The sequence below is a fragment of the Triticum urartu genome, chromosome 2A (assembly GCF_056163025.1).
Source record: "Triticum urartu cultivar PI428250 chromosome 2A, HENAU_Tu73, whole genome shotgun sequence".
Lineage (NCBI taxonomy): Eukaryota > Viridiplantae > Streptophyta > Magnoliopsida > Poales > Poaceae > Triticum > Triticum urartu.
The window spans coordinates 539,502,844-539,574,720 of record NC_141874.1 but is presented as its reverse complement, the minus strand read 5'-3'; the positions used below and the strand labels follow the sequence as shown (position 1 = coordinate 539,574,720).

The 71,877-nt window shown below is 44.2% G+C and overlaps 3 protein-coding genes and 1 non-coding gene across 4 annotated transcripts; 2 read left to right on the top strand and 2 right to left on the bottom strand.

Annotated features, from left to right (window-relative positions):
• Positions 1 to 28,862: 28,862 nt before the first annotated feature.
• On the bottom strand, positions 28,863 to 30,119 carry LOC125541586 (uncharacterized). Its single transcript, XM_048704957.2, has 2 exons — positions 29,697 to 30,119; positions 28,863 to 29,576 (listed from the first exon to the last, which is right to left on the bottom strand). The coding sequence occupies exons 1-2, from the start codon at positions 29,800 to 29,802 to the stop codon at positions 29,260 to 29,262; spliced, it is 423 nt and encodes a 140-aa protein (XP_048560914.1). The 5' UTR covers positions 29,803 to 30,119; the 3' UTR covers positions 28,863 to 29,259.
• A 2,064-nt stretch (positions 30,120 to 32,183) lies between these two features.
• Positions 32,184 to 32,255, top strand: TRNAW-CCA (transfer RNA tryptophan (anticodon CCA)). Its single transcript has one exon. It is a non-coding gene; the product is annotated as a tRNA-Trp (tRNA).
• A 1,027-nt stretch (positions 32,256 to 33,282) lies between these two features.
• LOC147985798 (uncharacterized) lies at positions 33,283 to 35,041 on the top strand. Its single transcript, XM_087539936.1, has 3 exons — positions 33,283 to 33,363; positions 33,467 to 33,613; positions 34,165 to 35,041. The coding sequence occupies exons 1-3, from the start codon at positions 33,283 to 33,285 to the stop codon at positions 34,843 to 34,845; spliced, it is 909 nt and encodes a 302-aa protein (XP_087396062.1). The 3' UTR covers positions 34,846 to 35,041.
• A 1,882-nt stretch (positions 35,042 to 36,923) lies between these two features.
• LOC147985797 (uncharacterized) lies at positions 36,924 to 41,053 on the bottom strand. The gene is made up of 5 exons (XM_087539935.1): positions 40,863 to 41,053; positions 38,826 to 40,462; positions 38,512 to 38,726; positions 37,415 to 38,365; positions 36,924 to 37,325 (listed from the first exon to the last, which is right to left on the bottom strand). Exons 1-5 carry the CDS (start codon positions 41,051 to 41,053, stop codon positions 37,026 to 37,028), a joined length of 3,294 nt encoding a protein of 1,097 aa, XP_087396061.1. The 3' UTR covers positions 36,924 to 37,025.
• Positions 41,054 to 71,877: the final 30,824 nt, after the last annotated feature.

Sequence of the window (71,877 nt, the reverse complement as noted above, 5' to 3'; positions counted from 1 at the left end):
GCTCCATGGGTGTTAGAATCATTACTGTATAATCTAGATTATTAACTCTAGTGCAAGTGGGAGACTGAAGGAAATATGCCCTAGAGGCAATAATAAAGTTATTATTTATTTCCATGTATCATGATAAATGTTTATAATTCATGCTAGAATTGTATTAACCGGAAACATAATACATGTGTGAATACATAGACAAACAGAGTGTCACTAGTATGCCTCTAATAGACTAGCTCGTTAATCAAAGATGGTTATGTTTCCTAACCATGGACAAAGAGTTGTTATTTGATTAACGGGATCACATCATTAGGTGAATGATCTGATTGACATGACCCATTCCATTAGCTTAGCACCCGATCATTTAGTATGTTGCTATTGCTTTCTTCATGACTTATACATGTTCCTATGACTACGAGATTCAACTCCTGTTTGCCGGAGTAACACTTTGTGTGCTACCAAACGTCACAACGTAACTGGGTGATTATAAAGGTGCTCTATAGGTGTCTCCAAAGGTACATGTTGGGTTGGCGTATTTCGAGATTAGGATTTGTCACTCCGATTGTCGGAGAGGTATCTCTGGGCCCTCTCGGTAATACACATCACATAAGCCTTGCAAGCATTGCAACTAATGAGTTAGTTGTGAGATGATGTATTACGGAACGAGTATAGAGACTTGCCGATAACGAGATTGAACTAGGTATTAAGATACCGACGATCGAATCTCGGGCAAGTAACATACCGATGACAAAGGGAACAACGTATGTTGTTATGTGGTCTGACCGATAAAGATCTTCGTAGAATATGTAGGAGCCAATATGAGAATCCAGGTTCCGCTATTGGTTATTGACCGGAGACGTGTCTCGGTCATGTCTACATTGTTCTCGAACCCGTAGGGTCCGCACGCTTAAGGTTTCGGTGACAGTTATATTATGAGTTTATGAGTTTTGATGCACCGAAGGAGTTCGGAGTCCTGGATGGGATCGGGGACATGACAAGGAGTCTCGAAATGGTCGAGACATAAAGATTGATATATTGGAAGCCTATATTTGGATATCGGAAGTGTTCTGGGTGAAATCGGGATTTTACCGGAGTACCGGGAGGTTATCGGAACCCCCCCGGGAGGTATATGGGCCTTAGTGGAAGAGAGGAGAGGTGGCCAGGGCTGGGCCACGCGCCCCTCCCCCCCTAGTCCGAATAGGACAAGGGGAGGGGGGCGGCGCCCCCCCTTCCTTCTCTCTCTCTCCTCTTTCCCCCTCCCGAATCCTATTCCAACTAGGAAAAGGGGGGGAATCCTACTCCCGGAGGGAGTAGGACTCCTCCTGGCGCGCCCTCTCCTGGCTGGCCGCACCCCCCCTTTGATCCTTTATATACGGAGGCAGGGGGCACCCCTAGAGACACAAGTTGATCCACGTGATCATACTCTTAGCCGTGTGCGGTGCCCCCTTCCACCATAGTCCTCGATAATATTGTAGCGGTGCTTAGGCGAAGCCCTGCGACGGTAGTACATCAAGATCGTCACCACGCCGTCGTGCTGACGGAACTATTCCCCGGCACTTTGCTGGATCAGAGTCCGGGGATCGTCATCGAGCTGAACGTGTGCTAGAACTCGGAGGTGCTGTAGTTTCGGTGCTTGATCGATCGGGCCGTGAAGACGTACGACTACATCAACCACGTTGTGCTAACGCTTCCGTTGTCGATCTACAAGGGTACGTAGATCACACTCTCCCCTCTCGTTGCTATGCATCACCATGATCTTGCGTGTGCGTAGGAATTTTTTTGAAATTACTACGTTACCCAACACTCTCGACTCTGTCATAAAATGCAAGCACTTGATTTTATTCCATCAAAATCTGACACTTCTTTGTTCATCTACAACAAGTCCAACACATGAATATTTATTTTAATATATGTTGATGATACCATTGTGACAAGCTCATCAAATGAAGCAATCGCAGGACTGTTAAAAGATTTGAGTGCAGATTTTGCTCTGAAAGATCTTGGTGACTTGCATTATTTTCTTGGAATTGAGGTGAAGAAGCACACAGATGGACTTCATCTCTCTCAGAAAAAGTATGCAACTGATCTGATAAAAAAGGCTGGGCTACAAGGTTGTAAGCCTACACCTACTCCATTATCTAGTTCAGAAAAACTGTCTCTCACAGAAGGTAATCTTTTGAGTCAAGAAGATAGCACAAAGTATAGAAGCTTGGTAGGAGCACTTCAATATCTTACTCTAACCAGGCCTAATATATCTTTTGCTGTCAACAAAGTGTGCCCGTTTCTTCATGCACCTACAAATGTTCATTTTACTGCTGCAAAACACATAGTGAGATATGTCAAAGGAACTTTGAGCATTGGCCTAGATTTCAGCAAATCATCCTCTAATCTGGTCAGTGCCTTTTCTGACTCCGGCTGGGCAGGATGCTTGGATGACAGGCGCTCCATTGGTGGTTTTGCAATCTTTTTGGACCAAATTTGATTTCATGGTGTGCTCGAAAACAAGCTACTGTTTCCAGATCCAGCACAGAGGCAGAATATAAAGCACTTGCAAATGCTACAGCTGAAATTATATGGGTCCAATCCATGCCGAAAGAACTGGGTATAAAGAACACACCAGCTTCATGTCTGTGGTGTGACAATCTTGGTGCAACTTATTTGTCTGCTAATCCAGTCTTTCATGCAAGAACAAAACATATTGAAATAGATTTTCATTTTGTTCGAGAGAGAGTTGCTCAAAAGCAACTTGGTATTCGCTTTATTCACTCCAAAGATCAGCTTGCAGATGGTTTTACCAAGGCTTTGCCTGTGAGAAGCTTTGAGAACTTCAGACATAATCTCAACTTAATGAAGTTGTGATTAAGGGAGGGTGTCAAACACGTATCATATCTGCCGCACCATCTTGTTTTGCTTTGTTTGTTAGGAGTCCTAGTTAGATAGACTAGGTTGTTAAGGTTTATCTCTATCTAAAATCTTTCTTTCTCTCCAAGATGTAATCTCCAACAACTTGGATGCGCTGTACAGGGAGGTGCGCCCCTGCTATATAAACATGTACACGTCGCCCACATCGGGCAAGACCTTTCCGCCATCGCACAAAGTTAACTACCATGACTACCAAGTTAACTAGCTTCACCCTTTAAGTTTTCTACCATAACTAGCAAGTAGTCTATCATAACTAGCTTCGCCTCTAAGTTCATAGTATTGTAGGTAACTTAGTTTTCAAGGTAGGCTAATAGTATCCTAAGGTGGCTACCATGACCAACTAGTAGCTTAACATCATCCTTAGTTGCATAACACTTTGTTTCATATATAGGCGACTTTGGACCTAAGTTGCTAACGCTTATGAGCGTGCACTTGTTGGCTAGCCAGGTCGCGTGTGTTAGATGAGAAGTTGCATAGGAGGTAATGACAAGTTTCATACGGGGACGGATTAGACAATTGCCCACAAACCTATGTAAGTTCTTAATTTTCGATCGAGTAGCCTGCGAAAATCATTGAAATCTTCAGATATAATGATGGAAAACACACATGAGTTGGCTAGCTAGGTCGCGACGAGCTCTTGAAAGCTAAACCCTATATGGGTATGTTTCTTTGATTTTTTTCAAAAGAAACTTTGATGCTAGCTAGATGAGGCAACTTTAATGCTAAAAATAAGCAACTTCACTCCTAAAAATATCTAATTAGCAACAATAAGCAACTAGCTAATAATACAGACCAACTTCGAAACAGAGGTAGATAATATCACATCACCTTCATAAGCAACTTTCCTTCGACAAGAGGAAACTTTAGTGCTTAAAGTAGGCCACTTCACTACACTTTATGTCCTAGTTAATTTTGTCTAACATTCTTCTAACTTCATTGCCAGTACTTGTAAGTTGCATATTGTTCATGCTCGTATGTCGTCGTTGTTTCTAAATTGCCTATAATACTATGATGTCGTCTACCGGTGATGTTCTTGTGTCTGCCATCGCTAGTTATGGTAGACAACATGATGTCACATCTTGGCCACTTCAGAGTGTTTTGTAGGTAACTTAGAAAAAATAATGATAAAAAACTTCATAATATTGTAGACAACTATTTTTGCAAAGTTAGGCAACTGAGAGGCAATTGTAGGCAACTAATTACCAATAGGAGGCAACTAGGCATAAATATAGGTAACTTATAGCATTTATAGGTAATTGAACATCAACAGTAGGCAACTAAGCATCAACAATAAGCAACTGAGCAGCCATGATAGGCAAGTCGGGATAATGTTAGCAAAACTCACAAACACACATAGTGCAATGAAGTTGCTTTGTATGTAGCACTAAAGATGCCTTATGTTTTGTATGCTTTTTTTCTTTTTTTTTACACAAACCAACCTAATAGTCAATCCAACTAGGCCAAAAAAAGAAGTTGCTTCCCTATAGCACTAGAGTTGCCTCAATTGCATCCAAAGTTGCCTCGAAAAAAAAGTTTGATGAAACCTACTCATATGAGATCTAGTTTTGAAGAACTCATCGTGAGAAATCTGACAGTGAAAACATAACTGGATTTCGATGCTTGAATCAAAAGTTATGGGTTTTACAACTTTTGAAACCTCCAAATAAATGCACGTGAGGACATGATTTAGGCTGATTCAATTGACAGCCATGTGCGCTACCGAATGTGGCGAAATAATTTCCTATTCTAGCGTAGACAGCTATTCACAAGGACATGCACTTATTATATACGGCAGTGCGCTTCAAACAACAGACGAGCGCAGCGGCGCTCCCTAGCCACGTCCTTTTTGTTTGGTCTCCCGTGGACGCAGGTACTTGCGTCCATATTTTTATCACTATTTCTTGCCATACATGTCATAAGTATTGGTCTCTGTTTCATCATTTTTTATATCTTGTCAAACATGTCTTTTATTTTATTCTTTTGTCATGCATGCCTCCTTTTTTACTTTTTGCCATGCATGTCCTCTTTTTCTTTTTCTTATATATATGTAGGAGAAATAGCGCAACATCTCATCTTTATCGAATCTCCTCTATATTTTCTCTTTTATTTCTTTTATAGCGGACGTCCCATCTTTATCATTGGGTCCTTCTTTTTATTTCGTGTCATGCACGTCCTTATTTATTGGGTGTCTCTAGCAAACTTATCTTCAATTTCGTGTCCAATCCTGATTTTGCTGAGGTGTTCATCCCCAATTCGAATCACTACCGGTATGAAAGAAAGAAGGATAATGCATTATTGATTAAGATTGCACCCTAGATGTTTTTTAATTGTTAATAGATAAAATAATATCATATTCAGATTCTACATATTTTCTAATCAAAATTTATATATAATATGTTAAATTTGGAGTTACGGTTTAGAAGATATGCGCATTTTAAAAAGCATTTGATATCTACTGCGGGTTTAATGTTAGAAAAATTAGTTTTTTTGTATAAAATAGCATGATGGACTAAGAATGCCTATTTCTTTTATTAGTAGGTATAGATAATAAGGTAACCCATGATCAGTCATCGTCTACTTTTTTCTTTTCTTTTCTTCAAAAGAAGAGATTGGTATTTTTTATTTTTATTTTTAGAAAAGGAGGATGCACCCCGGCCTCGGCATCTAGGTGATGCTTGCGGCCATTTTATTTATTATTCACAAGAGCTTACAAAGTAAAACAACAGTAAGACTGAGGCCACCATCTAGACGACACCTGTCGCTATTCCTATCCTCTTTGAAGGGTTGCCGAATGTCCGGAACAAATAGCAAACAGACATGAGACATCGCACGAAAGCTGAACATCTAAAGCCGGATGCCCCATCCAAGCCACATAGGCGGGACTGGGTAACACTCCGGTCCGACGCACTCTCAGTGAGTACCACACGCACACGCTGCAAAGGGCCGTCACCTCCGTCTTCCACCGATCCATCCTCAAAGCATATACTGTCGCATCGACCTTGTCAGGCCTCTCTGCCATCGACACCACCACGATGCTAGACAACATCATCCTCTTGTGCGTGTCCATCGCCACACATCTGACGCCGAGCCTCCACTGATCCACGCCACCGAGAACCGCCGCCATGGATATATAGAAAGAAACACCACTCCACCGAAGAAGCCGTCCGCTGGTCCCTCGAGCCCGAGTGCATCTCCAAGAATGTCGTCCCCAAGGGGGTAACGACACATGATTGTTGCCATCATCAGATCAAATTATCTAGGGTTTCCCCCGGAGGTATTGTGGGGGTTGGGAGCTGCACCTTGATGATGCCTTCATGAAGGAAAAGATGATAAGGGCATCGTCATCACCAGCTCCGGCCAACGATCGAAGACCAAGTTTTCACCCGGATCCGTCCCAAGAAATCCACCCGACAACCTGTGCACTGTCTCGACTGCCTTCAATGAAGGAAATATGCCCTAGAGGCAATAATAAAGTTATTATTATTTCATTATATCATGATAAATGTTTATTATTCATGCTAGAATTGTATTAACCGGAAACATAATACATGTGTGAATACATAGACAAACATAGTGTCACTAGTATGCCTCTACTTGACTAGCTCGTTAATCAAAGATGGTTAAGTTTCCTAACCATAGACATGAGTTGTCATTTGATTAACAGGATCACATCATTAGGAGAATGATGTGATTGACTTGACCCATTCTGTTAGCTTAGCACTTGATCGTTTAGTATGTTGCTATTGCTTTCTTCATGACTTATACATGTTCCTATGACTATGCGATTATGCAACTCTCGTTTATCGGAGGAACACTTTGTGTGCTACCAAACGTCACAACGTAACTGGGTGATTATAAAGGTGTGAAACTGCAACTATCCCTGGGTGGTTTTGGTAATTCCTAACAACATATAGCTCATTGAGCTAACATTATTCCAAGATTAATATTTCAGGAAAAGCTCAATGAATGGCATGGCATGGATGAGGAAAATGGACCCCTCAAAATACTAAGGACAAAAAGATTGGCTTAAGCTCAAAACTCAAGACTCTACATTTTATATTTTAGTGATCCAAGATCACATTGAGTCTATAGGAAAAGACAATACTATCAAGGAGGGATGAGGTGTTGCTTGATGAGGTTCTTGCTTCATAGTGCTTAGTGATATGCTCCAAAACCCTCAACTACCTTCCCACATCCACATATGACCTAAACCAAAAGTCAAACTCGGCCCCACTGATTCTTTCTATCTGGCGCCACCGAGTTCAGATGTCATAGCCACTGCCACAAACCCTAGGCAAATCGGTCTCACTGGTAGGGATCTCGGTCACACCGAGATGGGGTTGTAATCTCTCTGTTTCCCTTCGTAACGTTTCGGTCCTACCGAGATGAGCGATCGGTCCCATCGAGATTGCAATGTAAACTCTCTGTTTCCCTTTTGTAACATTTCGGTCCCATCGAAATGAGCAAATCGGTCCCACCAAGTTTACCTGACCAACTCTCTGGTTAGCTTATTACCAAAATCGGTCCCACCGAGTTTGTGTAATCGGTCACACCGAGATTACGTTATGCCCTAACCCTAACCATATTGGTCCTACCGAGTTGCATCTCAGTCCCACCGAAAATCCTAACGGTCACTAGGTTTGCTAAATCGGTCCGACCGAGTTTCTCAATTCGGTCTCACCGAGATTGGTAAATTGTGTGTAACGGTTAGTTTTTGTGTGGAGGCTATATATACCCCTCCACCCAATCTTCATTCATGGAGAGAGCCGTCAGAACATACCTACACTTCCAATACACATTTTCTGAGAGAGAACCACCTACTCATGTGTTGAGGCCAAGATATTCCATTCCCACCATATGAATCTTGATCTCTAGCCTTCCCCAAGTTGCTTTCCACTCAAATCTTTGATACGTCTCCAACGTATCTATAATTTTTGATTGCTCCATGCTATATTATCTACTGTTTTGAATGTTTATGGGCTTTATTATACACTTTTATATCATTTTTGGGACTAACCTATTAACCCAGAGCCCAGAGCCCAGTGCCAGTTTCTGTTTTTAGCCTGTTTTAGGGTTTCGAAGAAAAGGAAAATCAAATGGAGTCTAATTGACCTGAAACTTTACGGAACTCATTTTTGGAAGGAAAGAAGCCCAGAAGACTTGGAGCGCACGTCGGGGGATCTGCGAGGAGGTCACGAGGCAGGGGGGCGCGCCCACCCCCCTGGGCGCGCCCTCTACCCTCGTGAGCCCCTCGTGGCCCCCCTGACGTACTTCTTCTGCCTATATATCTCCATATACCCTAAAAACATCCGAGGGCAAGATAGATCGGGAGTTCCGCCACCAGAAGCCTCCGTAGCCACCAAAAGTCAATCGGGACCCTGTTCCGGCACCCTGCCGGAGGGGGGGGGACCCTCACCGGTGTCCATCTTCATCATCCCGGCGCTCTCCATGACGAGGAGGGAGTAGTTCTCCCTCGGGGCTGAGGGCATGTACCAGTAGCTATGTGTTTGATCTCTTGCTCTCTCTCGTGTTCTTGAGATGATATGATCTTGATGTATCGCGAGCTTTGCTATTATATTTGGATCCTATGATGTTTCTTCCCCCCTCTTCTCTCTTGTAATGAATCGAGTTTCCCCTTTGAAGTAATCTTATCGGATTGAGTCTTTAAAGATTTGAGAACACTTGATGTATGTCTTGTCGTGGATATCTGTGGTGACAATGGGATACCGCGTGCCACTTGATGTATGTTAAGGTGACCAACTTGCGGGTTCATGAACCTATGCATAGGGGTTGGCACACGTTTTCGTCGTGATTCTCCGGTAGAACTTTGGGGCACTCTTTGAGGTCCTTTGTGTTGGTTGAATAGATGAATTGAGATTGTGTGATGCATATCGTATAATCATACCCACGGATACTTGAGGTGACATTGGAGTATCTAGGTGACATTAGGGTTTTGGTTGATTTGTATCTTAAGGTGTTATTCTAGTACGAACTCTAGGGCTGTTTCTGACACTTATAGGAATAGCCCAACGGATTGATTGGAAAGAATAACTTTGAGGTGGTTTCGTACCCTACCATAATCTCTTCGTTCGTTCTCCGCTATTAGTGACTTTAGAGTGACTCTTTTTTGCATGTTGAGAGATAGTTATGTGATCCAATTATGTTATCATTGTTGAGGGGACTTACACTAGTGAAAGTATGAACCCTAGGCCTTATTTCCTATCATTGCAATACCGTTTACGCTCTCTTTTATCATTCGTTACCTTGCTGTTTTTATAATTTCAGATTACAAATACCTTTATCTACTATCCATATACCACTTGTATCACCATCTCTTCGCCGAACTAGTGCACCTATACAATTTACCATTGTATTGGGTGTGTTGGGGACACAAGACACTCTTTGTTATTTGGTTGCAGGGTTGCTTGAGAGAGACCATCTTCATTCTACGCCTCCTACGGATTGATAAACTTTAGGTCATCCACTTGAGGGAAATTTGCTACTGTCCTACAAACCTCTGCACTTGGAGGCCCAACATCAAGCTCTTTTCTGGCGCCGTTGCCGGGGAGGTGAGTGCTTGAAGGTATATCTTTAGATCTTGCAATCAAGTCTTTTAGTTTCTTATTTTATCACTAGTTTAGTTTATAAAAGAAAACTATAAAAAATGGAATTGAGTTTGTCTCATACGCTTCACCTTTTTAATATCTTTCGTGAGTATGATGGAAAGGATAATTGTGCTCAAGTGCTAGAAGAAGAAATCTATAAAATGTTTGGCACTAAATATTTGAATGATGAGCATGATTGCAATGTTTTTAGTATGAATTCCTTGAACATCCATGATGCTAATGATATGCAAAGCCACAAGCTTGGGGAAGCTATGTTTGATGAAGATGATATTTTTTGTCCCCCAAGCTTTGATGAGAAAATTTACTATGATGAAAGCATGCCTCCTATCTATGACGATTATTGTGATGACACGTATGCTTTAAAGAATAATAATAACAATGAACCTTGTCATCTTGATCTTAATTTTCAATCACATGATAGTTATTTTGTTGAGTTTGCTCCCACTATTATTCATGAGAAGAATTTTGCTTATGTGGAGAGTAGTAAATTTTCTATGCTTGTAGATCATGAAAAGAATGCTTTAGGTGCTGGTTATATTGTTGAATTCATTCATGATGCTACTGAAAATTATTATGAGGGAGGAATATATGCTTGTAGGAATTGCAATAATATCAAGTTTCCTCTCTATGTGCTTAAAATTTTGAAGTTATGCTTATTTTACCTTCCTATGCAAGTTGATTCTTGTTCCCATAAGTTGTTTGCTCACAAAATCCCTATGCATAGGAAGTATGTTAGACTTAAATGTGCTAGTGATATTCTTCATGATGCTCTCTTTATATTTCAATTCTTATCTTTTATGTGAGCATCATTGAAATCATCATGCCTAGCTAGGGGCGTTAAACGATAGCGCTTGTTGGGAGGCAACCCAATTTTATTTTAGTTCCTTGCTTTTTGTTCCTGTTTAGTAATAAATAATTCATCTAGCCTCTGTTTATATGTGGTTTTATACTTTTAGTTAGTGTTTGTGCCAAGTAGAACCTTTGGGAAGACTTGGGGGAAGTCTTGTTGATCATGCTGTCAAAAACAGAAACTTTAGCGCTCACGAGAATTGTTGCCATTTTTTATTGGAGAGCGCTATTTAGTTAATTCTTTTTTAAGATGATTAATAGATAAATTACTCAGGTCCAGCAATTTATTTGAGAATTTTATGAGCTCCATAAGTATACGTTTGATCCAGATTACTACAGACTGTTCTATTTTTGACAGATTCTGTTTTCTATGTGTTGTTTGCTTATTTTGATGAATCTATGGCTAGTAAAATAGTTTATAAACCATAGAGAAGTTGGAATACAGTAGGTTTAACACCAATATAAATCAATAATGAGTTCATTACAGTACCTTGAAGTGGTATTTTGTTTTCTTATACTAACGGAGCTTACGAGTTTTCTGTTAAGTTTTGTGTTGTGAAGTTTTCAAGTTTTGGGTAAGGATTCGATGGAGAATCGAATAAGGAGTGGCAAGAGCCTAAGCTTGGGGATGCCCAAGGCACCCCAAGGTAATATTCAAGGACAACCAAGGGCCTAAGCTTGGGGATGCCCCGGAAGGCATCCCCTCTTTCGTCTTCGTTTATCGGTAACTTTACTTGGAGCTATATTTTCATTCGCCACATGATATGTGTTTTGCTTGGAGCATCATTTTATTTTGTTAGGATTTTCTTGCTGTTATTTAGAATAATTTTTTGCATCTTTTATTTCAATAAAAGTGGCATTGATAGCCTTTACTATGCCTAGGTTACAATTATACATGTTGCTGTTTGAAAACAGAAAGTTTACCGCTGTTGCAATAATTCCCTAGAAAAGTCAGAATGTGATAAAATGTTGAAACCTTTTGCATATTAAGCTCTGATAAATTTACTACAGTGGGAATTTTCTTTCATAATTTTTGGGTCTAGGGAAGTATGGATGTTGCAGCATTCTTTACAGACTATCCTGTTTAGGAAGATTGCTGTTATGTTTGCATTGCTTGCATATGTTTGCTTCTTTAATGATTCTATTTGAGGATAGGACTATTAAATATTCAGAGGCATTTAGTATGAAATGTTGAATAATAATTTTAGTGATTTGCTACAGTAGAGTATGATAAGGTTTTTGCAATGGTTTATGCTAACTTATCTCACGAGTCCTTGTTGAGTTTTGTGTGGATGAAGCTTTTGAGATTTAGGGAGACCGTGATATGCGAGGAATTAAGGAGACACAAAAGCTCAAGCTTGGGGATGCTCAAGGCACCCCGAGATAATATTTCAAGAAGTCTCAAGCATCTAAGGTTGGGGATGCCCCGGTTGGCATCCCACCTTTCTTCTTCAACGACTATCGGTTAGTATCGGTTGATCCTAAGCTTTTGCTTCTTCACATGATGTTTGCTATTCTTAGATGTTATTTTATTTTGCTTTGCTTGCTGTTTGAATAAAATACCAAGATCTGAAATTATTAAATGTTAGAGAGTCTTCACATAGTTGCATAATTGTTCGACTACTCATTGATCTTCACTTATATCTTTCGGAGTAGTTTGTCATTTGCTCTAGTGCTTCACTTATACCTTTTAGAGCATGGTGGTAGTTTTATTTTGAAGAAATAGATAAACTCTCATGCTTCACTTATATTATTTTGAGAGTCTTAAATAGCATGGTAATCTGCTTAAAATCCTAATATGCTAGGTATTCAAGAATAATAAAATTCTCTTATGAGTGTGTTGAATACTATGAGAAGTTTGATACTTGATGATTGTTTTGAGATATGGAGATGGTGATATTAGAGTCATGCTAGTTGAGTAGTTGTGAATTTGAGAGATACTTGTGTTGAAGTTTGTGATTCCCGTAGCATGCACGTATGGTGAACCGTTATGTAACGAATTCGGAGCATGAGGTGTTTATTGATTGTCTTCCTTATGAGTGGCGGTCGGGGACGAGCGATGGTCTTTTCCTACCAATCTATCCCCCTAGGAGCATGCGCGTAGTACTTTGTTTCGATAACTAATAGATTTTTGCAATAAGTATGTGAGTTCTTTATAACTAATGTTGAGTCCATGGATTATACGCACTCTCACCCTTCCACCTTTGCTAGCCTCTCTAGTACCGCGCAACTTCCGCCGATACCATAAACCCACCATATACCTTCCTCAAAACAGCCACCATACCTACCTATTATGGCATTTCCATAGCCATTCCGAGATATATTGCCATGCAACTTTCCACTGTTCCATTTATTATGACACGCTTCATCATTGTCATATTGCTTTGCATGATCATGTAGTTGACATTGTATTTGTGGCAAAGCCACCATTCATAATTCTTTCATACATGTCACTCTTGATTCATTGCATATCCCGGTACAGCGCCGGAGGCATTCATATAGAGTCATACTTTGTTCTAGTATCAAGTTGTAATCATTGAGTTGTAAGTAAATAGAAGTGTGATGATCATCATTCAATAGAGCATTGTCCCAAAAAAAAGAAAGGCCAAATAAAAAAAGGAAAGGCCAAATAAAAAAATAAAAAAAATAAAAGGGGCAATGCTACTATCCTTTTTTCCACACTTGTGCTTCAAAGTAGCACCATGATATAGCGAGTCTCATATATTGTGCTTCAAAGTAGCACCACGTTCTTCATATAGAGAGTCTCATATGTTGTCACTTTCATATACTAGTGGGAATTTTACATTATATAACTTGTCTTGTATATTCCAATGATGGGCTTCCTCAAATTGCCCTAGGTCTTCGTGAGCAAGCAAGTTGGATGCACACCCACTAGTTTCTTTTGTTGAGCTTTCATACATTTACAGCTCTAGTGCATCCGTTGCATGGCAATCCCTACTCATTCACATTGATATCTATTGATGGGCATCTCCATAGCCCGTCGATACGCCTAGTTGATGTGAGACTATCTTCTCCCTTTTTGTCTTCTCCACAACCACCATTCTATTCCACCTGTAGTGCTATGTCCATGGCTCACGCTCATATATTGCGTGAAGATTGAAAAAGTTTGAGAACATCAAAAGTATGAAACAATTTCTTGGCTTGTCATCGGGGTTGTCCATGATTTAAATATTTTGTGTGGTGAAGATGGAGCATAGCCAGACTATATGATTTTGTAGGGATAACTTTCTTTGGCCATGTTATTTTGAGAAGACATAATTGCTTTGTTAGTATGCTTGAAGTATTATTATTTTTATGTCAATATGAACTTTTGTCTTGAATTTTTCGGATCTGAATATTCATATCACAAGTAAGAAGAATTACATTGAAATTATGCCAACTAGCATTCCACATCAAAAATTATCTTTTTTATCATTTACCTACTCGAGGACGAGCAGGAATTAAGCTTGGGGATGCTGATACGTCTCCAACGTATCTATAATTTTTGATTGCTCCATGCTATATTATCTACTGTTTTGAATGTTTATGGGCTTTATTATACACTTTTATATCATTTTTGGGACTAACCTATTAACCCAGAGCCCAGAGCCCAGTGCCAGTTTCTGTTTTTAGCCTGTTTTAGGGTTTCGAAGAAAAGGAAAATCAAATGGAGTCTAATTGACCTGAAACTTTACGGAACTCATTTTTGGAAGGAAAGAAGCCCAGAAGACTTGGAGCGCACGTCGGGGGATCTGCGAGGAGGTCACGAGGCAGGGGGGCGCGCCCACCCCCCTGGGCGCGCCCTCTACCCTCGTGAGCCCCTCGTGGCCCCCCTGACGTACTTCTTCTGCCTATATATCTCCATATACCCTAAAAACATCCGAGGGCAAGATAGATCGGGAGTTCCGCCACCAGAAGCCTCCGTAGCCACCAAAAGTCAATCGGGACCCTGTTCCGGCACCCTGCCGGAGGGGGGGGGACCCTCACCGGTGTCCATCTTCATCATCCCGGCGCTCTCCATGACGAGGAGGGAGTAGTTCTCCCTCGGGGCTGAGGGCATGTACCAGTAGCTATGTGTTTGATCTCTTGCTCTCTCTCGTGTTCTTGAGATGATACGATCTTGATGTATCGCGAGCTTTGCTATTATATTTGGATCCTATGATGTTTCTTCCCCCCTCTTCTCTCTTGTAATGAATCGAGTTTCCCCTTTGAAGTAATCTTATCGGATTGAGTCTTTAAAGATTTGAGAACACTTGATGTATGTCTTGTCGTGGATATCTGTGGTGACAATGGGATACCGCGTGCCACTTGATGTATGTTAAGGTGACCAACTTGCGGGTTCATGAACCTATGCATAGGGGTTGGCACACGTTTTCGTCGTGATTCTCCGGTAGAACTTTGGGGCACTCTTTGAGGTCCTTTGTGTTGGTTGAATAGATGAATTGAGATTGTGTGATGCATATCGTATAATCATACCCACGGATACTTGAGGTGACATTGGAGTATCTAGGTGACATTAGGGTTTTGGTTGATTTGTATCTTAAGGTGTTATTCTAGTACGAACTCTAGGGCTGTTTCTGACACTTATAGGAATAGCCCAACGGATTGATTGGAAAGAATAACTTTGAGGTGGTTTCGTACCCTACCATAATCTCTTCGTTCGTTCTCCGCTATTAGTGACTTTAGAGTGACTCTTTTTTGCATGTTGAGAGATAGTTATGTGATCCAATTATGTTATCATTGTTGAGGGGACTTACACTAGTGAAAGTATGAACCCTAGGCCTTATTTCCTATCATTGCAATACCGTTTACGCTCTCTTTTATCATTCGTTACCTTGCTGTTTTTATAATTTCAGATTACAAATACCTTTATCTACTATCCATATACCACTTGTATCACCATCTCTTCGCCGAACTAGTGCACCTATACAATTTACCATTGTATTGGGTGTGTTGGGGACACAAGAGACTCTTTGTTATTTGGTTGCAGGGTTGCTTGAGAGAGACCATCTTCATCCTACGCCTCCTACGGATTGATAAAACTTAGGTCATCCACTTGAGGGAAATTTGCTATTGTCCTACAAACCTCTGCACTTGGAGGCCCAACAACGTCTACAAGAAGAAGGTTGTGTAGTAGACATCAATCTTCTTTCCACCAAATCCATATCCTGTGAGAGAGAGTTGAGTGTTGGGGAGACTATCATTTGAAGCACAAGAGCAAGGAGTTCATCATCAACACACCATTTGTTACTTCTTGGAAAGTGGTGTCTCCTAGATTGGCTAGGTGTCACTTGGGAGCCTCCGACAAGATTGTGGAGTTGAACCAAGGAGTTTGTAAGGGCAAGGAGATCGCCTACTTCGTGAAGATCTACCGCTAGTGAGGCAAGTCCTTCGTGGGCGATGGCCATGATGGGATAGACAAGGTTGCTTCTTCGTGGACCCTTCATGGGTGGAGCCCTCCGTGGACTCGCGCAACCGTTACCCTTCGTGGGTTGAAGTCTCCATCAATGTGGATGTACGATAGCACCACCTATCGGAACCACGACAAAAACATCTGTGTCTCCAATTGCGTTTGAATTCTCTAAACCCTTCCCTTTACATTCTTGCAAGTTGCATGCTTTACTTTCCGCTGCTCATAGACTCTTTGCATACTTGCTTGAATTGTGTTAAGATTGCTTGACTTCTGCTAATATAGCTAAAATCTGCCAAAGACTAAAATTGGGAAAATGATAGATTTTTAATTGGTCAAGTAGTCTAATCACCCCCCTCTAGACATACTTTCGATCCTACAAGGTGCTCTACAGGTGTCTCCAAAGGTACTTGTTGAGTTGGCGTATTTCAAGATTAGGATTTGTCACTCCGATTGTCGGAGAGGTATCTCTGGGCCCACTCGGTAATGCACATCACTATAAGCCTTGCAAGCATTGTAACTAATGAGTTAGTTGCAGGATGATGTATTACATAACAAGTAAAGAGACTTTCCGGTAATGAGATTGAACTAGGTATTGAGATACTGACGATCGAATCTCGGGCAAGTAACATACCTATGACAAAGGGAACAACGTATGTTATTATGCGGTTCGACCGATAAAGATCTTCGTAGAATACTTAGGAGACAATATGGGCATCCAGGTTCCGCTATTGGTTATTGACCAGAGAAGTGTCTCGGTCATGTCTACATTGTTCTCGAACCCATAGGGTCCGCACGCTTAACATTCATTGACGATATAGTATTTATGAGTTATGTATGTTGGTAACCGAATGTTGTTAGGAGTTTCGGATAAGATCACGGACATGACGAGGAACTCTGGAATGGTCCAGAGATAAAGTTTGATATATGGAATAATAGTATTTGGTCTCCGGAAGGGTTCCGGATGTTTCCCGAAATGTTTGGGTATGAGAACACTTTATTTGGGCCAAAGGGGAAAGCCCACAAGGTTTTTGGAAAGCGCAAAAGGAAGTTTTGCGAAGTACAGGGGACAGACACCAGGGTCCCTGGCGTCTGGGTCCAGACGCCGGGAACCCTGGCGTCTGGTCCTGGAGTCCGAGAAGGACTCTTGCCTTTCGGGTGAAACCGACTTTGTGGAGGCCTTTACTCCAAGTTTCGACACCAAGGCTCAACATATAAATAGAGGGGTAGGGCTAGCACCACACATCAAGAAACACCAAGCCGTGTGCCGGCTACCCCGTCCCCTCTAGTTTATCCTCCGTCATAGTTTTCGTAGTGCTTAGGTGAAGCCCTGCGGAGATTGTTCTTCACCAACACCGTCACCATGCCGTCGTGCTGCCAGAACCCATCTACTACTTCGCCCCTCTTGCTGGATCGAGAAGGTGAGGACGTCATCGAGTTGAACGTGTGATGAACGCGGAGGTGCCGTACGTTCGGTACTTGATCGGGACGGATCGTGAAGGTGTATGACTACATCAACCGCGTTGATAAAAATGATTCCGCTTACGGTCTATGAGGGTACGTAGACAATACTCTCCCCTCTCGTTACTATGCATCACCATGATCTTGCGTCTGTGTAGGAATTTTTTGAAATTACTACGTTCCCCAACAGTGGCATCCAAGCCAGGTTTTATACGTAGATGTTATATGCACGAGTAGAACACAAGTGAGTTGTGGGCGATACAAGTCATACTGCTTACCGGCATGTCATACTTTGGTTCGGCGGTATTGTTAGATGAAGCGGCCCGAACCGACATTACGCGTATGCTTACGCGAGACTGGTTCTACCGACGTGCTTTGCACACAGGTGGCTGGTGGGTGTCAGTTTTCTCCAACTTTAGGGCTTGTTTGGGACTGCTCCGCTTCATCAAAACCAGTTTCGCTTCACTAAATTTACTTTGGAGCAGTTTCAAGCAGAAGTTGTAGCACTACCAAAGAAAATGTTTGGCTTCCATCTAGCTCCATCTTCAAGAATGGAAAATTTGGTGGAAAAGATCTATTTGATTGGTTGAGGGCGGAGAAACGAAGGGGTATCCACTTACTGGTGGCAGTGGTGGGTAATTTCCACCCAACTCCAGTTTCTAGAGTTTTTGGAGCATCCCCTGAGGAGCTTCATAAAAAACTAGAAGTTGTACCCGAGATTCTAGTTTTTTGCGGAGCGGCATATCATGAAGCTATCCCTGTTTGGCTTGTGTTTTCGGGAGCAGGGTTGAATTTTAAGAAGCAAACAGTCCCAAAAAAGCCCTTAGTTGAACCAAGTGTGGCTACGCCCGGTCCTTGAGAAGGTTAAAACAACACTAACTTGACGAACTATCATTGTGGTTTTTATGCGTAGGTAAGAACGGTTCTTGCTCAGCCCATAGCAGCCACGTAAAACTTGCAACAACAAAGTAGAGGACGTCTAACTTGTTTTTGCAGGGCATGTTGTGATGTGATATGGTCAAAACATGATGCTATATTTTTGTTGTATGAGATGATCATGTTTTGTAACCGAGTTATCGGCAACTGGCAGGAGCCATATGGTTGTCGCTTTATTGTATGCAATGCAATCGCCCTGTAATTGCTTTACTTTATCACTAAGCGGTAGCGATAGTCGTAGAAGCAATAGTTGGCGAGACGACAACGATGCTACGATGAAGATCAAGGTGTCGCGCCGGTGACGATGGTGATCATGACGGTGCTTCGGAGATGGAGATCACAAGCACAAGATGATGATGGCCATATCATATCACTTATATTGATTGCATGTGATGTTTATCCTTTATGCATCTTATTCTGCTTTGTTTGACGGTAGCATTATAAGATGACCTCTCTCTAAATTTCAAGGTAAAAGTGTTCTCCCCGAGTATGCACCGTTGCCGAAGTTCGTCGTGCCGAGACACCACGTGATGATCGGGTGTGATAAGCTCTACGTTCATCTACAATGGGTGCAAGCCAGTTTTGCACACGCAGAATACTCAGGTTAAACTTGACGAGCCTAGCATATGCAGATATGGCCTCGGAACACTGGAGACCGAAAGGTCGAGCGTGAATCATATAGTAGATATGATCAACATAGTGATGTTCACCATTGAAAACTACTCCATCTCATGTGATGATCGGACATGGTTTAGTTGATTTGGATCGCGTGATCATTTAGATGACCAGAGGGATGTCTATCTAAGTGGGAGTTCTTAAGTAATATGATTAATTGGACTTTAATTTATCATGAACTTAGTCCTGATAGTATTTGCATATCTATGTTGTAGATCAATAGCTTGCGATGGAGCTCCCCATTTATTTTTGATATGTTCCTAGAGAAAATAAAGTTGAAAGATGTTAGTAGCAATGATACGGATTGGATCCGTGATCTGAGGATTATCCTCATTGCTGCACAGAAGAATTATGTCCTTGATGCACCGCTAGGTGACAGACCTATTGCAGGAGCAGATGCACACGTTATGAACATTTGACAAAGCTCGGTACGATGACTACTTAATAGTTTAGTGCACCATGCTTTACGGCTTAGAACTGGGACTTCAAAAATGTTTTGAACGCCATGGAACATATAAGATGTTCTAAGAGTTGAAATTGGTATTTCATACTCATGCCCGTGTCGAGAGGTATGAGACCTCTGACAGTACTTTGCCTACAAGATGGAGGAGAATAGCTCAACCAGTGAGCATGTGCTCAGATTGTCTGAGTACTACAATCGCTTGAATCAAGTGGGAGTTAATCTTCCAGATAAAAAGGTGATTGACAGAGTTCTCTAGTCACAATCACCAAGTTACTGGAACTTTGTGATGAACTATAACATGCAAGGGATGGCGAAATTAATTCCCAAGCTCTTCGCGATGCTCAAATCGGCGAAGGTAGAAATCAAGAAATAGCATCAAGTGTTGATGGTTAACAACACCACTAGTTTCAAGAAAAGGGCAAAGGGAAAGAAAGGGAACTTCAAAGAAGAATAGCAAGCAAGTTGCTGCTCCCATGAAGAAGCCCAAAGCTAGATCCAAGCCTGGAACTGAGTGCTACTAATGCAAAGGAAATGGTCACTGGAAGTGGAACTGCCCTAGATACTTGGCGAATAAGAAGGATGGCATAGTGAACAAAGGTATATTTGATATACATGTTATTGATGTGTACTTTACTAGTGTTATAACAAACCCCTCGGTATTTGATACTGGTTCAGTTGCTAAGAGTAGTAACTCGAAACGGGAGTTGCAGAATGAACAGAAACTAGTTAAGGGTGAAGTGACGATGTGTGTATGATCATCATCGCACACTCCCTATACTTTCGGGATTAGTGTTGAACCTAAATAAATGTTATTTGGTGTTTGTGTTGAGCATGAATATGATTTGATCATGCTTATTGCAATACTATTATTCATTTAAGTTAGAGAATAATTGTTGTTCTGTTTACATGAATAAAACCTTCTATGGTTATACACCCAATGAAATTGGTTTGTTGGATCTCGATCGTAGTGATACACATATTCATAATATTGAAGCCAAAAGATGCAAAGTTAATAATGATAGTGCAACTTATTTGTGGCACTGTCGTTTGGGTCATATTGGTGTAAAGCACATGAAGAAACTCCATGCTGATGGGATTTTGGAATCACTTGATTATGAATCAGTTGATGCTTGCGAACCATGCCTCATGGGCAAGATGACTAAGAGTCCGTTCTCCAAAACAATGGAGCGGCCAACAAACTTGTTGGAAATAATACATACTGATGTATGCAGTCCAATGAGTGTTGAGGCTCGCGGCGGGTATCGTTATTTTCTGACCTTCACACATGATTTGAGCAGATATGGGTATATCTACTTGAAGAAACATTTGAAAAGTTCTGTGACGCCCCCGATTTGACCGTACACTAATGATACACGCAAACATGTACGATCAAGATCAGGGACTCACGGGAAGATATCACAACACGACTCTACAAATAAAATAAGTCATACAAGCATCATATTACAAGCCAGGGGCCTCGAGGGCTCGAATACAAGAGCTCGATCATAGACGAGTCAGCGGAAGCAACAATATCTGAGTACAGACATAAGTTAAACAAGGTTGCCTTAAGAAGGCTAGCACAAACTGGGATACGGATCGAAAGAGGCGCAGGCCTCCTGCCTGGGATCCTCCTAGCTACTCCTGGTCGTCGTCAGCGGGCATCACGTAGTAGTAGGCACCTCCGGTGTAGTAGGAGTCGTCGTCGACGGTGGCGTCTGGCTCCTGGACTCCAGCATCTGGTTGCGACAACCAGAAGGAAAGGAAAGGGGGAAAAAGGGGGAGAAAGCAACCGTGAGTACTCATCCAAAGTACTCGCAAGCAAGGAGCTACACTACATATGTATGCATTGGTATCAACTGGAATAAGGCTATCATAGGTGGACTGAACTGCAGAATGCCGGAATAAGAGGGGGATAGCTAGTTCTTTCGAAGACTACGCTTCTGGCGGCCTCCGTCTTGCAGCATGTAGAAGAGAGTAGACTGAAGTCCTCCAAGCAGCATCGTATAGCATAATCCTAACCGATGATCCTCCCCTCGTCGCCCTGTGAGAGAGCGACCACCGGTTGTATCTGGCACTTGGAAGGGTGTGTTTTATTAAGTATCCGGTTCTAGTTGTCATAAGGTCAAGGTACAACTCCAAGTCGTCCTGTTACCGAAGATCACGGCTATTCGAATAGATTAACTTCCCTGCAGGGGTGCACCACATACCCCAACACGCTCGATCCCATTTGGCCGGACACACTTTCCTGGGTCATGCCCGGCCTCGGAAGATCAACACGTCGCAGCCCCACCTAGACCAACAGAGAGGTCAGCACGCCGGTCTAAGCCTAAGCGCCCAGGGGTCTGGGCCCATCGCCCTTAGCACACCTGCACGTTGCATGGGCGGCCGGAAGCAGACCTAGCCTAGTGGCGTTCCAGTCCAATCCAGCGCGCGCCGCTCCGTCGCTGACGTCAAGAAGGCTTCGACTGATACCACGACGCCGGGATACCCATAACTACTCCCGCGTAGATGGTTAGTGCGTATAGACCAAATGGCCAGACTCAGATCAAATACCCAGATCTCGTTAAGCGTGTTAAGTATCCGCGAACGCCGACCAGGGCCAGGCCCACCTCTCTCCTAGGTGGTCGGAACCTGCCCTGTCGCTCCGCCTCAAAGATCCACACAGAGGGCCGTTGGGACAAAGGTCCTTTCAGCCCCCAATCCGTGAATCACTCGCGGGTGCTCCACAAGCCGACCCGTCTTTAGTCACCACATGTATCATGTATAAAGCATATAGTATATACCCGTGATCAACTCCCGAGTGATCACGGCCCGATAGTATAGCATGGCAGACGGACAAGGATGTAGGGCCACTGATGAAAATGCTAGCATCCTATACTAAGCATTAGGATTGCAGGTAAAGGTAACAACAGTAGTAGCAAGGACAGGCTATGCATCAGTATAGGATTAACGGGAAGCAGTAACATGCTACACTACTCTAATGCAAGCAGTATAGAGAAGAGTAGGCGATATCTGGTGATCAAAGGGGGGGCTTGCCTGGTTGCTCTGGCAAGAGAGAGAGGTCGTCAACAGCGTAGTCGGTCGGGGCACCAGTAGCGGCGTCGGTCTCGGTGTCTAGCGGAAGAAGAGGGGGAAGAAACAATAAATATAATGCAAGCATATGCATAGTGATGCATGACAAGACAAGTTACGGCGTTAGAGGTGCCCTAACGCGGTAGTAGGTGATACCGGTGAAGGGGGATAACATCCGGGAAAGTATCCCCGGTGTTTCGCGTTTTCGGACAGAGGAGCCGGAGGGGGAAAGTTGCGAGTTCGATAGGTTAGAGGGGTGTGGCGGACGAACGGGTTGCGTATCCGGATTCGTCTCGTCGTTCTGAGCAACTTTCATGTTGAAAATATTTTAATCCGAGTTACGGATTCAAAGATATGATTTTCTAAAGATTTTAATAATTTCTGGAATTTAATTAATTATTTAAATCTAACATTATCCAAAACAGTGTTTGCTGACGTCATCATGACGTCAGCATGACGTCAGCAGTCAACAGGGGCGTTGACTGGTCAAACTGACGTGTGGGTCCAGCGGGGCCCACCTGTCATACCCTGTTTAGGCTAATCAGGTTTTAGCTAAACTAATCACAGTTTAATTAGACTAATTAGTTAATTTGATTAATCTAATTATGATTAATTACTTAATTAATTCCTTAATTAATTAATTAATTAATTAATTTTATTATTATTATTAATTTTAATTCCTTTTTTTTAATCGTTCTGGGGCGGGGCCCCCTTGTCATAGGGCCAAGGCCCTTAACGGGCATACGGGTAGTGGTTCTCAGCGTCGGGCGCCGGGTGCGGGCGCACCCGAGCGGGCGTTCGCCCGCAGGGCGGGACGAGGCCGCCGGGGCACCGACGGCGGGGCACGCCGGCGCGGCCAGCCGGGGCCACGGCGGGCGGAGGCGAGGGGTGGCGCTGGTGCGGCCAGTGGCGCGGTGGCGCGGCCGTGGGAGGAGGAGAGGGCGGAGACTAGGCGTGGCGAGGCACGGTGCCATGGGGCGCCGGCCGGAGCAGCAGGGGGGCAGGCGGTGAGGGGAGGCGGCGCAGAGGGGCGAGGCCACCGGCGACGGGGCGCTGCAGTGGTGGTGGCCGCACCGCCGCAGCACAGCAGCTGCTGCTGCACCTCGTGGCGGGGCACGGCCAAGAACGGCAAGGGGCGACGGTGTGGCCGACGCGGTGGTGCGCGTGCGCACGGTCGGCCTCGAGCAGAGGCAGGGAAGGAGGAGGACGAAGCCGTGGCCTCACCGGGATTCGTAGGGACGGGACAGCGGGGGTTGAGGAGGAGGACGGTGACGAGCGGCGTAGGGGATGCAGGCCGGCGGGGAGGAGGATGCAGTCCGGTGGGGGGATCCGGCGATGGTGATGAGGTGGCGGGGCTGCGCCGGAATGGCGTCAGGGGCACGGGGCCGGGCCCTTGCGAGGGCAGGCGGCGACGGCGGGGGTTGGCGTGGCGGCGACGGAAGGGGGGGCCCCTTCCGGTCCAGGAAAGGGGGAGGGGGTGAGGACGACGGCGAGCGACGGGCGGGGCGGCGCCGGTGATGCGTCGGGGAGGCGGCGATGGGTTCGGGCCCGATCCCGATTGGATCGGGGGGGGGAGTGGGGGCGAGAGGAGAGGTGGGGAGTGGGGGGGTGAGTGGGGCGACGGGGTGGGGTTAGGGTTTCGGGGTGTGGGTTATGGGGGGGGGTGGCCGGCTGGGCCTTTGCCCAGTTGGGCCGGTGGTGGCCTGGCCGGCTGGGCCGTCTGGCCCAGTGGGGGGGGGGGTCCTTTTATATTTTTTTTGTTTGTTTTCTGTTTTTTTATCTTTTCTGTTTTTATTTATTTATAAACACTTAGGCATTTTATAAAATGGTGAACCTTACACCATAATTATCTTTGTAATATTTGGCAACCACCGAACATTTTTGTTTTAATTTTTGAAAACTTTTATTGTTTTCTTTTATTTGAATTTTGAACTCGTTTCGGTTCTGAACTATCGAGAGTTTACCACAGTAACCGTGGTGACGTGGCATCATTAGCGGGGAATCACTGTAGCTTAATTATCCGGGCGTTACAAGTTCAAAGAATTTCAGAGTGAAGTGGAAAATCATCATAACAAGAAAATAAAGTTTCTACGATATGATCGCAGAGGCGAATATTTGAGTTACGAGTTTGGTCTTCAATTAAAACAATGTGGAATAGTTTCACAAACTCATGCCACCTGCAACACCACAGCGTAATGGTGTGTCCGAACATCATAACCGTACTTTATTTGATATAGTGCAATCTATGATGTCTCTTACCGATTTACCACTATCGTTTTGGGGTTATGAATTAGACACAACTGCATTCACATTAAAAAGGGCACCATCTAAATCCATTGAGACGACACCGTATGAACTATGGTTTAGCAAGAAACCTAAGCCGTCGTTTCTTAAAGTTTGGGGTTGCGATGCTTATGTGAAAAAGTTTCATCTTGATAAGCTCAAACCCAAGTCGGAGAAGTGCGTCTTCATAGGATACCCAAAAGTAACTATTGAGTAAACCTTCTATCACAAATCCGAAGGCAAGACATTCGTTGCTAAGAATGGATCCTTTCTAGAGAAGGAGTTTCTCTCGAAAGAAGTGAGTGGGAGGAAAGTAGAACTTGATGAGGTAACTGTACCTGCTCCCTTATTGGAAAGTAGTTCATCACAGAAATCTGTTCCTATGACTCCTACACCAATTAGTGAGGAAGCTAATGATGATGATCATGTAACTTCAGATCAAGTTACTACCGAACCTCGTAGGTCAATCAGAGTAAGATCCACACCAGAGTGGTACGGTAATCCTGTTCTGGATGTCGTGTTACTTGACCATGACGAACTTACGAACTATGAGGAAGTGATGATGAGCCCAGATTCCGCGAAATGGCTTGAGGCCATGAAATTTGAGATGGGATCCATGTATAAGAACAAAGTATGGACTTTGGTTGACTTGCCCGATGATCGGTGAGTCATTAAGAATAAATGGATCTTCAAGAGGAAGACGGACGCTGATAGTAGTGTTACTATCTACAAAGCTCGAATTGTCGCAAAATGTTTTCGACAAGTTCAAAGTGTTGACTACGATGAGATTTTCTCACTCGTATCGATGCTTAAAAGTCTGTCCGAATCATGTTAACAATTGCCGCATTTTATGAAATCTGGCAAATGGATGTCAAAACTGTATTCCTTAATGGATTTCTTAAAGAAGAGTTGTATATGATTCAACCAGAAGGTTTTGTCGATCCTAAAGGTGCTAACAAAGTGAGCAAGCTCCAGCGATCCATCTATGGACTGGTGCAAGCATCTCGGAGTTGGAATATATGCTTTGATAAAGTGATCAAATGATATGGTTTTATACAGACTTGTGGTGAAATCTGTATTTACAAGAAAGTGAGTGGGAGCACTACAATATTTCTGATAAGTATATGTGAATGACATATTGTTGATCGGAAATAATGTAGAATTTTCTGGAAGCATAAAGGAGTGTTTAAAAAAAATTAAAGAAAGACCTCAATGAAGTTGCTTACACATTGAGCATCAAGATCTATAAAGATAAATCAAGACGCTTGGTAAGTTTTTTCAATGAGTACATACCCTGACAAGATTTTGAAGTAGTTCAAAATGGAACTATCAAAGAAGGAGTTCTTGCCTGTGTTACATGGTGTGAAGTTGAGTAAGACTCAAAGCCCGACCACGACAGAAGATAGAGAGAGAAATAAAGTCATTCCCTATGCCTAAGCCATAGTTTCTATAAAGTATGCCATGTTGTGTATCAGACCTATTGTATACCCTGCCCTGAGTTTGGCAAGGGAGTACAATAGTGATCTAGGAGTAGATCACTGAACAATGGTCAAAATTATCCTTAGTGGAATATGGATATGTTTCTCGATTATGGAGGTGACAGAAGGTTCGTCGTAAAGGGTTACGTCGATACAAGTGTTGACACTAATCCAGATGACTCTAAGTCTCAATCTAGATACATATTGAAAGTGGGAGCAATTAGCTAGGGTAGCTCCATGCAGAGCATTATTGACATAGAAATTTGCAAAATACATACGGATCTGAATGTGGCAGACTCGTTGACTAAACTTCTCTCACAAGCAAAACATGATCACACCTTAGTACTCTTTACATGTTAATCACATAGTGATGTGAACTAGATTGTTGACTCTAGTAAACCCTTTGGGTGTTGGTCACATGACGATGTGAACTATGGGTGTTAATCATATGGTGATGTGAACTATTGGTGTTAAATCACATGGTGATGTGAACTAGATTATTGACTCTAGTGCAAGTGGGAGACTGAAGGAAATATGCCCTAGAGGCAATAATAAAGTTATTATTTATTTCCTTATATCATCATAAATGTTTATTATTCATGCTATAATTGTATTAACCGGAAACATAATACATGTGTGAATACATAGACAAACATAGTGTCACTAGTATGCCTCTACTTGACTAGCTCGTTAATCAAAGATGGTTAAGTTTCCTAACCATGGACATGAGTTTTCATTTGATTAACGGGATCACATCATTAGGAGAATGATGTGATTGACTTGACCCATTCCGTTAGCTTAGCACTTGATCGTTTAGTATGTTGCTATTGCTTTCTTCATGACTTATACATGTTCCTATGACTATGAGATTATGCAACTCCCATTTACCGGAGGAACACTTTGTGTGCTACCAAACGTCAGAACGTAACTAGGTGATTATAAAGGTGCTCTATAGGTGTCTCCGAAGGTACTTGTTGAGTTGGCGTATTTCAAGATTAGGATTTGTCACTCTGATTGTCAGAGAGGTATCTCTGGGCCCACTCGGTAATGCACATCACTATAAGCCTTGCAAGCATTGTAACTAATGAGTTAGTTGCAGGATGATGTATTACGTAACGAGTAAAGAGACTTGCCGGTAACGAGATTGAACTAGGTATTGAGATATGAACGATCGAATCTCAGGCAAGTAACATACCGATGACAAAAGGAACAACGTATGTTGTTATGCGGTTCGACCGATAAAGATCTTCGTAGAATACGTAGGAGCCAATATGGGCATCCAGGTTCCGCTATTGGTTATTGATCAGAGAAGTGTCTCGGTCATGTCTACATAGTTCTCGAACCCGTAGGGTCCGCACGCTTAACGTTCATTGACGATATAGTATTTATGAGTTATGTATGTTGGTAACCAAATGTTGTTCGGAGTTCCGGATAAGATCACGGACATGACGAGGAACTCCGGAATGGTCCGGAGATAAAGTTTGATATATGGGATAATAGTGTTTGGTCTCCGGAAGGGTTCCGGAATTCACCGAAAGGGGTTCCGGATGTTTCCCGAAATGTTTGGGTACGAGAACACTTTATTTGGGTCAAAGGGGAACCCACAAGGTTTTTGAAAAGCGCAAAAGGAAGTTTTACGGAGTCCAGGGGCCAGACGCCAGGGTCCCTGGCGTCTGGGTCCAGACGCCGGGAACCCTGGCGTCTGGCCCTGGAGTCCGAGAAGGACTCTTTCCTTTCGGGTGAAACCGACTTTGCGGGCCTTTACTCCAAGTTTCGACCCGAAGACTCAACATATAAATAGAGGGGTAGGGCTAGCACCCAAGACACATCAAGAAACACCAAGCCGTGTGCCGGCTACCCCGTCCCCTCTAGTTTATCCCCCGTCATAGTTTTCGTAGTGCTTAGGCGAAGCCCTGCGGAGATTGTTCTTCACCAACACCGTCACCACGCCGTCGTGCTGCCGGAACTCATCTACTACTTCGCCCCTCTTGCTGGATTGAGAAGGCGAGGACGTCATCGAGCTGAACGTGTGCTGAACGCGGAGGTGTCGTACGTTCGGTACTTGATCGGGCCGGATCGTGAAGGTGTACGACTACATCAACCGCGTTGATAAAACGATTCCGCTTACGTTCTACGTGGGTACGTAGACAATACTCTCCCCTCTCGTTGCTATGCATCACCATGATCTTGCGTGTGCGTAGAATTTTTTTTGAAATCACTACGTTCCCCAACATTCGAAGCTCCAGATATAGCCGACTAGATCCAGCGACCAACCGCAACAGCAGTGCCGTCGTAGGAGCCCTGGTGCACCGGCCACTGCCAGAGTGTGCCACCACTGGAGCCTGGGAGGAGGGCTCCCACCCCGACTCGCCAAACCGCGAGAGCCGCCGAGATGGATCCTACATGCTCGTCTTCGTCTCTGATCTGAACTAATCCGTAGCAAAAACCACGAGATCGCCGAGGTAGATCCGCCTTGGACAGGGACTGCACCACGCCATTGCCATCGTGGGAAGCCCGAGCTTCACCTGCCGCCACCTTCCAGGGCCGCCGCCCCGGGATCCAGCCGCCGCCAACAGGCCAAGCCGCCGGCCACCGCGACCAAGGCCGCCATGACCCTGCGAGCCCACCGAGCGGCCGGCGCCACTAGATCTCCCTCGAAGCCTAGCAGCTCCGCCGCCTCCGCCCAGCACCACGCCGCCACTTTGCGCCGACGCCCAAGACGAACAGCCGCGCGCGCCGCGGCGGCGCAGATCGGGGAAGAAACGCTCTGGCATCGTGGGTGACCCGCCTCACCCGATCCGGCGCGGGAGGGAAGAGGGCCTCCGCCGTCAGCCGCCCGGGGCTTCGCCCGGCGACCTCCTTCAGGTGCCGCGACACACCAATCTCTTCTCCCCCGCGGCACATTAACTTTTACTCTCTTTTTTGACAAACCACATTAACTTTTACATACTTACAACACTCGAGGAACAAACGATCCACAAGCATCACGCCGATACCAAACAAGAGCAAAATCACAAAGCTAGCTAAACGGTAAAAGACTAAAAGTAGTGGCGCGACCGCCGACCGGGGTACGTTGCGGAGCACGGCGAGCCGCTAGAGGGCGGGGACGCGGAAGAACCTGCCGTGGCACATGCAGCGGTAGGCGATGGGGCACGACTCGGAGGCCTCGGCGCACCGGAAGCTGACCATGACCCGCTTGCACGGCGCGCACGCCCCGCACGCGTGCGCGCAGTCCGGCAGCCGCGACCCCGTCACCGCTCGCTCCTTGAGCGTCATCATCCCTTGCTGCCCCTCCCCCTCCCGCTTCTGCTGATTTGACGGGGATGCCGCCTGTCCTCTGTAGTCGTCCTGGCCTGCGGTTCCGGAGGGCGTCGCCTCACCGCCAGGTCGTAGGACGTCGGCGCCTGAACCTGCATAATGCACGTAACGTGTCAATTGCCACATGTACCATGTCAGCTGCTGGTAAGTGGCCGGAGTCCTACGCACGCAGTTACGAGCCCACGCAACGATTGACTGACTGGCTGGCTTACTTGGTGTGGTTCTGGCGCCATGGGTCACGCACGAGCACGAGGCCGTGGCCAGCGCAAGGGCCAGCGCCAGCGCCCACCGAGCTCCCACGCCAGCAGGCCTCCTCATCAACCGGCTCGCACCACAGCTAGCTCGCACGTTATGGTAGAGCCGTGCCCGTCCGTGGAGGAATTGAGGAAGCTAGAGAGCAGACAGCGAGACTGAGCAAGCTAAGGTAGCTAGGCGATGCTCGCGAGCGCTTGCTTATATATATACACGTACGCACGCACGCTTCAGAGAGGAGACTGAGATGCGCGTGCAAGGGCAAGCGACCATAAATAACAGTGGATCGGAGTGGAGATACGTCGGCTCACATGGAACCCTTGTGCATGCGTGCAGCCAGCGAACACGAAGAAGACGAGGAGTAGTAGATGTGCCTACTAGTAGCAGACAGTGTGTGATCGATCGATCGATCGATCGCCCGCTACGTATTTATGCCCCTCGTCGCCGCGCCGCTGGGCGTCGCAGGCAGGGGCGCAGTTATTGCGCCGCCGCAGAGGAGCAGCCGGGGAAGAGGCCGGCCGAAGGAGGACGACGTCGCTTCCCGTGGACATACTTTATGTTCATATATAATACTGTAACACTGCTCCGCTGAAACTCTTCTGAAACCCTGAGCGCGATCGATCGGGTACAGAATATATCCGTGTATATTCTGCTCTACTCTGCTCTGCTGCGCCTCTTTGGTTCGGTTAATGCACTGGCACAACAACTCTGGTCAAGCCGGGCCGGCATCAATGCGGCTGCGAGCTGCTCTCTTGCGCGGTTTAATGGCGCGCATGTAAGCTGCATGCATGGACCGGCTGCCAGCACGCCGACGTGTCTGACGCTGCCACGGTGGTGACACTTGTTTCATGTGCATCGTGGGTCTAATGGATGGAATTAGGTTGAGTTCGTGGGGTACGAGCTTCTGGATGAGTGAATAGGCGGGCTCTTCCAGCTAACAACTACTGTGCAGTTCAAGCCTTCGTGTCAAACAGAAGGGGGCTATGAACTGAAAGTCTGAGACTTGTTGGTTTGGAACCACCTGAGCAGGAGAGTGCTAAGTCTGAAACTTCTTGCGGTGCTTCGGTTAGTATTGAAATCTGTACAGCTTCAGCTAGTTTCTGGAGCAACACCACAGCGGAGGTGTCGTACTAGACTTCGAGGCTGAGTTGAATGAAGAGGCAGGCATTGTTTGCTCTTCAGTACGATGGGGCTCAATGAAAGGCCAAGGTGGGCTTCATTGTTTTTTTTTTTGAAAACGGGCAAAAGATTTGCCACGTATATTAATTAAGAGAGAATAGAGTTTATGTTACAAACACCCCTTAACAATACCGGGAAGAATCACTCTCCCGGCATGATGGACCCTAGTTTTTTAGCTCCGGCGGCGACCCAGAACGAAGCCTCCCTTTTGATGTTGTCGAGGAGAATCGTAGGCGGAGCAGCGTTGTTGCGGAATACGCGGGCGTTTCGCTCGTTTCAGATTGTCCATATGGTGAACATGGTGAGCGAGGTCATGGCCTTCCGGTTGGGGACGGAAGCATCGGTCAACCCAAGCCACCAATCTAAGGTGGAATGTCTCAGGGGCCAAGTGGAGGTATTAACGTGAATGAGCTGCAGCCACGCTTTGATCAAGCCCCATAGTCGGATGGTGAACCGGCATTTGAAGAAGAGATAGTCAACCGATTCACGCGCACGCATGCATAAGGGGCACGAGCCACAGTTTGGCCAACCGCGCTTGGCCAATCGATCCGCGGTCCAGACTCTATTTTGGATGGCCAGCCAGACAAAGAACTTGACCTTGGGTGGAGCCCAGATTTTCCATACTGCATGCTCCAAGGGAGAACGAATGAGACCAAGAAATTGCGCTTTGTAGGTGGACTCCACCGTGTAGAGGCCACTAGTAGAATGCTTCCAAACAATGTCGTCGTCAATATCCTCCTGTAGGTAGAAGTCCCGGATGGTGGCCCAAAGCTCGAGAAATTGCCTGAAGTGCTCTATAGTGAAACTGGATGACAAGTTGATCTTTTTAACCCAAGCACCATCCTTTAGCGCTTCCCGCACCTTCCAATTCTTTCTCGTCGATGCCGCGTAGATGAGAGGGGCCATGTCCATAGGTTTGCGGTTGTGCATCCACGGAGAGTCCCAAAAAAGGGTGCGCGCGCCATTGCGGTGGGCTTCATTGTTATCCATCTGTTGCCTGGACACTTTTGTTCTCGCTCTGAAATCTTATGTTGCTTTGCACTTTTTGCAAACCTCAAATCTGCCGCTCGTGGATGAAAAATATTGTACTCTAGAACCTCAAAGCTGTGATAAGGGTGACGGCTGTTGCTCGTGGTTTGATAACAGGCAATGGAACAGATCTTCATCATGCGGCATTATCATTTCAGAGAGGGAATTTTAGCGGAGGAATGAGGACGAGACCACGTGGCTCATGAATATGAAGATAAGCTTACATCTATGAACATACCGGATCCGTGGCGCAATGGTAGCGCGTCTGACTCCAGATCAGAAGGTTGCGTGTTCGATTCACGTCGGGTTCAATACCCCGAACGTATAATCCGGTTCAATTTTTTGTTTTTTTTATGCTTCAGTTTTTTCCGGACTGTTTTTTTTTTTGAGGATCACACGGTCATTTTATTGCTCTATAACAGGAAGTACAATAGAGGGATCCCATGGCCTCAAGGCCAATTTCATGGGCAATGGGTCGACCCATTCTCACAAAATCCTGTGCCCTCGCTGGCCCATTGGGTACCCCAGGGCCGACCCAAAATTCAGCTAGAATTCTAGTTTTTTAGCTATATGTATACATCGAACAGAAACTGGGTAATTATTTGTTGTCTACTAATTCCATAGTCATTGCCCTCGCTGGGTAATTAGAGTCTGGGATCAGCCACTGATCTACTATATGAACAGAAACTGAAGCAGTCCACAACCAAGAACCAAGTACCAGGCCGCAACCAAGAAGCGGAGCCTGTGGGGGCAAGTTTCACCTGTGCTTGGCAGCGGCTTGAGGAAGGGTAAGTGGACCAGAGCAGCACGAGCAGGAGAAGCAGTTGGACGTGGATGGCGACCGGGACGACGAGCTAGAAGGCGAGCAGGACGCCGAGCTAGATGCTAAGAGGGACGGTGAGCAGGATGCCGAGCGGGAGGAGCCAGAGACAGCGCCGCCGCCGCCGTAGAGATGGACGTGGGTGAAGGGAGGAGTTAATTGCACAGAAGTACCACAATTCGAACATCACATGCAGATTGGTACCATGATTGCTAATTTTTGCGTGTCAGTACCAACATTGGTCTAAGTTTTTGCAAATTAGGCTAAAACGCGTATTTATACGTATTGACGCCCGATCCGACAGCTCGGGCCCACCCGTCAGGTGCCACGCTGGCCAATCGGCGTGTGCCCGCGCGCTGACTAGGACGAGCCGGTGCGCTGCTGTTCTCCAACCTGGTCCGGTCGCACCAGCTCCAGCCCGGCCGCACCATTCCCCTCCCCTCCTCCTCCTCGCTCGTTTCCTCCGTCGCCGCCGCCCGCGTCCCGACTGCCGGCCGCCGCACCGCCCCGCCGACGCCATGGTTTTGGAGGACGAAAGCAGCGACGACCATTCTAGCATCCCGTACATGCAGTCTTCCTCCACAGACGGTCTCAACGAGGTCAGTACAGGGTTAGGGTTAGGGTTTCAGATTTGGGATTTCTTGATTTGGTTGATATCGCTAGGTTTTGATTTGGCCATTGTCTTTGTGCGAGCTTCTGCAGGTCCCTTTCAGCATTGAAGATCCAGATTATAAGGGGCTTGAGCTGGATGTGATGTCTCCATGTGAGAAGCACGGCATGGCATCTGAGAGGCTTCTTGCCTTTGAAGGAACAGACACAGGCAGGAGGTTTTTAGCATGTGCACAGCCGGTATGGATTGTAGGATTGTAGGCATACTGATTTTTTTTCTTACTTGGTCAGTGCCATATTGAACTCTGTTTGCTGGAGTACTCTGCTTGCTGTCAACATTTTGGTTCATAGTGGTTAGAGTAGCTTATTTAGGTCAAGCATGAGTATATTTTGCTGGAATACAATGGCATAGTAATTTATGTTAATAGTGGTAGTAGAGTAGCTTACAAATGTTTGAACACTCCTTGATATGAACAGTACAGTAACTAAACTAGTCAGTCAGCTACTCAAGTGGCTGCTCCTCTTGTTAAATGTAGTGGTCTGGTGCTAACATAGTAATTTATGTTAATAGTGGTAGTAGAGTAGCTTACAAATATTTGAACACTCCTTGATATGAACAGTACAGTAACTAAACTAGTCAGTCAGCTACTCAAGTGGCTGCTCCTCTTGTTAAATGTAGTGGTCTGATGCTAAATTTAGACATTCTTTTTGGCAATTGCAGTGATTTTGTGTAATTACTTGATGTATGAACTGTTTTGTTGTTGTTGTTGTTGTTGTTGTTGTTTTTGCAGGAAGGTAGCAATTGTGGCTTTGTTGAATGGGTTGATCACCAGTGGCCCCCAACAATGCAGAATGCATTGTTGAAGCTATGGGCAATGGTTGAAGATGCCAAAAGTTCTAGGGTGAATGACAATCTTGAAAGTTCTTTCGCTATCCACCATCTGACAGAAGAGAAGAACAACCTGGAGGCCAACTATGACAAGCTAGTCCAAGATGTGCATCAGCTTATGAGCTTCCAGGAGGATAGGGGGGTGGATTTCAGACATCTGCAGTCTGCCATTACATATCAGCATGAACGCAGAAGTGAACTGGTGGCTGATATGAATGCACAGATGGCAAAGAAAGATGCAGAGTTTGAGAAGTTTAAGCAGAATTATGATGTGCTACTGAACCTGACAAGAGCTCAAGCTACAGTCATCCAGAACCTGAAGTTGAAGCATATTACTGATAAGCAATTGCTTACTGAAGCTAAGATGAACTTGGAGTTGAAGAATGCAGAGCTCACAAAGTCTGAGGAGAAGCTCACCCAAGATAAGCTAGAGTTGAAGTTTCAGGTTGCTGATTTGCTCAAGGGAAAGGAAAAGCATGGTGAAGAGAAGGGGAAGCTAGAGCTTCAGATTGCTGGGTTGATTAAGGCAGAGGAGAAGCTGAAGGAGAAGATCAAGGGGATCCAGGCCATCTTAGAGAAGTGAAGAAAATGAATATGAGAGTAGTGGGCAATGCTGACCTTTTGGGAATGATGGTTGTGTAGTGTATGGCTCTACTAAATGTGAACTTCTCTAAGATGAACTATGGCTGTGTATGTATGTAGTAGATATGCTTTTCATCCTTTTGTGAGAAAAGGATGAACTATGCATCTAAACTCCACTATGTATTGTGAACAATGGTTGTGTACTTTATAATATGTTGAACTGTAGTAAGTATTGTGTGTTATGTGTGTTATGTTTGCTGGATCAGATATTCTGTGTTATGTTTGCTAGACTTCAGATTATGATTTCTCATCCACTAGGTTTTGATGATTATGTTAGCATTGGAAGACTATTTGATGGTTATGTTAGCACTGGATTATTAGATGGTTATGTTATATCATGCATTGGAAGCCTATATTTAGGTGGCTCCGTCGACCCCGAGTCACCATAAACCCTAATGGTTAGGCTTAGGTGGCTCCGTCGACCCCGAGTCACCGTAAACCCTAATGGTTAGGTTTAGGTGGCTCCGTCGACCCCGAGTCACCGTAAACCCTAATGGTTAGGCTTAGGTGGCTCCGTCGACCCCGAGTCACCGTAAACCCTAATGGTTAGGCTTAGGTGGCTCCGTCGACCCTGAGTCACCGTAAACCCTAATGGTTAGGCTTAGGTGGCTTCCTCGACCCCGAGTCACCATAAACCCTAATGGTTAGGCTTAGGTGGCTCCGTCGACCCCGAGTCACCGTCAACCCTAATGGTTAGGTTTAGGTGGCTCCGTCGACCCCGAGTCACCGTAAACCCTAATGGTTAGGCTTAGGTGGCTCCGTCGACCCCGAGTCACCGTAAACCCTAATGGTTAGGCTTAGGTGGCTCCGTCGACCCTGAGTCACCGTAAACCCTAATGGTTAGGCTTAGGTGGCTTCCTCGACCCCGAGTCACCATAAACCCTAATGGTTAGGCTTAGGTGGCTCCGTCGACCCCGAGTCACCGTAAACCCTAATGGTTAGGTTTAGGTGGCTCCGTCGACCCCGAGTCACCGTAAACCCTAATGGTTAGGCTTAGGTGGCTCCGTCGACCCCGAGTCACCGTAAACCCTAATGGTTAGGCTTAGGTGGCTCCGTCGACCCCGAGTCACCGTAAACCCTAATGGTTAGGCTTAGGTGGCTCCGTCGACCCCGAGTCACCGTAAACCCTAATGGTTAGGCTTAGGTGGCTCCGTCGACCCTGAGTCACCGTAAACCCTAATGGTTAGGCTTAGGTGGCTTCCTCGACCCCGAGTCACCATAAACCCTAATGGTTAGGCTTAGGTGGCTCCGTCGACCCTGAGTCACCGTAAACCCTAATGGTTAGGTTTAGGTGGCTCCGTCGACCCCGAGTCACCGTAAACCCTAATGGTTAGGCTTAGGTGGCTCCGTCGACCCCGAGTCACCGTAAACCCTAATGGTTAGGCTTAGGTGGCTCCGTCGACCCCGAGTCACCGTAAACCCTAATGGTTAGGCTTAGGTGGCTCCGTCGACCCCGAGTCACCGTAAACCCTAATGGTTAGGCTTAGGTGGCTTCCTCGACCCCGAGTCACCGTAAACCCTAATGGTTAGGCTTAGGTGGCTTCCTCGACCCCGAGTCACCGTAAACCCTAATGGTTAGGTTTAGGTGGCTCCGTCGACCCCGAGTCACCGTAAACCCTAATGGTTAGGCTTAGGTGGCTCCGTCGACCCCGAGTCACCGTAAACCCTAATGGTTAGTCTTAGGTGGCTCCGTCGACCCTGAGTCACCGTAAACCCTAATGGTTAGGCTTAGGTGAAATTTCGCCCTAATCCCTGCAATCTCTGCATTCTTCTCTCTGAGTTGAGTTTGCAGAGACAGAAACATGGCCTCCCTTGTGCCATCATCTTCACTTGGAGTCAGGATTGGAAATTGATCTTCAGAGCTAGCAACAGTTGCACCTTTAAGCAACAGTTCAACATTCAGAAAACCACCTAAAGGTGAACATTCAGATAACCACCTAAAGTTCAACATTCAGATAATCACCTAAAGTTCAACCACATATCCAGTAGCAAGTTCTACATATCCAGTACTCCACCTCAAGTTCAACATTACAAGCATCAAGTTCAACATTACTAGAGTACTCCACCAGTACTCCACCTCAAGCATCAAGTTCAACCAAAATAACACCACAGTATTTCACATTACATGGCTCCTCCTCCTCCCATGCTAGCATTGAAGTAGGACATCCATCCAGTGTGTGTGCCATCAGTAGGAATGCCAGCATATTGCCTGGGAGCACCTCTTCCAGCTCTTCCTCTGCCTCTGCCAGCTCCTCTTCCAGATGGTGGTGGTGTAGTAGAAGTAGCACCAGCTCCTCTGCCAGCTCCCCTTCCTCTTCCAGATGATGGTGGTGTAGGAGCAGAAGCAGCAGGTCTTGGCTGTCTTGCTGTTGGTGCAGTAGAAGGACCAGCAGCTCTTGGCTGTGAGGTACTTGGAGTAGCCTTGCAAAGAAAAGGAAACAATTAATAATGCTAGAAAGAAATGTACAAGAAAGAAAACATTAGTATATTTGAAGGTGAAAAATTATTACCACATGCTTATTCTTCCTCAAAGCTAGCTCAGGCGTCAACTGTTTAAGACAGTTTGTGTACCTATGCCCTTGGAGACCACAATTGCCACATGTTATGGTCCCCATTCTTGAAGTTTCTTTTGGCTTTGGTACTTCAAATTTGCCCTTGATCCTCTTTTCTTTCCTTCTTCCTCTCTTGATTTTGAATGCAGGTGGTTCTATGTCTGGACCAGGGGTCCTTGTCCAATCATGCTCACCAGGCACAGGAAAGATCATTGGTTCATAAGCTGCAGCATAAAAATCTTTCTTGAAGAATTTGCTGACATAATCCTCTGGTTTCCTTTTAGCCTTGTTTATTGCAGAGATGGCATGGTTGCAAGGTATGCCACTAAGGTCCCACTTCCTGCATCCACATGTCTGAAGTTCCAGGTTGACAGCATGTCTTTGTTGCCCACTTGTAACTTGCCATAAGTTGACCCCTGCCTGTATTGGCTTGCAGTATCTGGCCCTCTCTTTCTCAGCCTCTAGCTTCTCACTGTAATGAGGTGTTATCTCCCATCTTGCTTCCTTAACACTCTCTCTCTTCATGTGCCACCTCACCATCTGCTTATCTTTTATCCCATCACACATTGTCCTTATAGGTTTTCTCCTAACATCTAGAATGTACTTGTTGAACACCTCAGACAAGTTGTTCACTACCAAGTCAGTCTTGCAGTTTGTGTCAAATGCATGCCTTGCCCATGTCTTTTTTGGTATTGCAGTAAGCCACTCCCAAGCTTCCTCACTTTCAGCTCTAAGATCATTCATTGCAATATTAAATTTGTGTTCATTGTAGGCATAGCTAGCATTATCCATGCACTTCTTAAGATCTTCACCCCTAAACCCAGCATTTTGGAAATTTGCATATATATGTCTAAGGCAGAACCTTTGGTTGCAATTTGGAAACACAGCATTCACTGCATACAGTAACCCCTGACACAAACAATATAACAAGTCTAAGCTACATCCTAAAGAAATATGCACCAATGAATTAAATATGCATTCTAATCTACTATAAACACTTGTGCAAAACATAATGAAACTCTAAGCTAATGTAAACACTTCTGCAAAACACATACCTTTTGTCTATCTGACATTATAGTATAAGGTCCAAACTTGCCCACTTCTCCCCCTAGGCAAATTTTCAGTTGGTGTAGAAACCAACACCAACTAGCTTTGTCCTCTTGTCCAACTATGCCAAATGCCAGTGGATATATGTTGTTGTTGCCATCTCTACCAGTGGCAGCAAGGAGTTGAGCACCTGTAGTGAGCTTAATGAAGCACCCATCAACACCTGCATAATCAACATTTCCAAACATTAAATACATTCAAGTGAGAAACAAAATGTAGTACTCTACAATATGTAAATGGTGAACAAGGTTTAGGAACTAACCAATGAATGGCCTACACCCATTGAGAAACCCCTCCCTTGCTCCATTCATGCAAAAGAACATGGCATGGAATCTTGGGCCTGGGTGGGGTATTCTTGCAGTTGGTGTTGGAGTAACAGTAGTGACTATTACTCTGCTCCCAGGGTTTGTGTCCATGACAGTCTGAGCATAGTCTTTAAGCCTAGGATATTGCTTCTTGTGATCTCCTAACACAGCTTCAATAGCTATGTTCTTTGCCCTATATGCCATGCACTTGGGCACATCTACACCATATTTTTCATTGCATGCATCAATTATAGTCTGAATACCAGTAGTTATATCAGATCTAAAGAGATGCTCATATTTCTGTGCTAGCCACTTAGCACTAACCCTGGTGGTCTTTGTGGTACTAGGGCAAGTGTGTTCTAGTCTCATCTTCTTAATTACAAAGGTTTTCTCCCCTTTTATAACTGCTGCCACCATTAAGAAGTGGCATTGTTTATCTGTACACTCAACAATTATCCTCTGATCTGAATTCCTGTGATACCTGAAATTCCTGGCCTGGGTGATGTGCAAATTCAACAAAGCATCTCTGAATTGATGCTGATCCCTAAAACACAACTTCATACACAGTTGCTCATGTGGTTGCTCCAATTTCTCATTATACCACTTCCTAGCAGGCCTTTTCTTTGCCCTACTCTTCCTTTTATTTGGTAGGACAAAAGAGAGTGGCTCAAAACCATCATCATCACTCTCCCTCAACAACCCCTTCTCTTCTTCATCTGATGATGGTCTGAAATCAGGTTCAACCTCTGGTAGCTCACTACAATGTGACCTAGTGGTTGGGCCTCTTCTAACTAGCAGCTTCTGCTTCTTCTTTACAGGTTCAACTATAGTTTCTTCTTGTTGTTCAAAAGTCCTATCTTGTTCTACCTCAAATGGGTCCTCAACTTCAGTGTCACCCTCATAATGCAGCATTTCTTCCTCTTCTGATTGATCATCATCTGATTCTTCCTCTTGTGCTTCTAGCTCTCTCTGTATCTTTCCCTCTTCCACCTCTACATCTTCATCATCAACCATGTAATTAGGGTCACTTCCAATTTGACCATCCTCATCAGAGGCATCACTGTCCTCATAAGCCTCAAATCCTTGATATCCCTCTTCTTCTTCTTCCAAAACTGCTTTCAACTTGTCTGTTGCATTTTTGCTTTCTTGTGTGCAAACACCAGCAGGGTGATGTGTGATACATTGACTGTCAAAGACTACTCCTTCCTTATCAACAGCTAAGATAGGAGGCTCACTAAGATCATAAACAATAGGCTCTTGGTACACCACAGTGGACAAGTCTGGCTTTTCTAAATGCTGCCTCTCAAAATCAGTATCAGGGGGTGGACAAGCCCTGACTAGCAAATTAAGCACCAATTTGTCCTGGATCTTCCTCTTTATCATCTGTAATTCTGCATGACTGTCTACCAAATCCAGCCCTTTCTCTCCTAAAGATGGATTTTCAATGTGAAACAAACAATCATATGCATTAAATCCTTGGGTTTCCATCACTGCAACCAAATTCAGATAAGTAATATCTGAACCACACAGCTTCATCTCCAATGGCTCTCTTGCATCAAAATGGATCCTTACTTCCCAAATGTCTTCATCCAAACTACAGAACAAATTAAATTTCATGTATTCATTATAATTACTCTTAATTTGCAGAGCAACAGTACAGTACAGTGCAATTTAAAGTGACCTGTAAGTCTATTATTTACTAATTGAGCACAATAGCAAAATTTGGAGAGCAACAGTACAGTACAAAACAATTTAAAGTAACAGTACCAGACAGTACAGAACAATTTGGAGAGCCACAATAATCCCAAATTTTTATTGTCATTGAACTAATTTGAGAGTGCAATACACTATGTTACTAGGTTAGTTTAATTGTCCTATACTAGTCACTTCAATTGGATAAAACCTAATCCCCAACTGGATAAAGCAGAAGATGAACAAACCCTAAAAATGCCCAATTGGATAAATCAGAGGAGGAAGAGGACAAGGGTACTTACAGCACGCCGCCAAGTCCATGCGTCAACTCATGGCTGCTGCTAGGGTTCGCCACCCACTGATGCGCCAACCGCAACCGCTGCTCCATGGTGAGTAACATCGACTCCTCGTCGTCGGTCGAGTACGCGGAGCTGGAGTCATCGCCGCCATCCCAGTCGACGCCAGCCGTTCCGCTAGGAGGCCAGAACGGCATCTCACCGCCGTCGTGGACGCCCTCGCCATCGTCGCTGCTTTCGTCCTCCAAAACCATGGCGTCGGCGGGGCGGTGCGGCGGCCGGCAGTCGGGACGCGGGCGGCGGCGACGGAGGAAACGAGCAAGGAGGAGGAGGGGAGGGGAATGGTGCGGCCGGGCTGTAGCTGGTGTGACCGGACCAGGTTGGAGAGCAGCAGCGCACCGGCTCGTCCTAGTCAGTGCGCGGGCACACGCCGATTGGCCAGCGTGGCACCTGACGGGTGGGCCTGAGCTATCGGATCGGGCGTCAATACGTATAAATACGCGTTTTAGCCTAATTTGCAAAAACTTAGACCAATGTTGGTACTGACACGCAAAAATTAGCAATCATGGTACCAATCTACATGTGATGCCCGAATTGTGGTACTTCTGTGCAATTAACTCTGAAGGGAGACGACTGCCTTGGGTCGACCCTGCCGATCCAATGGGTCAATCAGTGCCGGCTCTACTGGACCGATTCCTATACAAGGCCGACCCGACAGACCCGATGGCCTCGATTTTTTGGGTCGGGCCAATGGCCCGACGGGTTGACCCGGCCCGTTCCCATCTTGACAGGTGAGGTTAAGACGAGTGGTGTGCTACTAAGGGCATCTTCAGCCGTTGGCCCCCCAGGGGGCGTCTAAAATCGCCGTCTGGGGGTGAGCCGGCGCAAAAATTGGGCCTGGGGGCGAGTTGGTCCCCAGCCGCCGGTCCCAGGGCCGCCCCCAGGCATGTTTTAAAATAAAAGAAGTTCGGCTTAAACACGATAAAATTCGGCCAAACACGATAAATTTCGGCCAAACACAATAAATTTCGGCACATTTCGGCGAAGTTCGCGGATTTTCATTACATAGCACATATACATAAACTAATCTAAAGGAAAAACTGGCTGAAGTCGCCGCCATCATCGTCGCCGGCCTTCTCCTCCTTGACGCGGGTGCCCCTGCTGGACCCCTGCCCGGCGTCGCCATGGCGAACTGGTGGCGGCGCATCGTCGTCGTCGTCATCGCTGTCGCAGATGACGACGACTCCGCCTTCGTCGCGGCCGCGTCGACGCTCCGCGAAGCGAAGCAGGGCGGCGCGCTGGCGCTCCTTCGCCTTCTCCAGGCGCTCCTTCTCCATCGCTATGGAGTCCCCGCGCGCCCATTCCAGGGACGCGTCGTCGTCGTCGAGCTCCGTCGTCACTGGCGCGGCCGGCTCCTTCTTCACCGGCGCGAGCCCCGGCTCCGTCTTTGGCTTGACGAAGCGCGGAGGAGGAGCCGAAGAGTAGGCGCGCCGCCCGCCCTCGTTGATGATGATGCCGGCGCTGTGAGTGCGCCGGCCGAGCGGCGTCTCCGCCGCGGGCTCGGCCTTGACGCCGAGCAGGGCCGGAGTGCCGGAGGAGTGCGATGAAGATCGGGAGGAGGAAGAAGAGGAGGAGGACCCGAACCTCCTTGGCGCCCATGGCCCGGCGCGTCAGCACGCCCTCGAGGGGGGAATCATTTACGGTGTCCATCTTCATCATCCCGGCGACAACCACGATGAGGAGGGAGTAGTCCACCCTCGGAGTTGAGGGTTTGTACTAGTAGCTATGTGTTTAATCTCTCTCTCCCGTGTTCTTGAGATGTCACGATCTTGATGTATCACGGGCTTTGTTAATATAGTCGGATCATATGGTGTTTTCCCCTCTCTATCTTCTTGTGATGAATTGAGTTTTTCCCTTTGAGATTTCGTGGTTATCAAATTGATTACTTTTATGGATTTGAGAGCGCTTGATATATATCTTGCAATTGAATACTCGTGATGACAATGGGGTATCGTATTGATTCACTTGATATATGTTTTGGCACTCAACTTGCGGATTCCCGCGGTGACATTGGGTAATCTATGCATAGGGGTTGATGCACGTTCTTGTCCTTATTTCTCCGGTAGAAATCTTGGGGTACTATTGTAGTTCTTTGTGTGGATTGAGTTTTATGAATATGAATATGCTTTGGTGTTATTCTAGTACGAACTCTAGGATAGATCGAACGGAAAAAATAGCTTTGCATTATTTTAGTATGAACTCTTGAATAGATCGAACGGAAAGAATAGCTTTGAGGTGGTTTAGTACCCTACAAACAATTCTTATCTTTTGTTCTCCACTAATAGGAACTCAGGAGTGATTCTTCGTTACACTTTGAAGGATAATCATATGATCCAACTATGTTATCATTGTTGAGAGATTGCACTAGTGAAAGTACGAACCCTAGGCCTTGTTTTTAAGCATTGAAATATCGTTTTTGTGCCCGTTTACTATTTGCTACCTTGCTGTTTTTATTTATTCAAATTATAGAAATATATTTCTACCATATGTATTACACTTTTATCACCATCTCTTCACCGAACTAGTGCACCTATACAATTTTCCATTGTATTGGGTGTGTTGGGGACACAAGAGATTTCTTGTATTTGGTTGCAGGGTCGTTTGAGAGAGACCATCTTCATCCTACACCTCTCACGGATTGATAAACCTTAGGTCATCCACTTGAGGGAAAATTGCTACTGTCCTACAAAACTCCGCGCTTGGAGGCCCAACACGTGTCTACAAGAATAAGTTGCGTAGTAGACATCAAGCTCTTTTCTGGCGCCGTTGCTAGGGAGGTGAGTGCTTGAAGGTATATATTTAGATCTTACAATTGAATCTTTTAGTTTCTTGTTTTATCACTAGTTTGGTTTATAAAAATAAAAGTACATAAAAATGGAATTTAGGTTGCATCATATTATTGATCATCTTTATAATGTCTTTCTTGAAAATTATGGTTTGGAAAATTGTGCTCAATTGTTAGAAGAAGAAGTCAATAAAATGTTTGGCACAAAATATTTGAATGATGAGCATGATTGCAATATTGCTAGTATGAATTCTTTGAATATCCATGATGCTAATGATATGCAAAGCCATAAGCTTGGGATGCTATATTTGATGAGTATGATATTTTTAGTTCCCCAAGTTTTGATGAGAAAATTTATTATGATGATTGCACACCTCCTATTTATGATGATTATACTGATGAAAGTGGATTCAGAGATGTCATGACTTTATTTGATGATGAATCCACTATTTTGGAAGAGGCTGCAATTGATTATGACAACAAAGTTGGTATCTATGATGATTATGGTGAGGACATGTATGCTATATTTAATAATGATAACCATGAAACTTTTCATCATTATTTTAATTTTCAATCCCATGATAGTTATTTTGTCGAGTTTGCTCCCAGTACTATTCATGAGAATAAATTTGCTTGTGTGGAGAGTGAGAAAATTTCTATGCTTATGCATCATGAAAAGAATGATTTGTGTGATAGCTATATTTTTTAATTCATTCATGATGCTACTGAAAATTATTATGAGAGAGGAACATTTGCTTGTAGGTATTGCAATAATATCAAGCTTCCCCTCTATGTGTTGAAAATCTTGAAGTTATGCTTGTTTCGCCTTCCTATGCTAGTTGATTATTGTTTCCATAACTTCTTTGCTCACAAAATCCCTATGCATAGGAAGTGGGTTAGACTTAAATGTGCTAGTCATATGCTTCATGATGCTCTCTTTATGTTTCAATTCTTATCTTTTATGCGAGCGTCATTGAAATCATCATGCCTAGCTAAAGGGCATTAAATAAAAGTGCTTGTTGGGAGACAACCCAACACTTTTACCTGCTGTTTTTTTGTGTTCACATGATTAGGCTAATGTAGTAATCATATTTTATTGCTTTTGTTTCAATAAAGTGCCAAGTAAGACCTTCGGGATGGCTTACGGTGATAGTTGATTTGATCTTGCTGAAAAATAGAAACTTTTGCGCTCAAGAAAACAATTTTCATTTTTAACAGAAGCGTGATAAAATGCTAATTATTTTTGAAGAGGATTAATAGACTAATTACTCAGGTTGTCCTAAATTTTCAGAATTTTTGGAGTAGCAGAAGTATGGTTTGAGTACAGATTACTACAGACTGTTCTGTTTTTTGACAGATTCTGTTTTCAATGCATAGTTTGCTTGTTTTCTAGTTTTTATGGCTTATATTGCTCAATATAAATTGTTGAAATGATATGCTACAGTAGGAATTGTTTGGAAACAATTATGAATATTGTCTTTGGCAGTACCAAAAGTGGAATGGTTTGCTCTTTATCACACTAACCCATGTCACAAAGTTCCGTTAAGTTTTGTGTAATTGAAGTTTTCAAGTTTTGGGTGAGATATCGATATGAGGAGAATAAGGAGTGACAATAACCTAAGCTTGGGGATTACCAAGTCACCCCAAGGAAATATTCAAGGAATATCCAAGCAACTAAGCTTGGGGATGCCCCGGAAGGCATCCCCTCTTCCGTCTCCAACATTATCGGTAACCTCACTTGGAGCTATGTTTTCATTCGTCACATGATATGTGTTTTTCTTGGAGCGACATTTTATTTTGTTAGGATTTGCTTGATGTTATTTATAATAATGTTTTGCATCTTTTATTTCAATAAAAGTGGCAATGATAGCCTTCGCCATGCTTATTTTGCAAGTATACATGTTGTTGTTTGAAAACAGAAAGTTTACCGTTGTTGCAAAAATTTCCTAGAAAAGTCAGAATGTGATAAAATGTTAAAATTTTTTGACAAATAAGCTCTGATAAATTTCTACAGTTTGGTAAATTTTCATAATCTTTGGAGTTTAATAAGTATTGATAATCTTGCATTCTTTACAGACTGTATTGTTTTGGCAGATTGCTGTTATGTTTGCATTGCTTGCATATGTTTGCTTGTTTAATGATTCTATTTGAGGATAGGTGTATTAAATATGCAGAGGCATTCAGTATGCAATGTTGAATAATAATTTTAGTGATTTTCTATAGTAGAGAATGATAAGGTTTTTGCATTGGTTTATACTAACTTATCTCACGAGTTCTTATTGAGTTTTGTGTGGATGAGGTTATTGAGATTTAGGAAAACGGTGGTATGAAAAGAATTAAGGAGACACAAAAGCTCAAGCTTGGGGATGCCCAAGGCATCCCAAGAGAACATTTCAAGAAGTCTCAAGCATCTAAGCTTGGGGATGCCCCGGTATACATCCCACCTGTTGGGTAACGTAGTAATCTCAAAAAATTTCCTACGCACACGCAAGATCATGGTGATGCATAGCAACGAGAGGGGGGAGTTTCCTCCATGTACCCTCGTAGACCGTTAAGCGGAAGCGTTATGACAACGCGGTTGATGTAGTCGTACGTCTTCACGATCGACCGATCCTCAGTACCGAACGTACGACACCTCCGTGTTCAGCACACGTTCAGCTCGGTGACGTCTTGCAAACTCGTGATCCAGTAGAGCTCGGGGAAGAGTTTCGTTAGGACGACGGCGTGGTGAAAATGTTGATGAAGCTACCGTTGCAGGGATTCACCTAAGCACCGCTACAGTATAACCGAGGTGGGTTATGGTGGAGGGGGGCACCGCACACGGCTAGGAGAGATCAATGATCAACTTGTGTGTCTAGAGGTGCCCCCTGCCCCTGTATATAAAGGAGCAAGGGGGGAGGCCGGCCGGCCCTAGAGGGCACGCCAGGAGGAGGAATCCTCCTCCTAGTAGGAGTAGGATTCCCCTCTTTCCTACTCCTATTAGGAGGGGGAAAGGAAGGGGAGAAGGAGAAGGAAAGGGGGGCGCCGCCCCCCTCTCCTAGTCCAATTCGGACCAGAGGGGGAGGGGGCGCGCGGCCTGCTCTGTCCGGCCCCTCTCTCTCTCCACTAGGGCCCAATAAGGCCCATTAACCCGGGGGGGGTTCCGGTAACCCCTCTAGCACTCTGGTAAAATCCCGATTTCACTCGGAAGTCTTCCGATGTCCAAATGTAGGCTTCCAATATATCAATCTTTATGTCTCGACCATTTCGAGACTCCTCGTCATGTACGCGATCATATCCAAGACTCCGAACTACCTTCGGTACATCAAAACATATAAACTCATAATACCGATTGTCACAGGACTTTCAGCGTGCGGACCCTACGGGTTCGAGAACTATGTAGACATGACCGAGACATGTCTCCGGTCAATAAACAATAGCGGAACCTAGATGCTCATATTGGTTCCTACATATTCTACGAAGATCTTTATCGGTCAAACCGCATAACAATATACGTTGTTCCCTTTGTCATCGGTATGTTACTTGCCCGAGATTCGATCGTCGGTATCCTAATACCAGCTCAATCTCGTTACCGGCAAGTCTCTTTACTCATTCCATAATGCAATATCCCGCAACTAACTCATTAGTCACATTGCTTGCAAGGCTTATAGTGATGTGCATTACCGAGAGGGCCCAGAGATACCTCTCCGACAATCGGAGTGACAAATCCTATTCTTGATTTATGCCAACTCCACGAACACCGTCGGAGACACCTGTAGAGCACCTTTATAATCACCCAGTTACGTTGTGACGTTTGGTGGCACACAAAGTGTTCCTCCGGTATTCGGGAGTTGCATAATCTCATAGTCATAGGAACATGTATAAGTCATGAAGAAAGCAATAGCAGTAAACTTAAACGATCAAGTGCTAAGCTAACGAAATGGGTCAAGTCAATCACATCATTATCTAATGATGTGATCCCATTAATCAAATAAAAACTCATGTCTATGGCTAGGAAACTTAACTATCTTTGATTCAACGTGCTAGTCAAGTAGAGGCATACTAGTGACACTTTGTTTGTCTATGTATTCACACATGTACTAAGTTTTCGGTTAATACAATTCTATAATGAATAATAAACATTTATCATGATATAAGGAAATAAATAATAAATTTATTATTGCCTCTAGGGCATATTTCCTTCAGTCTCCCACTTGCACTAGAGTCAATAATCTAGTTCACATCTTTATGTGATTAGTTCACATCTCCATGTGACTAACACTCAGAAGGTTTACTAGAGTCAATAATCTAGTTCACATCGCGATGTGATTAACACCGAAAGAGTGATCATATTTTGCTTGTGAGAGGAATTTAGTCAACGGGTCTGCCACATTCAGAGCCGTATGTATTTTGCAAATTTTCTATGTCTACAATGCTTTGCACGGAGCTTCCCTAGCTAATTTCTCCCACTTTCAATATGTATCGAGATCGAGACTTAGAGTCATCTAGATCGATGTAAAAAGCTTGCATCGACGTAACTCTTTACGACGAACTCTTTTATCACCTCCATAACCGAAAAATATTTCCATAGTCCTCTAAGGATAATTTTGACCGCTGTCCAGTGATCTACTCCTAGATCACTATTGTACTCCCTTGCCAGAATGATGCTAAGGTATACAATAGGACTGGTTAACAGCATAGCATACTTTATAGAACCTATGACTGAATCATAGGGAATGACTTTTCATTCTCTTTCTATTTTCTGCTGTGGTCGGGTTTTGAGTCTTTACTCAACTTCACACCTTGCAACACAGGCAAGAACTCCTTCTTTGACTGTTCCATTTTGAACTACTTCAAAATCTTGTCAAGGTATGTACTCATTGAAAAACTTATCAAGCGTCTTGATCTATCTCTATAGATCTTGATGATCAATGTGTAAGCAGCTTCATCGAGGTCTTTTGTTGAAAAACTCTTTTCAAACATTCCTTTATGCTTTCCAGAAAATTCTATATTATTTTCGGTCAACAATATGTCATTCACATATACTTATCAGAAATGCTGTAGTGCTCCCACTCACTTTCTTGTAAATACAGGCTTCACCGCGAGTCTGTATAAAACCATATGCTTTGATCACTTTATCAAAGCATATATTCCAACTCCGAGATGCTTGTACCAGTCCATAGATGGATCGCTGGAGCTTGCTCATTTTGTTAGCACCTTTTAGGATCGACAAAACCTTCTGGTTGCATCATATACAACTCTTCTTTAAGAAATCCATGAAGGAATACCGTTTTGACATCCATTTGCCAGATTTCATAAAATGCGGCAATTGCTAACATGATTTGGACACACTTTTAAGCATCGATACGAGTGAGAAAATCTCATCGTAGTCAACACCTTGAACTTGTCGAAAACATTTTGCGACAATTCGAGCTTTGTAGATAGTAACACTACTATCAGCGTCCGTCTTCCTCTTGAAGATCCATTTATTCTTAATGATTCACCGATCATCGGGCAAGTCAATCAAAATCCATACTTTGTTCTCATACATGGATCCCATCTCAGATTTCATGGTCTCAAACCATTTCGCGGATACTGGGCTCATCATCGCTTCCTCATAGTTCGTAGGTTCGTCATGGTCAAGTAACATGACATCCAGAACAGGATTACCGTACCACTCTGGTGCGGATCTCACTCTGGTTTACCTATGAGGTTCGTTAGTAACTTGATCTGAAGTTACATGATCATCATCATTAGCTTCCTCACTAATTGGTGTAGGAGTCACAGGAACAGATTTCTGTGATGAACTACTTTCCAATAAGGGAGCAGGTACAGTTACCTCATCAATTTCTACTTTCCTCCCACTCACTTCTTTCGAGATAAACTCCTTCTCTAGAAAGGATCCATTCTTAGCACCGAATTTCTTGCCTTTGGATCTGTGATAGAAGGTGTACCCAACTGTCTCCTTTGGGTATCCTATGAAGACACATTTCTCCGATCTGGGTTTGAGCTTACCAGGATGAATTTTTTTCACATAAGCAGCGCAACCCCAAACTTTAAGAAACGACAACTTTGGTTTGTTGCCAAACCACAGTTCATATGGCGTCATCTCAACGGATTTAAATGGTGCCCTATTTAACGTGAATGCAGCTGTCTCTAATGCATAACTCCAAAATGATAGTGGTAAATCGGTAAGAGACATCATAGATTGCACCATATCTAATATGATACGGTTACGATGTTCGGACACACCATTACGTTGTGGTGTTCCACGTGGCGTGAGTTGCGAAACTATTCCGAATTGTTTCAAATGAAGACCAAACTCGTAACTCAAATATTCTCCTCCACGATCAGATCATAGAAACTTTATATTCTTGTTACGATGATTTTCCACTTCACTCTGAAATTATTTGAACTTTTCAAATGTTTCAGATTTATGTTTCATCAAGAAGATATACCCATATCTTACTCAAATCATCTGTGAAGGTGATACATCTCCGTCGTATCTACTTTTCCAAACACTTTTGCCCTTGTTTTGGACTCTAACTTGCATGATTTGAATGGAACTAACCCGACTGACGCTGTTTTCAGCAGAATTACCATGGTGTTATTTATGTGCAGAAACAAAAGTTCTCGGAATGACTTGAAACTTCACGGAACATCGTTTCGGAAATAATAAAAATCCTTGCAAAATATGAAGACCAGGGGGCCCACCACCTGTCCACGAGGGTGGGGGCGCGCCCCCCTACCTCGTGGGCCCCCTGGAGCTCCTCCGACCTCAACTCCAACTCTATATATTTGGTTTTGGGGAGAAAAAATCAGAGAGAAGAAATCATCGCGTTTTACGATACGGAGACGCCGCCAAGCCCTAAAGCCTCTCGGGAGGGCTAATCTGGAGTCCGTTCGGGGCTCCGGAGAGGGGAATCCGTCGCCATCGTCATCATCAACCATCCTCCATCACCAATTTCATGATGCTCACCGCCGTGCGTGAGTAATTCCATCGTAGGCTTGCTGGACGGTGATGGATTGGATGAGATTTATCATGTAATCGAGTTAGTTTTGTTAGGGTTTGATCCCTAGTATCCACTATGTTCTGAGATTGATGTTGCTATGACTTTGCTATGCTTAATGCTTGTCACTAGGGCCCGAGTGCCATGATTTCAGATCTGAACCTATTATGTTTTCATCAATATATGAGAGTTCTTGATCCTATCTTGCAAGTCTATAGTCACCTATTATGTGTTATGATCCGTTAACCCCGGAGTGACAATAATCGGGATACTTACCGGTGATGGCCATAGTTTGAGGAGTTCATGTATTCACTATGTGCTAATGCTTTGTTCCGGTACTCTATTAAAAGGAGGCCTTAATATCCCTTAGTTTCCGTTAGGACCCCGCTGCCACGGGAGGGTAGGACAAAAGATGTCATGCAAGTTCTTTTACATAAGCACATATGACTATATTCGAAATACATGCCTACATTACATTGATGAATTGGAGCTAGTTCTGTGTCACCCTAGGTTATGACTGTTATATGATGAACCGCATCCGGCATAATTCTCCATCACCGATCCATTGCCTACGAGCTTTCCATATACTGTTCTTCGCTTATTTACTTTTTCGTTGCTATTGCTATCATCATTACAAAATACCAAAAACATTACTTTTGCTACCGTTACCTTTTGCTACCGCTACCACTACTATCATATTACTTTGCTACTAAACACTTTGCTGCAGATACTAAGTTTTCAGGTGTGGTTGAATTGACGACTCAGCTGCTAATTCTTGAGAATATTCTTTGGCTCCCCTTGTGTCGAATAAATAAATTTGGGTTGAATACTCTACCCTCAAAAACTGTTGAGATCCCCTATACTTGTGGGTTATCAAGACTATTTTTTGGCACCGTTACCGGGGAGCATAGCTCTATTCTTTGAGTCACTTGGGATTTTTATCTGCTTATCATTATGAAGAAGTTGAGAGATCCAAAAACCAAGATTTATCCCTCAACTACAAGGGGAGGTAATGAACTGCCATCTAGCTCTGCACTTGATTCACCTTCTATTTTGAGTAAGCTTGCGACACCTAAACCTGCTTCTGCTATTCGTTCTGATATGTTGCATGTTATTGATGATGCCACTTCTGCTATGCATGATACTTATGATGAAACTACTTCTACACTTGATACTACTATGCCACTTGGTGAATTTCTTGATGAACAACTTGCTAGGGTTAGAGGGAATGAAAATATTGAATCTAATAATATTGATGAAAGTGATGATGAAGACTCACCTGTTATTCCTAAGGGTTATGTTCTTGATAAATAAGCTTCTTTAGCTATTTTAGCTTGCAAAGATAGATACGAAGTCAAGAGGTTATTAGCTAAATGGAAGCAGCAATCTCTTAATGCTAGAATGAAACCTGACCCTGCTTTTGCTACTTCACCTATCTGTGTTACTGATAAGGATTATGAATTCTCTGTTGATCCTGATATAATTACTTTTGTTAAATCTGATCCTTTTCATGGCTATGAATCTGAAACTGTTGTGGCACATCTTACTAAATTAAATGATATAGCCACCCTGTTCACTAACGATGAGAGAACTCGCTACTTTTATATCCTTAAAATATTTCCGTTCTCATTAAAGGGTGATGCTAAGATATGGTTTAATTCTCTTGATCCTCGTTGTGTGCGTAGTCCCCAGGATATGATTTATTACTTCTCTGCTAAATATTTCCCTGCTCATAAGAACCAAGCTGCTTTAAGGGATATATATAATTTTGTGCAAATTGAAGAAGAGAGTCTCCCACAAGCATGGGGGAGGCTTCTCCAATTACTTAATGCTTTGCCTGATCATCCTCTTAAGAAAAATGAAATACTTGATATCTTTTATAATGGACTAACCGATGCTTCCAAAGATTACCTGGATAGTTGTGCTGATTCTGCTTTCAGGGAAAGAACACCGGATGAAGCTGAAATTCTATTGAATAATATGTTGACAAATGAATTTTGAGCGCTTTGCTGAAATGATTAGGCCTATCTTTTTGCGTATGCGATTAACTCATATGCTTAAAATGAATCCTTATGCTAAGTACATGAAAGATATTGTTACAAATAAAAGAAAGATACCGGAAGCTAAAATTTCCACCTTGCTTTCTAATTATACTTTTAAGGGTGGAATACCAAAGAAACTTGGAGATCCAGGAGTACCCACTATACCAAGCTCTATTAAAAGAAACTATGTTAAAACTGCTTTATGTGATCTTGGAGCCGGTGTTAGTGTTATGCCTCTCTCTTTATATCGTAGAATTGATTTGAATAAGTTGACACCTACTAAAATATCTTTGCAAATGGCTGATAAATCAACTGCTATACCTGTCAGTATTTGTGAGGATGTGCGTGTTGTGGTTGCAAACATTACTATTTTAACGGACTTTATTATTCTTGATATTCCTGAGGACGATAGTATGTCTATTATTCTTGGAAGACCCTTTTTGAATACTGCATGGGGCTGTTATTGATTGCACTAAAGGCAATGTCACTTTTCATGTTAATGGTAATGAGCATACGGTACACTTTCCGAGGAAACAACCTCAAGTTCATAGTATCAACTCTATTGGAAAAATTCCATCGATTATATTTGGAGGTTTTGAATTTCCTCTTCCTACTGTCAAGAAGAAATATGATATTCTTATTATTGGGGATGTGCATATCCCCGTTGAGGTAACATAGTGTTATTCGAAATTTCTCCTGAAAGTGCGTTATATCGACTAGAGGGGGGGTGAATAGGCGATTTTTATGAAAGTCTTCAAAACGTGGGAGTTATGAAGACAAACAGTGAAGATTATGCCTCTTACTATGCAGCGGAAGTTAGATTACACTAGGCCAGCCATGGTCATGTATTCAATAGAGTGAAAGCACAATGACAAACAGCTTCAGTGTAATAAGGATCAGGTAGGAAGAAGTTATGAAGCCAAACAGATCATGCATTCACGTTGTGAAGACAAATGATAAAGCAAGCATGCAATGGCTTCACAATGAGTAACAGTAAGAAAAGGAAGTGAAGATGAAACCAGTGACTTGTTGAAGACAATGATATGTTGGACCAGTTCCAGTTGCTGTGACAACTGTACGTCTGGTTGGAGTGGCTAGGTATTTAAACCTTAGGACACACAGTCCCGGACACCCAGTCCTAAACACACAGTTCAGGACACCAAGTCCTCACCGTATTCTCCTTGAGCTAAGGTCACTTAGTCCTCGCCCAATCACTCTGGTAAGTCTTCAAGGTAGACTCCCAAACCTTCACAGACTTCGTTCACTGGCAATCCACAATGTCTCTTGGATGCTCTGAACGTGACGCCTAACCGTCTGGAGGATTCACAGTCCTCAAGTGTAATAAGTCTTCAGATCACACAGACAAGATGACTTAAGTGATGCCCAATTTACTCTGGCTCTGGGTGGTTAGGGCTTTTCTCCTCGCTAGGAATTTTCTCTCAAAGGCTTTGAGGTGGGTTGCTCTCAAACGACAAAAGCCATGCACTGAAATCTGAGCAGCCAACCGTTTATGGTTGTAGGGGGTGGACTATTTATAGCCACTTGGCAACCCGACCTGATTTGTCCGAAATGACCCTGGGTCACTAAGGAACTGACACGTGTCTCAACGGTCAGATTTCGAACTCTCATGGCAACTTTACTTGGGCTACAAGCAAAGCTGACTTGTCCGGCTCTGGACAAGATTCGCTCTCATTGTCTTCACTCGAAGACATAGGTTTTTGATTTAGGCATCACTTCAGTCATTCTGACTTGTTCTCCTGGACCCCGCCTAACAGTACGGTGGTTCCTATGACTCAACACAAAAGAAAAAAGAACTACGAAAGATCTAAGTCTTCGAGCTCCATATGCTTCATAACGTGTCTTCTTTTGTCATAGTCTTCAAAGTGAATATCTTCATGTACCACCTTTGTCTTCAATGTCTTCATACATTTTTAGGGGTCATCTCTGGTAGTAAAACCGAATCAATGAGGGACTTCTACCTGTATTATCCTGCAATTCTCACAAACACATTAGTCCCTCAACTAGGTTTGTCGTCAATACTCCAAAACCAACTAGGGGTTGCACTAGATGCACTTACAATCTCCCCCTTTTTGGTGATTGATGACAAACTAGTTGAAGTTTTCAACGGGGAATGTAGTCTGTGAAATTGTAAAGGATAGGGAATTGTCTTCATAAGTTGCAAGGGCTCCCCCTGAAGATGTGCATATAAGTTAATTTGCTTTTGGAATGCAAATGCACATGGCAGGTTGTACTTGTGGAGATCCACTTCAGCTTATGATGACAATCCACTATGCATGTGAAAGTATATGAAGATAATGACATGCATAATGGAAAATGGGCGTCTGCAGAATGAGATAAGTGCGGAATTTATCGTCGCACATGCGGAATTTATCTTCGCAAACAGAGTGGCAAATGAAGCAAAAACAAGAGTTGTAAACACAAAGCAAAATATAACAAAACATAAGGCACCCGCCCATATTGACCCGCTTGAAGACTATAAACATCATATGCTTCTCCCCCTTTTGTCAGTAATGACCAAAAAGGTTTGAAGACATAGAGTTTTCTACACGTTCCCAGGCGCAGCAGGGTCGATGGAGTTGTTTGGCGGTGCAGAGCTTGGAGGTGCTGAAGCAGGTGGCGGTGATGTAGCATCGTCGTCTTCATCAATGATTCTGGCAGTGACTGTGGCAGCAGATGAAGAAAACTCAGAGTCTTCAAGTGATGGTGTGTTGCGCATCACAACCCTTCTAGGAGGTGTGGTGTCAAACTTGAAGCGCTCTGTGAAGCCATCCACTTCAAGTTCAGCTTCAGTGCATATCATTGAGAGCCCTTTCCATGTACGACGGCACGTTTCATGTGTAACGAAAGCATTCTTGGTGGCTAGGTTTCGAAGACGATTGACATCCACCAAGAGGCTCTTCATCTGACGCTTTAGCCAGTCGTGATGCCTATCTTGCTTTTGGTGAAGGGGCACAAGAAGCTCTCGGTCATTGAGGACACGAGCACGCTTCTTGGGTCTTGGAGCATTTGTGCTGTCTGTGGCTTCAGTAGATGCTGGTGCACGTGTAGTGCCAGCCAACGGATATACCCTGGATATGGCTTCAACACCTTCAACATTCTGCGTGAAGCTCTGGTGTTCTGCATTCTGAAGACTTATCGGTTGCTTGTCAGGCTCAGGATATATTGCTTCAGCAGAGGTATCCACATCTGGCAAGAAGATCTGATGGTTTCGGGCAGAGGGCTGATACGAGATCGCAGAGTGCAGTTTGATCAGCCTCATCACCCAAGGAGCATAGAACTTCAAACCAAATAATTCTGAGCCTGACGCTGCAAGTTGGCGTATGAAGAGATCATGTGCGTTGAAGCATTTGCCATGCAGGATATAGAATATGAGAGTCTTCATTGCACCCTCAATCTTGGCATGTGGTGAGTGTCCCTTAATGGGCCAGAGAGTCCGCCGGATGATGTGATATATGGTCCTGGGCAGATACTCAAAGTCTTCAACGAAGAACTCAGTTGGATAGGGTGCATCCTGAGGCAATGGCTTCATCATTGAGAGCATCTGACTCATATTTGGTTCAGGCCTCTGGAATATGCTCTCAATAGCTTCAGAATGTAGTTGACAGCCTTCCTCGAAGAATTCGCCAGGAGTGGGCAGGCCGGTGAGCTCAATGATATCAAATGCATTGGCTTCATGATGGACATTGCCGGTCATCCACTCTAGGACCCAAGTCTTCGGATCACTGTTGTATCCTTTTATATGGAGAGTGGCATAGAACTGAAGCAGAAGCTCTTCATTCCAGTGCTCTTCATCAGTCACAAACGGCAGCAGACCCACTTGCTTGAAGCAATCCAAGGCTTCCTCTAAGCAGGGCAGACCAGCAATGGCTTCAACCTCAAGGCGCTTGTGCGGAAAGATGCGACCTTGGTTGTATAAGATGCATGAATAATAGCTGCGCTGAGAATAGCTCCAGAACCTGTCTGATACAATCCTTTCCCTTGAATAGGGGTTCTTGGAGCTGTTGAAAAATGTATTGTCTGCCTTGAAGCTGTTAATATCAAAGGAGCCAGGTGCTGATGCAGGACCTGGGAACCTTGGAAGCCTTGGGACTGGCTTCTGGACATGAGGCATGTGCTCAATATGATAATCAGACTATGGACCTGCAGCAGACTCAGGAACAGAAGTGTCTGGCTCAGTAGCTTCGCTGTCCGCTGAAGCATTTGGTGGGGCGGGCTCCACATTGGCTTCAGTGTTTGTGGTGGCAGCCGCAACATTTTCTTCCTCCGCTTGTGTAGTTGGAGGAGCAAACTCAGGCACGTTCTCCTGGAGAACTGCATCTTGATGGAGCGGGGGAGTGGGTTCTGGTGGTGCTTCTTCATTGTCTTCGGCTGATGCAGCCGGAAATTCTGCAGTATGGACTTGAGGCCTAGGACCTTTGCGAAGCCTACGGAATGCAGACGACGCTTGTGGGGTTGGAGTGGGCTGGGCCTCAAGGTCTTCTTCCTCCTGAGGGCGATCCGCCCATGACGCATCTTGTGCCATTGGCGTCAGAGGATGACCAATGCTGATGAGTTCGCTTGTTTCAAGCTGAGGAAGGGCTGCATCATCTTGCACATTGTCCTGGCGACCAATGTCTTCAGCAGCAGTGGTGCCGGCTGCTGGAATATCTTCAGCTTCAGGGGCCTCTGTGGGAGCAGGCTCATGAACTGCCAGCTGACGTTCTGGATTGGGGTGAATGACAGAGAGGGGTTCAACCATCAAGGGCTCTATGGGAGCAGCCCGAGCTTTCTTGATCTTGCGCTTCTTCTTGGTGGGGTCAGAAGGAGAGGCTTCAGAGTGTTTCCTCTTTCTAGCTTCAGCCTCTGCATTCCGTGTCTTTTTGAGCTCTGAAGTGGTTGACCGGCTCTTTGGCTTCGAGCCAATTGTGGCGGTTGGAAAGACAATCGGAGCAGCTTCTTGCCTTGATGCCTCTGGCTCAGCTGGAACAGTCTTCTTCTTTTTCTTTGCGGCCATCTTGGGTTCGATGCCAGGACGCCCAAGTGCCTTGCGCTTTTCGGCCTCATTGTAGGCTTGCACGCATCGTTCAGCCAAAGACTTCATCCGCTCACGTGAACCTTGAGCTTCTGCACGCTTCTTCAGAAAATTTTCCTTTAGCTCATGCAGCATGGTTTTGAAGCTCTTCACTTCCTGCACGCTGAGCCTGGCCATGTGCTTCTTGAACTGAGCCTTTTCATGATCAATTTTCTACTTCAGCTCAACAATGCATTGAGCAATGGCCAGTTCTAAAGCAATTGCGCCTTGGAAGGCGACGCTGAGGCCAACGGGCAGCTGCAGATCTTCGAAGCTGATGTCTGGTGAGGCAAACCATTCATCGATGAAGTTGTGGATGATGGCGACATCAAAGAGAGGCAGATTGTTGAAGATTTCAGCTTCTTCTTTGCTTTTGATAAGCTGCTCTAGAGCGTCATCTCCCAGATCTTCATCGCTTGATAGATCAATGGCTTCGCTGCGCAGAATGGCAGCAGCAGTGAGCTCTTTTCCTTTTTGTTGCTGGGGCTCTTTTTCCTTCTGGGGCTTGGAGACGCGGGATACGTCTTCAGACTGCACAGTGACTTCAGGAGGTGCAGTTTTCAATGGCTTCGCCCTTGAGATTTTTGAGGCAGGGGCCGGCTTTGAAGCTTTTGGTTTCTTCGTCTGCTTTGGCTTCGGCACAGCAGGAGCTTCATCAGACTCAGAGTCAGCTGGAGGGTCATTTACGGCAGTCCCTTGGACTAAGATGTGGGTGATCAGGCCCTCAAGATTGGCAAATGGACCGATGACATTGGGTTCGGCGTCGCGTGTGCCATCTGCCCTTGGTGCGGAGGGACCAGGGTTGAAGTCTAACCCAAATTTCTTCTTGTTTAGCTTCGCTGACTGTTGGGCAAACTGAAAGTTGCGCTTGAAGAGATTGTCGTCACGACACCAGAGGAGTGAAGACGGATGCGCATCATCAGGCTGTGGCCCTCGGACCATGCATGGGTAGAAGCCTTGAGCAATGGCTTCATCTCTGGTCTTGGGTACGAGATTCTTGTATAAGATGTCCCCCCATGGCTTCTTGATGGCACATTTCTCAGCATACTCCTGAGTGACGAAGCGGTATTTGAACCACTGTTCTGCCCAATAGCGTCGAATCCATTGAATTCGGGTCTTGCGCTGCCCATAGCTCTCTTCTGGATCTGTTTTGTACATTTCTGCCAAGTCTTCAGGCAGATCTTTGGAAGTTCCCTCACGTCTCTGTCTGCCCCCCTTCCTTGCTGCTGCTTCTGAAGCCATAAACTTTAACTTGAAAGGCTTCAAAACTTTCGAAGGCTTCAAAGGCTTTCTTTTTCTGGACCAACAGGAACTAGCTTTAGGAGAGTTTATGTGATGCTGTAGGAATTCTGCAAATGAATGCAGACTATGAGAACTGAAGGATTCTCCCACGGACATGTACCTGTGACAGCATTAAGGTGCGAGGGAAGGGGAAGAGGTCATATGCATTCTCAGAAGGTTTTGAAGATTAATCAGTTTAGAAGACATTGACCTCATCGTGCGAAGACATTCACTCATAGATAAGCAGTTGGTTCCAGATTTGTACGAATCCACAGATCAGTACAAGTGAGGAATCTAACTACTTTATGAAGCATAAGTGAATATACTAGGCATGTTATGAGATGCATATTGAGAGATCTAACTTGTGTGAAGATAAACTTCTTATGGTAGAAAGTGACAGAACCATGAGATCAAAAGGGGCTGTAAAAAGAGGTTTTATTTACCACACTTGGAACTGCTAGACGGAAGGGAGTTGATGCCGAGCAGTTCAGTCCTCCGTGCCCTAACTTGGCGACGGAAAACACCTACGGTGATGGCGGAGAGGACGATGTCTGCGGTCGGCGTGAGGACGGCGTTGGAGAGGTTGCGGCAGCGAAGCGCTTCGTCTCCGGCGTCGTCGAGTGCTAGCGGTGGCGCTAGGGTTCGTGCGAGGGTGGAAGAAGGAGATAATGACCACAGTAAGTGTGAATTTATAGGCTCAGGGGCGGCACTGTGCTATTACACAGGTGCCCCTGGCGGTTCGCATCTGAGGAACGCGTGGCCAGTTAGTGGAAGTTTGGGGTTTGTTCCACGTCCCACGCACGCCTAAATTGTCGGGCGGTCGTTCCTGCTTCTCCGGATTTTATGTGGAGGAATGAGCATTGAAAACGGACTTTATGGTTGTCTCTGTATCTTCTGCTGACAAGGACGCAGTGAAGACATTCGACAGTTTCAATAGAATGCATATGACTTGGAGAGATAGAATTTGAGATAGAAAGCATAGAGAGATTGGGGTCCGATCACATTCACTTAGTTCAAAAGATTCAACCAAGAAGACATAGCTATAAGTGAATGCTGTAGAGGACAGAACACTAGTATGTATATATCTATATAATCAACGTAGTGAAGATAATCATGAAGACATGTTGAGTTCGAAGCCAAATCAAATGTGAAGATATTGCAAGATAACGCCATGAGTGAAACACTTCAAAATGGAATGTTTGGTGGTGGCGTTACCCACCGTATAGGAAGTATTAGACCCAGACACGGCGCACAATTATCGTGGCGCTCCGAAGTCAAATTCCACATTAATGTATTCACACTTAGAATGTATGTCTTTATTGATTGAAGATATACTTTACTTTGTGTGTTGCACATCTAAGTCATCAATATGCATAAGTGTTAGGATGTGTGCCTGATCACAGGACATTTGAGGATTCCAAGATATTTAGCTCACACCGTAACTTGCAAAACTTCTTCTCATCCAAGGGCTTGGTGAAGATATCTGCCAATTGCTCTTCAGTGTTGACGTGTATGATATCAATGTCTTCCTTCACAACATGATCTCTGAGAAAGTGATGACGAATTTCAATGTGCTTTGTCTTCGAGTGCTGAACTGGGTTGTTGGCAATCTTGATGGCGCTTTCGTTGTCGCAGTAAAGTGGCACTTGCTTCAGATGAATGCCATAGTCCTTGAGTGTTTGCTTCATCCACAGAAGCTGAGCGCAGCAAGATCCAGCAGCAATGTATTCAGATTCAGCAGTGGAGAGAGATACACAGTTCTGCTTCTTTGAAGACCAACATACAAGTGATCGTCCCAGAAAGTGACATGTGCCTGATGTAGACTTGCGATCAACCTTGTCACCAGCATAATCAGCATCCGAAAATCCAACCAAATCAAACTCTGAGCCCTTTGGATACTATAATCCTAGAGTTGGGGTGTGAGCCAAATATCGAAGAATTCGCTTCACAGCTAAGTGATGCGACTCCTTTGGTGCCGCTTGAAATCAAGCACACATGCAAACACTAAGCATAATATCTGGCCTAGATGCACATAAATAAAGCAAAGACCCAATCATGGAGCGGTATACCTTTTGATCGAACTCTTTACCATTGTCGTCAGGACCTAGATGATGTTTGGCTGGCATTGGTGTTGTGAAGCCTTTGCAGTCTTGCATACCGAACTTCTTCAGGCAATCTTTGAGATACTTCTCTTGATATATGAAGATGCCATTGCTCTGTTGTCGTATTTGAAGACCAAGGAAGAACTTCAGCTCCCCCATCATGGACATCTGATATTGCTCTTGCATCATATATCCAAACTCTTCACTATACTTCTGATTGGTGCAGCCGAAGATAATGTCATCCACATATATTTGGCACACAAACAGTTCACCATCATATGTCTTCGTGAAAAGAGTGGGATCCAGGGAACCAGGTATGATGCCTTTGCTCTTCAGGAAGTATTTGAGTGTGTCATACCAGGCCCAGGGAGCTTGTTTGAGGCCATACAGTGCCTTGTTGAGCTTGTATACCATGTCAGGATGTTTTGGATTTTCAAAGCCAGGTGGTTGTGCAACATACACTTCTTCTTCAATCTTGCCATTGAGAAAGGCACTTTTCACATCCATTTGATATAGAAGTATGTTATGATGATTTGCATAGGCCAGCAGTATGCGTATGGCTTCAAGCCTAGCCACAGGAGCAAATGTTTCATCGAAGTCAATGCCCTCCACTTGAGTATATCCTTGAGCAACGAGACGAGCTTTATTTCTGACAACTTGACCATGCGCATCTTGCTTGTTGCGGTATATCCATTTGGTGCCTATTATGTTGTGCTTCCGTGGATCAGGACGCTTGACCAGTTCCCATACATTATTCAGTTCAAACTGTTGAAGCTCTTCTTGCATAGCTTGAATCCATTCAGGTTCCATGAAGGCTTCTTCAACTTTCTTGGGTTCTGATATTGATACGAATGCGAAGTGCCCACGGAAATTTGCTAGCTGAGTTGCCCTTGAACGAGTGAGTGGACAAGGTGCATTGATGCTGTCAATTATTCTGTCAATCTGCACTTCATTGGCAACACGAGGATGTACAGGGCGAAGACTTTGCTCTTGCTGATCTGTGTTGTTGTTGGGAGGAATGTCTTCAGGCTGAGCAATGTCTTCATGTTGATCAGGTGCTGAGATGATAAGTTCTTCTTCAGGATGAGCTTCAGAAGGTATAATCTCTCCAGTTCCCATAAGCTTGATTGATTCATTAGCTGGAATTTCATCTAGCACATTTGGCAGTTGCTCTCTTTGTGAACCATTTGTCCCATCGAACCGCACATCCACTGTTTCAACCACTTTGTAATGAAAGAGATTGAAGACTCTGTAGGAGTGCGAATCCTTTCCATATCCAAGCATAAAGCCCTCATGTGCTTTTGGTGCAAACTTTGAGGTGTGGTGTGGGTCCTTGATCCAGCACCTTGCTCCAAATACTCTGAAGTAACTGACATTTGGCTTCTTGCCAGTTAGGAGTTCATAAGATGTCTTGTTCAGAAGCTTGTGAAGATAAACACGATTGATTGTATGGCATGCAGTGTCAATGGCTTCAGTCCAGAATTTTCTTGGAGTCTTGTATTCATCTAGCATTGTTCTAGCCATCTCAATGAGTGTTCTGTTCTTGCGTTCGACGACGCCATTCTGTTGTGGCGTGTACGGAGCTGAGAATTCATGTGTGATGCCCAAGGTATCAAGATATGTATCAAGGCCAGTGTTCTTGAATTTAGTGCCATTGTCACTTCTGATGTGCTTTATCTTGGCGCCAAAATTGTTCATAGCTCGATTGGCGAAGCGTCTGAAGAAATCCTGCACTTCAGTCTTGTAAAGGATTATGTGCACCCAAGTATATCTAGAGTAATCATCAACAATGACAAAGCCATAGAGGCAAGCAGAAGTAGTAAAAGTTGAGTAGTGAGTGGGACCGAAAAGATCCATGTGGAGCAGTTCGAAGGGTTGTGTAGTAGTCATGATTGTCTTCGAAGGATGTTTTGCCCTTGTCATCTTCCCTGCTTCACAGGCACCGCATAAGTGATCTTTCTTGAACTTGACGCCCTCGATGCCTATGACATGCTTCTTCTTCGCAAGGGTGTGGAGGTTCCTCATGCCAGCATGCCCTAGCCTCCGATGCCAAAGCCAGCATTCTGAAGCTTTTGCAAGAAGACATACTGCAAGTTGTGGCCCTGCTGAGAAATCTACCACATACAAATCATCCTTTCGGTACCCTTCAAACACTAGAGACTTGTCAGATTCCATTAGTACTAGGCAACGATATTTTCCAAACATTACGATCATGTTCAAATCGCAAAGCATTGAGACAGACATTAAGTTGAAGCCAAGGGATTCAACAAGCATGACTTTATCCATGTGTTGATCCTTTGAGATTGCAACTTTACCTAGACCCAATACCTTACTTTTACCAGTGTCAGCAAATGTGATGTGGCTCTTGTCGGATGGACGTAAGGTTGAGTCCATAAGAAGGCTTCTTTTGCCAGTCATGTGATTTGTACACCCACTGTCAATAATCCATTCTGAAGACTTTGAAGTCGCTGGTGTCGTACCCTACAGTGCAGTTAGGGGGATAGGCTTCACGAAGGGAATTGTGAAGTAAAAACATTTGACGAACCAGTGGGTTATGAAAACTTAGATCCAGATTAGGACTAATAGGGAGAGTAGCATGCGATTCAGGAACGAGGTACATAATGATGCCATTCGGGCATTTTATCTTGCGCCCTACAAGATTTTTAAGGTCCCTAGCAATAGCGTCAGAAGATTTTGTTTTTCTGCTAGAGACCTTTCCCTGCAAAAGAGAGTTAAGCTTTCTTAACCACCCACATCTTCAAGGGTGGCTTAGAAGCAATAAGTCTGAGTGCAGCATCTGAGAATTTTGGCTTTGAAGCCTTAGCAAACAGTCTGGCAGGTGGACAATAATACTCATAGGAATAAGCAGAATAATTTTTGGTCATATGAACATGACGATTCGAAGAACCGCTCTCATATTCATATGCCTGAGTATGGTTTCCCTGCAAAACATTTGCGTTAGTGTGACTCAGGTGAGTCCTTTGTTTGTATGAAGCCTTTGGACCATATGAAGCCTTTGGTCTGAGGTTTGTCTTCTTCAAGTGAGGTGTCATGAAGACATTCACAGGAAGATTTTCCAGACACTTTTTCGGAACCCAGATCTTCTTCATAGGCGATCCATTCCTGCAGTTAGTACCAATGTACCTGGCAAACACTTCACCATTCTTATTCTTAAACAGTTTATAGTTTGCATCAAAGGATTCATCAATGATAATGGGGTTAGCACAAGTGAAGCCAGATAAATTGGATGGATCTGATGAAAGTTCCTTTGCAGCAACCCATGTGGTTTTGGGGTACTGCTCAGGTTTCCAATAAGAGCCATCTGCATTTATTTTCCTCACGAACCCAACACCCTCTTTCCTAGGGTTTCGGTTCAGAATCTGCTTCTTGAGGACATCACATAATGTCTGATGTCCTTTAAGACTTTTGTACATCCCTGTTTCAAGCAATGTCTTCAACCTAGCATTCTCATCAGCAATAGCAGTGGTATCCTCAGCAGAGGGGTTAGTTACCACATCAACAGTTGAAGATATTGGAACAGCAGTAGCAGTGGAACATTCAGCAACAGAAGTAGCATTATCACGCTCAATGCATTTAAGACATGGTGGTTCAAATCCTTCCTGAGCGGAACTGATCTGTTCGGCGCGAAGTGACTCGTTTTCCTTTTGAAGATCTTCATGAGCCGCTCTCAATTTCTCAAGTTCTTGCTTCCTTTGAAGATAATCATAGGAAAGCTTCTCATGAGTTGTTGAGAGAGTATCAAGACGATCTTCAAGTTCCTGATACTTAACGTGAAGATTTTTTTATGTCTTCAATTAAGGATTCAGATCGAGTCATTTCAGCACCCAACAGATCATCGCTTCTGTCTAATAGTTTTTGAATATGTTCCATAGCTTTCTGTTGTTCAGTTGCAATTTTAGCAAGTGTTTTGTAGCTGGGTTTTGAATCACAGTCAGAGTCATCGTCACTAGATGTTTGATAGCGAGTAGTGCGTGTGTTTACCTTGGCACCGCGTGCCATGAAGCAGTAGGTAGGAGTGGAATCGTTCTTGTCACTTGCATTGGTGTCGGTGATGAAGTCATTGTCTTCAGTGTTGAAGATGGACTTGGCGACGTATGCTGTAGCCAGACTCGCAATGCCAGAATCAGACTCCTCCTCAGACTCCACCTCTGCCTCCTCAGAAGCGGACTCCTCCTCTAAATCCATTTCCTTGCCAACAAACGCACGTGCCTTGCCAGATGAGCTCTTCTTGTGTGATGAAGACTTTGAGGAAGACTTGGAAGAAGACTTTGAGTATTTCTTCTTCTTTTTGTCGTCAGAATCATATTCCTTGCTCTTCTTCTTCCTTTTGTTCTCATTGTCCCAATGTGGACACTCAGAGATGAAGTGTCCAGTTTTCTTGCACTTGTGACATGTTTTCTTCTTGTAGTCATGAGCAGAAGCTTCATCATTCCTTGAGCTTGATCGTGAAGATTTTCTAAAGCCTTTCTTCTTGGTGAATTTTTTGGAACTTCTTCACTAGCATTGCAAGTTCCCTTCCAATGTCTTCAGGATCATCAGAACTGCTGTCAGATTCTTCTTCAGATGAGGAAACAGCTTTTGCCTTCAAGGCACGAGTTCGCCCATAGTTTGGACCGTAGATGTCTCTTTTCTCAGAAAGCTGAAACTCATGTGTGTTAAGCCTGTCAAGTATGTCAGACGGATCGAGTGTCTTGAAATCAGGACGTTCTTGAATCATCAGGGCTAGGATGTCAAACGAACTATCAAGTGATCTCAGCAGCGTCTTGACGATTTCATGTTTGGTGATCTCAGTGGCGCCGAGGGCTTGAAGCTCATTTGTGATGTCAGTGAGCCGGTCAAATGTGTGTTGGACATTCTCATTGTCATTTCGCTTGAAGCGGTTGAAGAGGTTGCGAATAACACTGATTCTTTGATCTCTCTGGGTTGAGATGCCTTCATTGACCTTGTAGAGCCAGTCCCAGACCAGCTTGGATGTCTTCAAGGCACTCACACGGTCATACTGTCCTTTTGTCAGATGGCCATAGATGATATTTTTTGCAGTAGAGTCCAGTTGAGTGAACTTCTTAACATCAGCAGCAGTGACACCTTCTCCAGCCTTGGGAACGCCGTTCTCGACGATATACCATAGGTCGACGTCAATGGCTTCAAGATGCATGCGCATCTTATTCTTCCAGTAGGGATATTCAGTTCCATCGAAAACGGGGCAAGCAGCGGAGACTTTGATTATCCCTGCAGTCGACATAGCTAAAACTCCAGGTGGTTAAACCGAATCACACAGAACAAGGGAGCACCTTGCTCTGATACTAATTGAAAGTGTGTTATATCGACTAGAGGGGGGTGAATAGGCAATTTTAATGAAAGTCTTCAAAACGTGGGAGTTATGAAGACAAACAGTGAAGATTATGCCTGTTACTATGCAGCGGAAGTTAGATTACACTAGGCCAGCCATGGTCATGTATTCAATAGAGTGAAAGCACAATGACAAACAGCTTCAGTGTAATAAGGATCAGGTAGGAAGAAGTTATGAAGCCAAACAGATCATGCATTCACGTTGTGAAGACAAATGATAAAGCAAGCATGCAATGGCTTCACAATGAGTAACAGTAAGAAAAGGAAGTGAAGATGAAACCAGTGACTTGTTGAAGACAATGATATGTTGGACCAGTTCCAGTTGCTGTGACAACTGTACGTCTGGTTGGAGCGGCTAGGTATTTAAACCTTAGGACACACAGTCCCGGACACCCAGTCCTGAACACACAGTTCAGGACACCAAGTCCTCACCGTATTCTCCTTGAGCTAAGGTCACTTAGTCCTCGCCCAATCACTCTGGTAAGTCTTCAAGGTAGACTCCCAAACCTTCACAGACTTCGTTCACTGGCAATCCACAATGTCTCTTGGATGCTCTGAACGCGACGCCTAACCGTCTGGAGGATTCACAGTCCTCAAGTGTAATAAGTCTTCAGATCACACAGACAAGAAGACTTCAGTGATGCCCAATTTACTCTGGCTCTGGGTGGTTAGGGCTTTTCTCCTCGCTAGGAATTTTCTCTCAAAGGCTTCGAGGTGGGTTTCTCTCAAACAACAAAAGTCGTGCACTAAAATCTGAGCAGCCAACCGTTTATGGTTGTAGGGGGTGGACTATTTATAGCCACTTGGCAACCCGACCTGATTTGTCCGAAATGACCCTGGGTCACTAAGGAACTGACACGTGTCTCAACAGTCAGATTTCGAACTCTCATGGCAACTTTACTTGGGCTACAAGCAAAGCTGACTTGTCCGGCTCTGGACAAGATTCGCTCTCATTGTCTTCACTCGAAGACATAGGTTTTTGATTTAGGCATCACTTCAGTCATTCTGACTTGTTCTCCTGGACCCCACCTAACAGTACGGTGGTTCCTATGACTCAACACAAAAGAAAAAAGAACTACGAAAGATCTAAGTCTTCGAGCTCCATATGCTTCATAACGTGTCTTCTTTTGTCATAGTCTTCAAAGTGAATATCTTCATGTACCACCTTTGTCTTCAATGTCTTCATACATTTTTAGGGGTCATCTCTGGTAGTAAAACCGAATCAATGAGGGACTTCTACCTGTATTATCCTGCAATTCTCACAAACACATTAGTCCCTCAACTAGGTTTGTCGTCAATACTCCAAAACCAACTAGGGGTGGCACTAGATGCACTTACATCTCCGGTTCCATGTTATTCGGAATGAGTTCGTTAATAAGACTTGATCAACCTTGTTAGTGGATTCCTTTTGATGATCATGAGATGGATGAAACTAGAAGGCACAACCTTCTGTACCCTCCTTTTACTTTCTGTTATTTATAATAAATAAAATAAAAATAAGTATTTTTCTGTCTGTTATCTCATTATCCGCACAATATAAAAATACCCCGAAAATAAAAGTTCTCCAAATGCCTTGAAATTTAAATATGATTTTTCTGGAATATTTGAGAATATCTGGCACTGAGAACACAGCAGGAGGATCTAGCACCTGGCCACGAGGGTCAGGGGCGCGCCCTACCCCCTGGGCGCGCCCCCCTGCCTCGTGGGCCCACGGTGGCCCTCCTCCACTTATCCTTTCACCCACACACTCCTTCTTCCTCCCACAAACACGAATATCCAGCTCAAACCCGAGTCCAAGCTCATTTTGCTGCCATTTTCGATCTCCTTGCTCAAAGCACGTCTCACAAAACTGCTGGGGAGATTGATCCTTGAAAATAATGAAGAGACTTTTGAGGGGCTCATCGAGCCGAAGCTCGAAGGAAAAGGCATAGAAGCCCAAGTATAATCTGCCTCGCACCGCGGAGGTTCGGCCGTGTGAATAGCCTTCCGATGAATTCTTGAGAGCAGCCTGGATTTATGAAGATTTTTATGAATTGGCTGAGAATGCAGGCCTCACCGCTTTCCTCCACGACGCGAACAGTATCTCTTACTCATAAATATATTTGTGCAAAACTTTCGTTTCCATTCTAGGAGCTCACCACCTACGGTGGAGTTTTATTTATGTGATGAGCATAAAGAGATGTCACTTTATGTTTTTTGTCGGGTTTGTTTGGTCCCTTTCAAGGGCACGACAGAGGAACCACATCACAGCGATGTGGATGGGTTTATTGATACCATCATTGTAGGGGAAACGAGGAAGGTTTCCGATGCACGGATCACTAGCATACATTTTCTTGTTTTACGCTACTTTGCAATATTTGCTAGTTGTTGCTTAATTGGTCGTGGAAACTGTGGAAACCTTAGTGTTCCTGATATTATTATTTTGTTCCACGGTTTATTCAGTGATAATTCTGTTAGTATGGGCGGTATTATCGCTAAACGGTTATGTCTGAACCGTACAAAGGGCCCCATCTTTGGAGGCATCTATGCTTCACGCCTAGCTGCACATTTTAACATACCTATTAGGCATTATGAGAAGGAAGAAAAATTGCTGCCTCATGTTTATTTAGATTATAAGAGTTTGGTGGTACATGATTTTATTGTTAAGAATAGGGAAGGGGAGCTTAAATACAAATTGTTCTTCGATAAACATCATCCTGAGACTAATACCATGTCTGCTCCTTCCTTGTTTGATTTATCTGCAGGCCAGTACCTTGTTCCGTTAGAGGCTATTCACGCCTATCGGAACCCTACATCAGCCACAGAGCCAGAGCCGGAACCACAAGTTGATCCTCCACGACAGTCTAATTACCATTGGGATCCGGAGATGATTGCCAACCAGTGGCAATCAGAGTCTTCTTCTTCGCAGTACGACCCCAACTATTACTATGGATATCCGCCAGGCCAGCCGTGGCCATAGACCAACTTAGGCCAAAAGCCTAAGCTTGGGGGAGTACGTATTTCCCACCGACATTACATTTATGTGCACACACTCATTGCTAGATATCGGTGCTCATACTTTTTCATTGTATCATCCATGCTAATTTATTTTCCTTTTATGCTTTCTTCTTGTGTGTTTAATAAACCTTAAGAAAAACCAAAAATTAGTTGTAGATTTTAATTAGTTTAATTTCCATGCTTGTAGTAGTAATTAAAAAGAAAACCCAATAAGATTTCATGTTCTTCTTTTGCTTGTTGGGAGCTTTCCCGTGTAAATAGTTTTATTTCTTTTCTTTTCTTTGGGGGTCGATAGGATAAGACCATAATTAAATTGTTGAAGTAGCTCTTATATGCATTATTGTTGATCTGACAAAAGAGCCCATATTGCCTTGTCTTCTCCTGTTTATTGAATGCTTGCAGATTCCAACTTAGTCAAATGCACGTGCACTCTTATTATTATCCACATCATTCGGTCGTGCAAGTGAAAGGCAATAATGATGATTATATGATGAACTGATTGAGATGGGAGAAGCTGGTATGAACTCGACATCTCTTGTTTTTGTAAATATGATTAGTTCATCGTTCCTGATTCAGCCTATTATGAATAAACATGTTTACAATGACAACTAGAGATCATAGTTTCTTGTGCCATGCTTGATTAGCTAGGAGCTTATAATGGTTTACCTTGCGTGCCAACATGCTATTAAAATGGTTGTGATGTGGTATGATAGGGTGGTATCCTCCTCTGAATGATTTAAGTGACTTGAATTGGCGCATGTTCACGCATGTAGTTGAAACAACATCAACATAGCCTTCACGATATTTATGTTCATGGTGGATTATATCCTACTCATGCTTGCATTCGGTGTTGATTAATTTTAATGCATGTTCATGACTGTTGTCGCTCTCTAGCTGGTCGATTCCCAGTCTTTTGCTAGCCTTCACCTGTACTAAGCGGGAATACTGCTTGTGCATCCAACTCCATAAACCCCAAAGTTATTCCATATGAGTCCACCATACCTACCTATATACGGTATCTACCTGCCGTTCCAAGTAAATTTGTATGTGCCAAACTCTAAATCTTCAAATAAATATCCTGTTTTGTATGCTCGAATAGCTCATGTATCAACTAGGGTTGTCCGTATCTTCCATGTTAGGCGGGTTATTCTCAAGAGGAGTGGACTCCGCTCCTCACTCACGAGAAAATGGCCGGTCACCGGGATGCCCAGTCCCATGCTTTATGCAAATCAAATCAAAATAATTGCAAAAAAAACTCCCCCTGGGACTCTTGTTAGTTGGAGGCACTCGTTGTTTCGAGCAAGCCATGGATTGATGCTTGTTGGTGGAGGGGGAGTATAAACTTTACCATTCTGTTTGGGAACCGCCTATAATGTGTGTAGCATGGAAGATATTGCCATCTCTTGGTTGTTATGTTGACAATGAAAGTATACCGCTCAAAATATTATTCACCTCTATTTCAAAACCGAGCTCTGGCACCTCTACAAATCCCTGCTTCCCTCTGCGAAGGGCCTATCTATTTACTTTCATGTTGAGTCATCATCTTCTTATTAAAAAGCACCAGTTGGAGAGCACCGCTGTCATTTGCATTCATTACTATTAGTTTACATTGAGTATGACTTGACTGGATCTCTTTTACCATGAATTACAATGTCTAGTCAGTCCTTGATCTTTAAAGGTGCTCTGCATTTATGTTTTGCGGTCTCAGAAAGGGCTAGCGAGATACCATCTTGTTATATCATATTATGATTGTTTTGAGAAACTGTTGCCATCCGAGATTTATTATTATTGCTCGCTAGTTGATTATGCCATTGATATGAGTAAACTTGAGACCTAAGCGTTATTGTGAATATGGTTAGTCATAATCTTTGCTAAAAACTTGAATGCTGGCTTTACATATTTACAACAACAAGAGCAAACAGAGTTTGTAAAACTTTTTCTTTATCACTTTCAGTTTATCAACTGAACTGCTTGAGGACAAGCAAAGGTTTAAGCTTGGGGGAGTTGATACGTCTCCGGCGTATCTACTTTTCCAAACACTTTTGCCCTTGTTTTGGACTCTAACTTGCATGATTTGAATGGAACTAACCCGGACTGATGCTGTTTTCAGCAGAATTACCATGGTGTTATTTATGTGCAGAAACAAAAGTTCTCGGAATGACCTGAAAATTCACGGAACATCGTTTCAGAAATAATAAAAAATCCTTGCAAAAGATGAAGACCAGGGGCCCACCACCTGTCCACGAGGGTGGGGGCGCGCCTTCCCCCCTAGGGCGCGCCCCTACATCGTGGGCCCACTGGAGCTCCTCCGGCCTCAACTCTAA

What these genes read in the sequence shown, in the direction of transcription:
- LOC147985797 (XM_087539935.1), bottom strand. Translation starts at nt 41,053, where the DNA reads ATGCCGTTCTGGCCTCCTAGCGGAACGGCTGGCGTCGACTGGGATGGC. An exon ending in CATGGACTTGGCGGCGTGCT is followed by an intron (nt 40,463 to 40,862) that starts GTAAGTACCCTT and finishes TTTGTTCTGTAG; the next exon opens with TTTGGATGAAGACATTTGGG. An exon ending in TAATGTCAGATAGACAAAAG is followed by an intron (nt 38,366 to 38,511) that starts GTATGTGTTTTG and finishes TGTTTGTGTCAG; the next exon opens with GGGTTACTGTATGCAGTGAA.
- LOC125541586 (XM_048704957.2), bottom strand. Translation starts at nt 29,802, where the DNA reads ATGAGGAGGCCTGCTGGCGTGGGAGCTCGGTGGGCGCTGGCGCTGGCC. An exon ending in TGGCGCCAGAACCACACCAA is followed by an intron (nt 29,577 to 29,696) that starts GTAAGCCAGCCA and finishes TGCATTATGCAG; the next exon opens with GTTCAGGCGCCGACGTCCTA.
- LOC147985798 (XM_087539936.1), top strand. Translation starts at nt 33,283, where the DNA reads ATGGTTTTGGAGGACGAAAGCAGCGACGACCATTCTAGCATCCCGTAC. An exon ending in CCACAGACGGTCTCAACGAG is followed by an intron (nt 33,364 to 33,466) that starts GTCAGTACAGGG and finishes GAGCTTCTGCAG; the next exon opens with GTCCCTTTCAGCATTGAAGA. An exon ending in TTTTAGCATGTGCACAGCCG is followed by an intron (nt 33,614 to 34,164) that starts GTATGGATTGTA and finishes TTGTTTTTGCAG; the next exon opens with GAAGGTAGCAATTGTGGCTT.